The sequence below is a fragment of the Helianthus annuus genome, chromosome 11, assembly GCF_002127325.2.
Source record: "Helianthus annuus cultivar XRQ/B chromosome 11, HanXRQr2.0-SUNRISE, whole genome shotgun sequence".
Classification (NCBI taxonomy): domain Eukaryota; kingdom Viridiplantae; phylum Streptophyta; class Magnoliopsida; order Asterales; family Asteraceae; genus Helianthus; species Helianthus annuus.
The window spans coordinates 42,851,749-42,923,837 of NC_035443.2; the positions used below are offsets into that span (position 1 = coordinate 42,851,749).

Below are 72,089 nucleotides of genomic sequence, written 5' to 3' on the forward strand. Positions count from 1 at the left end.
ATTATATCATCAAATGGGGATTTAATTCCAATAAGTTTCTTATTGCAGGCAAATACAGGCTTGGCTTTGTGTTAACCAATCCCTACCTAAAACTATATCGAATCCCGCAAGATTTATAAGAAAAAGGTTTAACAGAGATATATTAGTTCTTGATGGATGTAGCGTATCTATCAAGAATTGTGGAAGCTATTTCCATTGGCCACTCGGCCTTATAAATAATATTAAAGGCTTTTAAGGGCAGATTTAGAAATTTATTAAATTTATAGTCGACGAAGCTTTTACCAGTTCCAGAATTTAAAGCAAGACTTTTAGCAACTAAATCATTTATGAGAAACGTACCCGTAATGATATTTATGTCTTTAACTCCTTCTCCTGCAGCTAACTGAAAGGCTTAGACATTGTCTTTCTTGGCATCAGTAGCCTTATTCTTCCCGTCAGTTGCCCACTTCGGGCAATAGGTCTTTATATGTCCTCCTCACACCACATCCATAGCAGGTGGCGTTCTTCAAATCCTTGCATTCGTGAGACTTGTAGTCCATCTGCTTACAGATGCCACAACATTTGGGTTGCTCATGGAGACATCTACCAAAATGTCGCTTCCCGCAGGTTTTACACTCGTGTTTTGCCTCACTCAGCTTGGATTGGTGATAACTCAACCCAGTCTTACCCTTTTTGAAATCCCCACTAGGGGTGTCATCACTCTCGGCCTTAGCCACTTTTACTCTTATCTCATCTTCAGTGAGAGATAAAGCTAGATCCATAGCGGATCTAAAAGTTGTAGGTTTGGAGGATTTAACCATCCCCTTAATTTCTGGATCGAGTCCTCTAATAAATCGCGCAATGCGCTTAGACTCAGGGGTAATCAGATAAAGAACGAGTCTTGATAAAGAGTTGTAATCAGATATATAAGCTCGATAATTGAGGCCTTTCATGGTTAGTTTCAGAAAGTCTGATTCAACTTTCTCCACCTCGTGAGGTGGGCAGTTGGTCTTACGGATCAGTTCAACGAATTTAGACCAACTTAGGTTGTACAAAAAAATTGCTCAGAGAAAATGAGTGTTCCATATTGGTTCTCATAATTCTCAATTACCATATTATTCTCTTAGGATCCCTACCCCTTTTCTATATATGTGTGTGTAATATAATCAGAATATTCGAACCTGAATTGAATTGAATGGTGGACACTAATGTCAACGAAAGTTGTGAGGTTGAAGAATAGAGGGTGTTTGCGATTGAGTTTGGAAATGATTTATTGACTTATTAAGCTAATAAGTCATAGCCAAAAGCCTGGATTGGATTTGGAGCTTTTCAAAATAACTTATTGGCCTCACTAAATTAATACGTAACTCATTTCCAAACTCAATACAAACACCCCTAAGAGTTATCAATGTTTTAGGGTTTATGGTTGATATTTGAGTAGTGGTTTAAGCAAAACCACTTACAAACATTTTTTTGGGTGGTTATGACTTTTCTTATGCGGTTTAGAGTTATTGAATATTTTAATACTTTTTTTCAAAGATTTAAAAATAAAACACTTCAAAAAATAAAAATGGACCGCTCAAAGAACTGTTAGTAACACTCTTAAATTTCATTATCCTTATCAACACTGATCATAGTTTAACGTAAAAGTAACTCTGTAAGTCTTTTATAGCATGGCATATAATGCTGTATATACTTAGCAATCTCAGTATCTCAAAACTTTATATTAGATAAAAATTTTAAATAAAACTTAAATTTTCGAAAAAAAAAAGAAAGAAAAAGATAAATAAATAAACTAATGATGCCCAAAAGCTATCCAGAAGCTGTGTCATAGTGGCATGGTCCCTGGCTCCATAACTGTCACATAGAGATCATTGACATTTCCACTATTCAAGTCTTCATCCATTTTCCACTGGTTAACATGTAATTGGAAATTACTAGTTTCAAGTTTGGAGGGTAGGTTTTAATTCTAAATTAGGAAGTACGATTGATTTTTTATTAATTATACTATATATATGTTTCTTGTCGGCTAGCACACACTATAGTGTTTTCGTTAGAGCATCTACAATAGTGGTCAGATTCTAAAATCTGGATTGGCTAGTAAGTACGTCACATTATTTCAAACTATAAACCGTTCTAAACTTCGACATTACTATTAAGTATGTCACATTATTCCAAACTATAAACCATTCTAAATTTCGACATCACATCCAACTTTTTACACTAAAAAACAAAAACGAAAAAAGGTTTGTGGATGGATAGTCCCCACAATTCCAAACCACGCAAGTTTGATGGAACAAACCGGACCACTATGGTCAAACCCTCACAACAAGGGTAGTCCGCTCAGTGGAATTGGGCAGCAGATTTGTTGTTGTAGATGCACTTATATATAAGCTTACAACCCATCATTAATTTATATACATTTATATGCATCCTAAATGCCATCAATGCAAAATAATAACTTGAAAGTAAACACGTATTTAAAAATTGCAAAATAATAACTTGGAAGTAAATACTTATTAAAAATTAAATAAGATTTCAATAACTGAACCTATTTCCTCAATGTTAATTGACAAAATTTAGATGTGAATAATTTTTACTATTCAATTCTAGAGAATTTTATTTGTCCACATGTCACTTTATCACATTTATAATGCAACACAACACAACACAAAATCATTACAATACAAAAAGAAATGGAATTTTCAATCTTTTAAACTTTCGTACTTTTCAAACTAAGTGATTTTTTTTTGTACGTTATGCTTTGTGTTTAGTATTAATATTAATATTAATTGTAATATTTTTTTAAAATTTTATCATTTTTTTCCAACTTCTTTCCTTCAAGTATTAATAAGTTTTAATTTTACTCACTTAAATATTAGTAAAAATACAATATAACCCTTATACTTTTATTTGAATTTGAATAAAACCTATACTTTATAAGTATATTTAACTATTATTACTATTACTGTTTGAGCTAAGTTTATTTTTTCTTTTTTTCTATTTTACGTGGGAATTTTATCATTTCGACTTATTTTTTACGAGAATGTTTTACGTTGTCTATTATGCGGTTCAACTTTCTTACATCTACTTTTTGTTTCGTTAAACAATCCCGTAGCAACGCACAGGGTCTTAAATACTAGTTACTAATTCATTCACAATTTATCAATAAAACACTTAATTTTTACTTTTATGATCAACAATAATCATAGTCTATATAATCATATATAGTCTAATATAAAAGTAACCTAGTAATTCTTTGACGGCATACCATATGACAACGGCATCTACTTGGTAATTTAACACATTTGTTATATTAAATATAAATTTATAGATAGATCTTAAATTTTATGAATAAAAGAAGAAGAAAAATAAATAAACTAACAAAGCCCACCCTTATACAATTTTCAAAGTTCTTCCCCCACAACTTATTTTAGTCTCAATAGCTATCCAAAGATCTACGTCTTAATGGATGATCAGTTCATGGACATTCCATCTTAGATGTCAAATATTTTTTTCATCCATTGTGTCAAATATGCTCATTGGGTTTCCAAACAACCCTCTTTTAGAAAATAAAAATTACTAATTAAATTGATTTGGACGTGTGAAAAAAATGCGTACTTTTCTCTATACATAATAACTATTAACACTGAAATCTAGTAGGATTGAAAGTGTTTATAAATAGAGGCCTTTCAACAATACAAGTACACAACCACTAAAACCTCAAACCATGGAGCCTTTCACAATCTTCTTCATCTTTGCTTCTTCCATGTTTCTCTACACATATTGGATACTCATAACCACCAAGACCGCAAAAAACCTCCCACCGGGGCCGCCAAAGCTCCCCATTATAGGAAACATACACCTACTCGATAAACAAAGACCACATCGAAAACTTACAAACTTGGCCCGAATATATGGTCCCATTATGCATTTACAACTCGGGCAAGTGTCTACCGTCGTCATATCCTCACCGCAATTAGCCCGTGAGGTCTTGAAGATACAAGATATCAACTTTGCTGACAGCCCCACAACCACAACTGCTAAAATATTTTTTTATGAATGTAAATTTGGTATGAACAATACAGAATCAAGATAAAACAATAACACCAGAAATAGCGGCAAAACGTGACGTAAAACTTTTATTACTTATCCAACCCAAAAATCACCCAACCACCCAAGATCTTACAAACTGTAAGATCTATAAGAACAATACAAACAAGATCTAATCAATTGATGATAATCAGTTGATTAATCGGAAAGATACAACCAATACAAGATGATCCACAGGATCTATCAACAACACAGAAGAACACTGATACAAAATCTGCTATAGATCTTCAACAAGACTTCGACAGATCAACGAACAAACCCAGAGAGAAACGATAATTGGCTGATACGTAAACTGAACCATCTGGAACCCAAGCAGCAGCAACTCACCTTTTATATCATGTAACTTAGAAGTTACACTTTAGTCCACAAGAATATGCACTTATGATCGGACCCCATGGAATGTTTCACATACAGACCTTAAACTCTTAGCTTAAATACAATACTGGAACAAAATCTGTTATAACAATCAAGTCTAGTTATAACAACCAAGGCCCACATCTCCTATGCAACACACAGGCCTAAGTCCAACATATAATGTACCAGTCCAATAAATAAACGAATGTAACATGTTAGAATGTATGAATTAAACAAGAATGAAAAATGTAACACAATAACATTTTAACATCCCCCTATAATTCATACAACAAACATGTCCAACATTCCTAACTTTCCACACAAAGTCTCATGTTGTAAACTATTCTACCCTTTGGTGAAAAGATCAGCCAATTGATCCTCGGACGCAACTTTTTCAGGAACAACAACACCATTTTCAATTTTTTCTCTCAAAAAATGCAAATCCATCTCAAAGTGCTTTGTTCGTTCATGAAACACGGGATTAAATGCAATAGAAATGGCAGACTGACTATCACATAACAACTTGACAGGCAACATATACTCAACATTCAACTCTTTTAAAATGTCTAACATCCATATAACTTCACAAGAAACAGAGCACATTGCTCTATACTCTGCTTCAGCGGTAGATCTTGCGACAACACTTTGTTTTTTAGATTTCCAGGAAATAAGAGAGCTGCCTCAGAAAATACCATACCCGGTTACAGACTTCCTAGTAGCCAAACACTTGGCCCAGTCAAAATCAACAAACCCTTTTAGAACAAAGTCATTTTCTTTCTTAAACAAAATCCCTTTACCTGGGGATTGTTTCAAGTATTTTAGTAACCTTAAAGCTATTTGCAGATGACATTCTTGCGAAGAATGCATAAACTGACTTAAAAACTGTATGGCATAACTTATATCTGGTATAGCTATAGACAGATATATTAGTTTACCAATTAGCTTTTGAAAATTAGTAACATCTTTTACAACATTCTGGTTTAAACTTAACTTGTTCACAATAACATGACTTTGTTCTATAGGAGTGTTAACTGGTTTAACACCTAGATACCCAAATTCACTAAGCAACTCAAGACAATACTTACGTTGATTGAAACAAATACCACTATCAACATACAATACCTTAATACCCAGAAAAATATTTTAAAACACCCAAATCCTTGATTTGAAAATTGTCACTTAAACACTTTTTAATTTTAATAATATAAACTTCAAAATTACCAGTGACAACAATACCATCTACATAGACCAAAAGCACAACAAACACGGACTTATCAGAAAGAATATACATAGAATGATCACATAGACTCTGCACAAAACCCAATTTAAACAAGACTTCATTTAACTTTCCATTCCACTTCCTAGGTGCTTGTTTTAACCCATATAACGACTTAACCAATTTACACACTCTAGTCTCATTTTCAGGAAAGTACCCAGGTGGTAATTTCATATATACATCTTTAGATATAGACCCATAAAGAAACGCATTATTTACGTCTAATTGGTACATTTTCCAGTTATTTTTAACTGCCAAACTTAACACAAACCTAACAGTGACCATTTTAACAACAGGAGAAAATGTTTCTCCAAAGTCAAGCCCTTCACGTTGACTATACCCTTTCGCTACTAACCTAGCCTTAAACCTCTCAACCTCACTATTAGATTTATATTTAATCTTGTAAATCCATTTACATCCTATGGCCTTTCTATCTTTCGGCAAATTAACCAATTTCCAAGTACCATTTCTATATAACACTTCAATTTCCTTATTCATGGCATCTACCCACCTAGGATCATTAACAGCTAGGGGTGTTCAAAAAACTCGTGGCTCGTAGCTCGCTCGAAACTCGCTCGAAAAAAGCTCGAAGAAAGCTCGGCTCGAAATTGGCTCGGTTGTAAACGAGCCAGCTCGGCTCGGCTCGGTTTGTAAACGATCCGAGCTCGAGGATGGCTTGGCTCTGCTCGTGAGCTCGTGAGCCGGCTCGATAAGGTTTACATCCTTCATTTTTTTGTCCCACATCGCTTAGAAAACAAAAACTAAGAGAGTATCTCCCTTATAAAAGAAGGTAAAGACAATGTACAAAGTGAATTAACTATTTATACTTGCATATTTAGCCATATGGTTAAATTAAATGGCAATTATGGCCCTTCGTCTATGAAGAAATTCATTTTAAGGGCTATTTAAGTAGTAAATTTTGCGGTTCTTTGTTAGTTCGAGCTAGATCGAGCCAAGCCGAGCTAGCTCGAATTCTAATCGAGATGAGCTCGAGCCTCAAATCTCAGCTCGATTTGAAATCTGACGTGCTGTCGTGGTACACGCAAATTTAATCCCAATAACAACTATAGATAGTGGTAAAAGGGTATCGAACTCAGGGAGTATGTGGAAAGTGTGTTGATTTTATAGCTTTGCGATTAAACTACAATTAACCTAATTTGCAGAAAATAAAGATCAATGATTTGGATTGTTGTTTTAGAAAACTAAATTAATAACTAATTGCAAATAAAAATTGGTTGTTTAACAGATTAGGAGAACAATGACCATCTTAGGATTCAGTTTCTTTTAACAATTGCGTGAAATTCCAACTAGAAAGAGTTACATAGACATAACTCGTGCATAAATAATCGAAGTGATAAAAGGGAACAAAGTACTCGGATTTATAACGCGAGGTTGTTTCCCGATGATCAATTAATCAATAACCAACCCTAACCCTTCCCGTGATATCTCGATTGCCAACGGCACCAAGAACGTACGATTGAGATTAGAAATTGCACTATCAATTAACAAGCTACAAACAATTATGCATACACCATGATAATCAAGCAACACAAGTTATCATTCTAGAAATTCATAAATAAACACACAAAAGTTCAATAGAAACCTTCACCTAAGATGATCACCGAGAGTTTTAGCCACACATAGCTTGGTGAATCATCATAGCAACAAATTCAATGTTCATACGAATTGAAATCACAAACCGAATGTTAGAAATTGTTCCAAACCAAGCAAGACCAGCCAAATTCGCCCCTAGTGTCTTCTCTAACCGACCAATGATGAGAATATCTCAAAAGACACCATAAAACCGACTTAATGATGGCAGTTACAAGTTTTTCGCAGCTTCCAACGTAACTTACGGTGCCACCGTAAGTTACGGTGGACATAATGTTGTTACGGTGAGTATCGTCTGAGTTACGGTAGGAAAATGGCCAAAATCAGGTCCACCGTAAATTACGGTGGGACCATAATTTACGGCGACAACCTGATTGTTTTGCCTTGTTTCAACTTTTGTTCCACGCGTGACCCGTTCAACTCCGAACCCTCCAAAGCTGCATTTTATCCACTTTAAGCTTCCTCATTGCACCTGAACCGTAAGCACCCGTAGTTATCTAATTCAAGATAAGTACACAGTTAAATGAGGGATAACATTTGTTTTAACATCATAAAGGGTTGTCCCATGGACCACCCGTCACATCCCCACACTTAACCGTTGCTTGTCCCAAGCAACTCATTAAATCAATTTCTCAACAAGTGATCATCATAAACCAAGCAAAAACATGCAATCCTTTTACTAGCCCATTTTTAACACCCAACTAATGCACCCCTCTCTATATCTCTCCTCTTAGTGACAAGTCAACACTAGCAAAGATACGCTAGACACACAAAAGGCAAACGGGTGATTGCACAACTATATGCTTGTACCTAAATCGGTCCTCCGCCTAAACAAATGCCAAAACATGAATGCAAATCAAAGAGACTTCAAGGTTGTAACGTGGCTAGGTGTATGGGTAGGAAATGGAATATATATGAAGTAACGAATGACTTTACCCGGTCTTTTATTATACAATGAAACAAATAAACACCAAACTTAAACCTCTATATACAAGACAACTCAACATCAAATTTTTTTCATTTTTCATTGCTTTTTCGTTTTTTTTTTTTTTCTTTTTCTTTTCATATCTCTTTTTTTTTCTTTTTTTTTCAATAAACAAACCTTCAACATAACATCATAACGTATCTACACACTACTAAAACACTACTAACACTATAAGACCGGGTCAAGTTGGGTAAAATTTTAGGAAACTAGCTAAGGGGTAACAAATGATAGGCTTTAGGCACAAAATTGGGCAACTAAATGTCCAAACCCCCGCCCCTCTCGCAACCATGCTCATATATATAGCTTATGAGGTCCAACCCCCCAAATCCCACACTCACACACACTATGACGAGGCTACCTAAATGCCCTTATCCTTTCTACATTCATGTTCAACTAAGGCCTCAAACCGTATTCAAGCACAAGTTCTAACGCACCCCCACCCGTTGCCACTCTCATCAAAGATAAACATTATTTATGTACAAGGTGGCTTCAAATCTCACCAAGAATGAAAAGGGTATCAAAGGGTTGCCGGTGCATCATTTGGAGTTAATCTAGGGCGTTCAAATTCTCACAATGTTTTGCTTGACTCAAAATTTTCAAAATCTTCAAAAATTCCCCCCATCCCCACACTTGGGATACATTGACCCCAATGTATGGTTTTAGGAGGCTTTGATCACTAACATCTCTCAACATCAACAATCGCTCACACACTCAAACCCCAAATTTCTTTTTGGATTTTTCATTATAATTTTTTTATATTTTTCTTCTTTTTAACACCAATACACCACCGACTAGCACCAACCCAAACACATCATAACAACTAACACATCACCCAACCACCCAACCATAAACAAAACAAACTAACAAATATGCACAAAATATACAAAGGAGGAACACAACCTGACTAATAATAGCGCGGTCCCGGAGGTCCAAAAATGGAAGACATCATGTCGTTCTATTTTCCAAATGCAAATGAGCCACTACTACTCCCTCCTTGTTGTTGTTGAGCTCCTTCTTGTTGCCTCGGGTCGATCCATTGTGAGTGGTGAAGCTGTGGAGTCGGATACGACACACTACCATCATAAGGTGGTAGAGAGGCATAATCCACATGTTGTGGATCCACAAACACTGGCCGCCCGGCGTGCCAGTCTGCATGCAATCTTCTCTCTTGATCGTCGTGGTACCGATTATTCATTTCCACTTCTTGGGAATATGCAAAAGTGCGATTCCATGCCTCATTACGATCAAAGCTTTGTTTCAAGGACCGCTCTATGCTCACACTCATCATTGTATTTTGATCATATAACGTCCCCTCCGGACCCGACCAAGTTTCAAAAACGGATGCCGGAGGACGTTGATTTGCTATTACCTCTTGCATGGTACCTTCATAAGCCCACCCGGGCACATAAGATCGCTCCGTATAGTCGTAGAAAGCGCAACCATAACCTCCACCCGGGCCCCCTTGCCCCAAATTCAAATTCACACCACCTTGCGACTGCTCTACATAATCTTCATCCCAACTCGGGATCTCCGCCTCACTCTCGGGTTCATCCTCTTCACCCGGTAACAAATCTCTAGCACCCGCCTTTAACGCTCTCCATCTCTGCCCTTCCGACTTAAGCTTATGGTACCGCTCCGACTGCGTGTAAGTCCAACCAATCCCCAATTTGTCGAGAGTAAAAGGCTGGTGTCTTTTGGTTGCTCCTCTATCTTCTGATGTAAGTGCCTTTTGTTGCTTCATTAACCCTGTAATGATCCGACAATATGGAACTATATCCCTTCCATATTTGTTTCGGCAGATCCACAGGTGGTTCATGATTAGATAACGGATTGGGAAACGCGGGCCCCCAGTAAGTAATGAATAGAGGACTGGTACTTCAGGAAACCTCACTTGCTCTTTGTCCCCCCTTTGCGGTATAACATTCAATAAACAAATTGCCAACAATAACTTCGCTTCGAATTTTAAATTCTTCCGATACAAAACTCCATGATAAGTACCGGGCAAAAATAGCGTTGCCAACATGTCGTTCCAACGGGGGTGCTTCTCCGGCTTTACCAAAAGGTCATCAAGGGAGGGAACCATATAATCACGGGCTGGAAGGCTATCGTATTTCCCGAGCTTCTTCAATGTATCAAAAGACATCTCCACTGGAACCCCATGCACTTCACCAACTAACTTCATTTGTGATGGCTTTTCATATGTGTTGCATTTAAGAGTCGCCATCCACTCTTGTATCTCGGTGATAAACAAATTGCTTTTATCTTTGTCAAAACATTTAAGTGCCGACTCCCAACCTAGAGCCCGGAACTTGTCAAACACCCCAAACTGACCAAGCTCAACTTCCCGGACTTCCCTCTCACATATAAAGGCCGCTGCCTTATTCTTCAACTTATTCATACGGTCATGATATAACGTTGGCTGCCAATGCTCCGGCTGTTCATCCAAAGGACCCGAGTCCCATATCGGCTTTTCAGCCGGGTCCAACTCCATTTCTTCCTCACTCCCACTTTCACTTTCATCGATTCGACCCATGTATTGTCTTTTCCGTGGTTGTTGTTCCGGCTGTTTGCCCTTTCCCTTTGATGATGAAGACGAACTAGATCCCGCTTTCTCTTTCATCTTAAACATTTTCCTACACACATAAAGCAAACAACACAACCAAATGCAAACATTAGTCTTCTCTCACAATATCCCCACACTTGCTTGTTACTATGGTTGTAGATGTTAGTGAACCAAAAATTTATCAAGAATTTTTCAAAAATTGGGCATGGTATCTCTACAATGTAGAGATTCCCCAAAAGTTCACTACTTTTACTATCAATCCTACATCTACACACCATAACCTTGTTCAAATAGCAAGTAACAAGTCAAAACTATGAACAAGCAAGTGGGTATAAACAAATGACCTTACTCTTCACAATGTAGCATCAAAATATAACAAATAAGCTTTCATACCTTGGTTTGGAGATGCTAACACACTTGAAAACAAAAGCTTCAAAAACCCCCAAAAATTTTCAGACTAGGGTTTTGAATTCGGACCCAATAACTTCGTTTTTTCACCAATCTCTTCTCAAAATCAGAAAGTGTGTGAAAAATTAGCCAAGACAGACTCCTATTTCACTTGATTTGGTTGAGAATTGAAAGAGATAGGAGTAATTGAAGGTTGAAGAAAGTTGGGGATTCTTGTAGGGATGAAAGAAAGTGATGGTTGATGATAGATAGAGAAAGGTGAAAAGGATATGAGTGGCTGGGGTTATGTCTCGAAAACTGATTGTTTATTATAATTTTTTTATTTTTTTTTTATATTCGCTAAATCAAGATTGACGGATTGACTTTCCGGGTCTGCTGTAATTACGGTATTACCGTAAATTACGGTGGAACTTGGAAATCAATTCTCACCGTAAACCAGTGAGTTCCTACCGTAAAGCCCACCTTTATTTCACTTCCACCGTAAATTACGGTAATACCGTAAATTACGGTGGCATCTGGGCGATTCTGACTTGCTGAAAAATGTTGTTTTAAGTGTATTTTTTCATATTTTTTTTCATTTTTTCGATTTTTTTCGTGTTTTAAAATTTTTTAAAAGCATATAAAAATCACCCTACCCCCTCGAAAGTTCCGTGTTGTCCTCAACACAATGTTAGAGCAATTCGTGACCCGAATATCCCCACACTTGTTTCAAACACGGATTTCAAAGAAATACGATAATTGCACAAACTATACAAAACAAAACAAAACAAAACACTACTATTTACACTACCAAACCTGGGCCTCTCATGGTTGTTCCTCATCGACCGGGCGCAAGATGTAGCCCGCTTTATCAAGCTCCAAGTTATTGATGTCGTTCCCCTCCAAATACGGTTTCAACCGGTGACCGTTCACCGTTTGTTGTTTAAGTGTTTGCTCGTCTTGGATGTCTACGTCACCAAACCTTCCAACTCTCCGAACGACGTACGGGCCCATCCATTTGCTTTTAAGCTTGCCCGCGAACATCTTGAGTCTTGAGTTATACAACCAAACTTTTTGACCTACTTCAAATGTTTTCTTCCGCAATTTTGCATCATGCACCTTCTTGAGTTTATCTTTATAAGCCGATGCACATTCATACGCCTCGTCTCGAATCTCTTCTATCTCACTTAATTGCAACTTTCTCAACTTTCCCGCCTCGTCATAATCCGCATTTACCGTCTTAATTGCCCAATGTGCCCGATGCGCTAGCTCCATTGGCAAGTGACAACCCTTTCCATACACCATCCGGTTAGGCATTGTGCCAATAGGAGTCTTGTAGGCCGTTTGGTATGCCCACAATGCATCGTCTAACTTACTCGACCAATCCTTCCTATCCGTTCTTACCGTCTTCATGAGAATTTCTTTGATTTGACGGTTGGACACTGCGACTTGTCCACTCGTTTACGGATGGTAAGGTGTGGCAATCCGGTGATTCACGTTATACCTCTTCAATAATTTCCCGAAGTGTTCTTGAAATGCGAACCACCATCACTTATAATAACCCGCGGGATGCCAAAACGAGAGAAAATGTTGGATTGAACAAATTTACAAACAACCGAATGGTCGTTTGTTCGTGTTGCAATGGCTTCAATCCACTTCGAGACATAATCCACCGCTACCAAAATGTATAAAAAGCCATTCGAATTCGGGAAGGGACCCATAAAGTCTATACCCCATACATCAAATATCTCTACAACCAAGATTGATTGTAATGGCATCTCATCCCTCTTCGATATACTTCCCATCTTTTGACAATTTATGCAATTTCTAGCAAACTCACATGCATCCTTGAAAATTGTGGGCCAATAAAACCCACATGAGAGAACCCGATAGCCTGTTTTGTGCCCACTAAAATGACCTCCACATGCGGACGAATGAGCATGGGTCAAAATTTCCAACACTTCTGTCTCAGGCACACACCTTCGTATAACTTGATCCGGTCCAATCTTGAAAAGAGCCGGTTCATCCCAAATATATTGCTTCACTTGAACCATAAATTGTTGTCGGCGCTTCTTGGTCCAATGACTTGGGATGGCACCCGTGGCTAAGTAGTTAACATAGTGAGCATACCACGGTGCAACAAAGGTGGAGACGGCTAGGAGTTGTTCGTCGGGAAAACTTTCATTGATTTCACTAACATCATCGATCCCTTCCACCGGAATCCGAGACAGTGATCCGTCGCTACGTTCTCACTTCCCTTTTTGTCTGATTTCTAAATCGAACTCTTGTAACAATAATACCCACCGAATCAAACGAGGCTTCGCGTCCTTCTTCTCCATCAAATATCGGACCGCACTATGATCCGAATAAACCACCACTTTGCTCCCCCAAATATACGAGCGAAACTTATCCAAAGCATACACCACCGCTAACAATTCCTTTTCGGTTGTGGTGTAATTGAGTTGCGCTTCGGACAAAGTCTTGCTTGCATAATAAATCACCACCGGCTTTCTATCAACCCGTTGACCCAAAACTGCACCAATAGTGGTGTCGCTTGCATCACACATTATCTCAAACGGCTTTGACCAATCCGGTGGTTGCAAGATAGGAGCCTTGACCAAGTGTTCCTTCAAAACAGTGAAAGCTTGCATACACTCGTTAGTAAAATCAAATGGGACATCCTTTAGTAATAAGTTACACAAAGGCTTAGTGATAACACTAAATCCTTTAATGAAACGTCTATAAAAACCCGCGTGTCCCAAGAATGACCTTACACCCTTAACATTTTTCGGAGGTGGCAAAGATGATATTACCTGTATTTTTGCCTTATCTACCTCCATCCCCCTTTCAGAAATTACATGACCCAACACAATACCCTCTTGCACCATGAAGTGACTTTTCTCCCAACTTAACACTAAACTTTTCACAACGCACCTTTTTAAAACTTTTTGTAATTCGTTGAGACAAGCATCAAAACTAGTGCCAAAAATGGAGAAGTCATCCATAAATACTTCGAGCGACTCTCCAACCATGTCCGAGAAGATACTCATCATACATCGTTGGAAAGTTGCCGGAGCATTGCACAAGCCAAATGGCATTCGCCGAAAGGCAAAGGTGCAATATGGACAAGTGAAGGTGGTCTTGTGTTGATCATCCGGGTGTATTGCTATCTGATTGTAACCCGAATACCCGTCCAAAAAGCAGTAATATTTTTGACCCGATAATTTTTCAATAATTTGGTCAATGAAAGGTAGTGGGAAATGGTCCTTAGAAGTGGCGGCATTCAATTTTCGGTAGTCAATACATACACGCCACCCGGTAACCGGTCGGGTGGCAATTTGTTCACCACTTTCATCTTTGACTACTTGAATGCCGGCCTTCTTAGGCACAACTTGGGTGGGACTCACCCAAGCACTATCCGAAATCGGATAGATGATTCCCACATCCAACCATTTAATTACCTCTTTTTTAACTACCTCCCGTAGGTTCGGATTCAATCGCCTTTGAGCTTCTCGTGTTGGTTTAGCATCTTCAGTGGTAATGATTTTGTGCATGACGATTGATGGACTAATTCCTTTGAGATCGGCAATTGTCCATCCGATAGCTCCCTTGTTTTCTTTCAAGACTTCCAACAACGCTTCCTCTTGAGCCAATTCTAAATTAGAGGCAATAATGACCGGTAAAGTGTCATTATCCCCTAAAAACACATACTTCAAGTGGCTCGGCAAGTCTTTAAGTTCCAACTTTGGCGGTTCCTCTAACGATGGTTTAGTACCCGAATTTATCTCCACCGGTAAGCCTTCGAACTGGTGGGTCCATGGCGGTCGACCTTCTTTCAAAGCCATTGCATCCTGTTTTTCCTCTTCAACACGGAGTGCATAAGCATGTACCTGTTCAGAAAAATCACACAGGCAAACATCCAAACTATCCTCCTCATACTCATGCGGGTTGCATCCGTCAACTATATCTGCCATGAAACACTCATCAACACCATTAGCATTAGAATTGTTAATAAAAACATTCAAACACATTTTTCGATTCCCAAAAGTCATGTCGACCGTACCAAATCTACAATCGATCATGGCATGTGCGGTGCTCAAAAATGGCCGACCCAAAATTACGTTTTGTTGTTGTTTTGGGTCCGCGGACGAGTAGTCCAAGACTAGAAAGTCAACCGGGTAATAACACTCATCAATTTTAGCAATTACATTTTGAACCATAGCCCGAGGTAGCTTATGAGATAAATCAGCCAAAACAACCATTGTCTCCACCCTTGCTAACGGACCAAAGTCATATTGGTCATATAAGCCCCCCGGTAAAATGCTAACCCCGGCTCCAAGATCTAGCAACGCCTTAGCCATTTGAAAATTACCAACTTAAATGTTAATTAAAGGCGTACCCGGATCTTGGAGCTTAGGAGGAAGCTCCCCGTTCAAAACCGCACTCACTTGCCCGGTTAAATCCACCCGCTTAGGCACTTTCTTCTTGTTTTGCCTTTTTTGTGTACATAACTCTTTTAAAAATTTGGCATAGGCGGGTACTTGTTTTATTGCATCAAGAAGTGGGAGGTTAATTTTAACTTGTTTAAACATGTCCCACATTTCTTCTTTTTTGGGACCTCTCGATGCAATAAAGTTTTTTTTCCCGGGTCAAGCAAAGCCGATGGAAACGGTACTTGACTCGGTTCACCCTCAACTTTTTCATTTCTTTCATTTTCACCCAAACCCAGTTTGTTAACATATGATTCTTTTGGTTTTACCAGTGAAACTTCATCATCACTTTCCATACCCGTGATATCCTCAACCACCCCCTCAACCAATTCGGGTGACAAATTAGCTTTAAACTCTTTTCCACTTCTTAAAACACTAACATGATGAACATTAACATTACCTCGTGACGTACCATGCGAAGGATTTACCTTAGTGTCGCTAGGAAGTTGACCCTTGCTTTTCTTCAATTCAGCCACGTCGGTTGCTAATTGACCCATTTGGGTTGTTAGTGATTGGATGCTTTTGTCACGAACCTCATCCTTTTGCATTCGAACTTCATCGAGTTGGTTCCATTTTTGCATCTCCATTTGCATGCTTTTTAGCATCTCCATCATCTCGTTTCCACCCGAAGACCCCCCTTGTTCTTGACCCGTTTGATATTGCTTTTGATAGCCTTGGTTATTCCCGCCTCGATATCCACCTTGGTTATTGTAAGGTTGGCGTGAACCAAAGTTACCTTGGCTACCTTGAAAGTTCGGGTTAGCTTGATTTGAAGGGTTCCCATACCGAAAATTTGGGTGGTTCCTCAACCCGGGGTGGTAGGTATTAGAGTTCATGTTGTTGTAGTTTCTACCACCCCCTCCTTGACCTTGAACCGCATGGACTTCTTCATATTGCCCTTCCACCATTCCTTGGCAATTTTCAGCCGCATGACCTATTTCATTACACAAAGCACAAACATCATAAATTTGGTTAGTAGTTTGAACGTTACCATCATCTATTGCGTGCACTTGAGGTCGGGCAATGGCCGGTCGGGCTCTCCTTGATGCTTGAGCCTTCCTCTTTGATGTAATTGCCATATTCTCTAAGAACTCCCAATCATCATTTTCATAATTTGTGCCAAAAGTCCCACCGGTAATGGACATTAAATCACGAGCATCCTCGGCACTCAACCCCTCGTGGAAGGCACTCATCAACTCCCACAATTCAATTCCATGGTGAGGGCAATTTTTGATCATCATATTGAAACGTTCAAATGCCTCATGGAACATTTCACCATGTTGTTGTTGAAAGCTCCTCAACCCCTTCCTAGCATCGTTGGTCTTTTGAGCGGTGTAAAATTCATCTAGGATATTCCATGACCGGAACAAGGGAGATCCAAACATCTCAGAGATAGATAGAGAGGTAGGAATTTATCGAACGAACCGCGATTTGTTGCATCTCCGCCCAAGTATAAATGATGCTGAAGGCAAAGTGTAGAACCACTTCTTTGCCTTGTCCTCCAAAGAAAATTGAAATAGGACCAACTTGACATCATTAGCTGAAAAACCTTGACTCCCAAGAGTATTGCAAATTGAATCATAGGCCTCTAAGTGGAAATACGGCTCCTCCGTTGCTAGCCCCTTGTATTTCGGCAAACTTTGCAAAGAGTTTGTTCTCACTTCAAAGGTTCTTCCTTGATTGTTGTGAGGGATAACCACCGGTGAAGGGTTTTGAGTAATTATCGGCCTAAAATGCGCTTCAATTCCCCGTGCATGTTCCCTAAGATGCCTTCTTGGTACATCCAATCGACCCCTTGGACGAATAGGACCCATTGGTCTTGGTATATGCCCTTGTGGTGCGAATGGTTGTTGAAATTGTTGTTGTGGCATCGGTGGGTGTTGAATTGGTCGTTGAAATTGTGGTTGTACATTTTGTGGCCGAACTTGTTGCAATGGGATAGGATGTTGCATTGGTGGCCCTTGTGGTCTCGGCCTAATGTGTTGTGGTATGAGTTGTTGTTGTTGTTGTTGTGGCATTCCACAGACACTTGCCATCCCTTGAGATTGACTTTGCACATAACCGAATTCTCCTTGATCACCATAACCCCCATAAGCATACCCCTCTTCATCATAGCCCTCAAAATCTTCGTATCCTTCCTCATATCCATCTCCCCCTATACCCAAAGTTTGCCCAAATGGAAGGGTTGATTATTGAAAACCCGCTTGGTTCGATGGTCTGAATGTTGAAGTAGCATGGACAATGGTTGTATTTGGTGGGATTGAATAATGGGAAGATGATTAACCGGAAACTGGGAAGAAATGAGTGAGTGGTGGAATCGTAGTAGATGGGCTAAAGGAAAGATTGGGTTCACTTTGAGTAGTAATCGGTTGTGTGGTGTTAGATGGTGTAGTGTCATGAGGTGGAGTAGGAATTGTAGTGGAATTTGGTATGGTTGTGTTTGGTGATGGTTGTGTGGACGTAGGTATAAAAGATGAGGTCGTTTGACCCGTTGTGGGTGGTACTTGTGTTTCGTCCATGATATTTCTTGGTGTAATGGGTGAAGTGGATGAACCGATGATTCTGTTTTCTCGTAATAAAACTTTGTTTTGCCTTAACGTTCTTTTGATTTCCGGATCAAATGACAATGGTGACGCTTTGTGAGAGCCTCTAGTATGCATGCACCTGTAGAACCTGCACACTAAACACACCAGTGTAAACCCGAAAATAACAAAGCAAAACTAACAAACTGACACACGTTGCGCACTACTCCCCGGCAACGGCGCCAAAATTTGACGTGCTGTCGTGGTACACGCAAATTTAATCCAAATAACAACTATAGATAGTGGTAAAAGGGTATCGAACTCAGGGAGTATGTGGAAAGTGTGTTGATTTTATAGCTTTGCGATTAAACTACAATTAACCTAATTTGCAGAAAATAAAGATCAATGATTTGGATTGTTGTTTTAGAAAACTAAATTAATAACTAATTGCAAATAAAAATTGGTTGTTTAACAGATTAGGAGAACAATGACCATCTTAGGATTCAGTTTCTTTTAACAATTGCGTGAAATTCCAACTAGAAAGAGTTACATAGACATAACTCGTGCATAAATAATCGAAGTGATAAAAGGGAACAAAGTACTCAGATTTATAACGCGAGGTTGTTTCCCGATGATCAATTAATCAATAACCAACCCTAACCCTTCCCGTGATATCTCGATTGCCAACGGCACTAAGAACGTACGATTGAGATTAGAAATTGCACTATCAATTAACAAGCTACAAACAATTATGCATACACGATGATAATCAAGCAACACAAGTTATCATTCTAGAAATTCAGAAATAAACACACAAAAGTTCAATAGAAACCTTCACCTAAGATGATCACCGAGAGTTTTAGCCACACATAGCTTGGTGAATCATCATAGCAACAAATTCAATGTTCATACGAATTGAAATCACAAACCGAATGTTAGAAATTGTTCCAAACCAAGCAAGAACAGCCAAATTCGCCCCTAGTGTCTTCTCTAACCGACCAATGATGAGAATATCTCAAAAGACACCATAAAACCGACTTAATGATGGCAGTTACAAGTTTTCCGCAGCTTCCACCGTAACTTACGGTGCCACCGTAAGTTACGGTGGACATAATGTTGTTACGATGAGTATCGTCTGAGTTACGGTAGGAAAATGGCCAAAATCAGGTCCACCGTAAATTACGGTGGGACCGTAATTTACGGCGACAACCTAATTGTTTTGCCTTGTTTCAACTTTTGTTCCACGCGCGACCCGTTCAACTCCGAACCCTCCAAAGCTGCATTTTATCCACTTTAAGCTTCCTCATTGCACCTGAACCGTAAGCACCCGTAGTTATCTAATTCAAGATAATTACACAGTTAAATAAGGGATAACATTGTCTTTTAACATCATAAAGGGTTGTCCCATGGACCACCCGTCAAAATCCGAGCTCGAGCCGAGCCAGCTCGAATCGAGTACGAGCCGAGCTCGAGCTGGGTCTAGCTCGGCTCGACTCGGCTCGTTTACAGCCCTATTAACAGCATCACTAAAGCATGTAGGTTCAACAATTTTTATTCATATTGGACACAAAACACATGTTATCACAAGACAGATTCGAATAATTCACACATTTCTCTATACCATATTTGACTCTACCCTCAACAACATACTCATCAAATCTTTTAGGCATAGAAACATTTCTAGAAGAACGTCTAACATATTGTGTGCGCTTAGATAGGTTAGTGTCTACATTTGACCCTGAAGTGTCCTCTGCCCTACCACTGTTACCTAGACAACTACTGCTCACCTGTTCTGTTTGTTGATCAGGTTCAACTCCAGAATCAGGGGCTGATGTAGAGGGTGACAGTGGTTGCTGATCATCACTAACAGGATCATGAGCACCACTTGTACCCTCTTCATCATTGGGCATGTTAGGAACTTCAAATGTAATATTATCAAAAAAGTTTAAATGATTCATACTTATTTCACAAACATCTCCTTGGTTATTAAAAGACTTAAGTTTAAAAGGGTACACATTTTCATAAAACTTTACAGCTCTAGAGAAAAACACTTTCTTGTTGTCCAAACTCCACAGTTTTTACCCTTTTTTTACATTAGAATAACCAAGGAAACACATTTATCTGCATGATATGCAAACTTATCAGGTTCATTTAAAACTGTACTGAAACATAAACATCCAAAGTTCCTTAAATATGACAAAGAGGGTCTAAATCCAAACATCACTTCAAATGGACTTCTACTATTCAACACATAGGAGGGTAACCTGTTAATTAAGTATACAGCAGTTAGAATGCAATCAGACCAAAACCTTAAAGGTAAACCACCCTGAAACATCAAGGCCCTAGCTGTGTTTAAAAGATGTCTATGTTTTCTTTCCACCACACCGTTTTGTTGTGGTGTATAGGAACAAGTAGTCTGATGTATAATCCCTTTAGACTTACAAAAAATATTTATATTATTATTCACAAATTCAATCCCATTGTCACTTCTAAACACTTTAATTTTCTTTTTAAATTGAGTTAAAACCAATTCATAAAAATCTTTTAAATTTTCAAACACTTCAGTTTTATCTGACAAAAAATAACACCATACAAACCTGGAAAAATCATCAGCAATTGTCAAAAAATACTTAAAACTGTGACACTCGAGGTTTTTCCGAACGATCACCTTGTAATATTTTGTGTGTATATAAATATTATTAAATGGAAACGTGATTTTGTGCATGATATGTGATGTATGTATGTAGTATAGATATATATATGAGAGCCGAAACCACGACCCGAGACCATGACTCGCAACCGGGCGGTTGCGAGTGGGCCACTCGGTCTCGAGTGGGCCGTTGAGCCGAAACCGGTTTGGGCCGAAACCCCAAGCCCAACCCGAAAACACCCCTTGTATATATAATCCCCACCATCTCCTCATTTCCCTCATTTGCTACTAAAACATACACACACACTCCTTACTTTCTCTCAACTAAGAAAACCCCAAAACAACACCCAAACTCTTCCAAATTCTCGGTCCAAGCAAGGATCTCGGACAAGGACTCGGTCAAGCTCGGATCACTCGGACACTTCATCTTCTCTCATTCTCTTCTCTTTGTTTTCGGCTCCTCCTTTTCATAACCGGTTAGTGTGTAGTAAATGCCTTGTTTATGCTTGCTTGAATGATATGTTTATGAAATAGAAAAATGCTTGGTTAGTAGTTTATGCATGATTCTTAGGTTGATTTGTAAAGTTTGACAATATGTGGTAACATGTTTGAAAAGGGTTAGTTAAAATTGTTATGCATGACTTCTAGTATGACTTGTGAAGATTAACTATATGTGAAAACTCTTATGTATGAAGTTTGACAACATGTTCATAATGGCTATGGAATAGTGGTTTAAAATGTGCTTATGAGCAACCCAAAACTATGTTCTAAGTCATAAGGTGTATGTTTTACTTGTTCTTGCGTAATAATCTTGCTAGTAATATGTGATTTTTGGTTAGTAAATGTATGATTTGTTAAAGAGAAAACCCTAGAAAAATATGAATATAGGATGAACTTGTTGAATGTTGGTTTGAAGATTTAAAATGGCAAAGTTTGATCCATATTTTATTAAAGGCAGATTAGGAAAAGTGTTTGTAGAAATCTTATTGGTAGTTTCCTAATCTGGGTCTGATTTCATATGTACAATTTGGACTGTCATATCTGCATCATCACGTGTGTATGAAAATGACAGTTTCCGACTCGCAACCACGACATTACGACTCGCAACCACAGCATTCCGACTCGAAACCACACGGTTGCGACTCGCAACCAAAGCATGACAAGTCGAAACCACGAGATTGCGACTCGAGACCACGCCGTTGCGACTCGCAACCAAAACGTGATAACTCGAGACCACGGTTGCGACTCGCAACCATAACGTGACAAGCCGAAACCACCTGGTTGCGACTCGAGACCAGCTGGTTGCGAGTGGGCTGTTCATTTTGGTTACTGGGCCCATATGTGCTTAACTTGGGCTATCTGTTGACTGGATTATGTGTTGATGTTGACTGCTTAATTACTTAGGCTAGCCCAGTAACCCACTGTTTACTTATATACTTGATACGTGTTAGTTATGTGTAAGTTTTACGTGAATGCTTGTATACCGAACCTGACCTATACCGGTAACCATGTTAGGACGTGGTGACCAACGTGATTGACAAGTAACCTAAACCTACCGAGCAACCCAAGGTGAGTTCACAACTTAAAAGCATGCGTCCCGGTGGTTTGGGACACGAGACTAACAACCCTATCCCCTGGTAAAAAGGGGATACCATTTACATACCTTCCCTAGTTATTGGGAACAAAACTTACTTTTCATTCCCGGGTATTGGGAAACCTTTTGGTTAATTACTGTTTATACGGATTGCAACTAACGGCACTAAACGAAACTCTATCACTCAAGTCCCTACTACAAATACCGATTAGTCGCCGGGTTAGGCGAGCGGGTTATTAGTTGATAGCGCTATTTAGGTGTTTACCAGCCTCACACCGTGCCCTGGTTTGGGACGGTCGTGAACTAATGTACTCAGAAATCCGTCAATGATGATAGAACATTGACATCGGGGCATCCTGCGGATACGCAACGGTTACCTAGTGTTCGGTATTGGAAAAACAGTTTAGTCGCTAACTTTTGGGGTAGCTCCCCAGGGCATGTATAAACGGATAAATTAACCGGTGAAACAGAGTTTTCGGTAATTAAAACTGGACAACTAGTGAACTCACTCAGCATTATTGTTGACCCCTTACTGCATGCTTTGCAGGTAACCAGTGACGGAGGAGCTTGCAGCTTGGGAACGTGTAGTGTCTGTTCACCCTTGTGTTGGGTGTTACCTTATTTTGAATCATGAACTTTGTTTTAAACTACCGTACTTATGCTTCCGCTACTTAATACTGTTTTGGAACTTAAAACTTTAAACTCTGAACTTAATATTTGCTAAGCTTATGAATAGTAAGTATTACTTTTGTTATCAACTTAAGTATTCGGTATAATTGGTGGCTGGATCCTGGTCAGTCACGCCCTCGAAGCGGGTGTTATCCGCAGGTGGATTTTGGGGGTGTGACAGATTGGTATCAGAGCCATTGGTTATAGTGAACTTGGTTTTAAAAAGGGAAAATCTTTTTGGAGAAAACCAGACTATAACCCGTGACTCGCGACGACACTACACTCCAAGTGCAAGGCTCAACACTTTTGACCTCATAGCTCGGACCAGTGTTTACTTGTTGCTTACTTTATGTTTCCTATTATGCTATACGTACTAGTGTGCCTAACTAGATAGATACACCTCTCTTTTCTATCTCATTCTCGTTACACTACGGCATCACACTCATACCGTGTTTTCTGGTTATGAAGACAATGAGTGGACGCGGAAGAGGAAACATTAACATGACGCAGGCTCAGTTCACTAACCTGCTCAACACAGTGGCTGCAGCTTTCGCAGCTCACCCTATAGGTAAGCTCGTTGTTTTAGGATGTTTAGATCCTACCGCCACATCGACTTTTCGCCTCTAAACCTATACGCTTCGCTTCTCACGAACAGGTCAGCATGCACCTGCGCAACCACCAGTGTGCACTTTCAAAACTTTCATGGATTGCAAGCCTCTCCCTTTCAACGGCACTGAGGGTGCCATAGGTCTTCTGCATTGGATTGAGAAAATTGAAGCTGTTTTTGCTGTTTGCGAGTGTCCCCCTGCGAACTGGGTGAAGTTTGCTACTGCTACGCTTGAAGGAAGCGCGCTTTCTTGGTGGAAGGCGCAGATTCTGATGTTTGGGTTGGAAACTGCAAATGCTACGGCATGGGAGGATTTCAAGGATATGATTAAGGATGAATACTGTCACCGGGATGACATCCACAAGCTTGAGAACGAGTACTATGAGCTCAAGATGGTTGGGTCAGAGATTGAAACCTACACCAAGTTGTCCAATGACTATGCTGCTCTCTGCCCGAACATGTCACGACCAATGTACCGAAGGATCGAACTGTATATCAAAGGTTTGGCTCCAGAGATTCGAAGCCATGTCACTACAGCCAACCACACTACCATTCAGCCGATTGTTCGACTTGCTCACAAACTCACTGATCAGGCCATGGAAGAGGGCCGGTTGCCCAAAAGGATCAGTGCTACCGTCGGAACTTCTAGTGACAGCAAGCGTAAGTGGGAAGGAAGTCAAAGCAAGGATGCTAACCCCACTCAGGCCCCAGCGCAGCAAAGGAAAACCGAAAACAGCAAAGGCACCCAGCAACAGGGTGGCTACCGGGGAAGCTACCCTAAGTGCAACAAGTGTAACAAGCACCACAATGGGGCATGTAACAAGGGCCAGTGTCAGCGATGCCACAAGATGGGGCACGACGCCAAGGATTGTAGAAGCCAGTTCCCAATAAGACAGAATCAGCAACAACCCCAACAGCAACAGCAGCAGGGAAACAACCGGGCATGTTTTAAGTGTGGAGCTGAGGGGCACTTTAAGAAGGATTGTCCTGAGCTGAACCAGAATCGCAACAATAATCAGGGAGCTGGGAACAACAATCAGAACAACAATGCTGGGAATGGTGCTAGAGGAAGAGCTTTTGTGATTGGAGCTGGAGAAGCAAGGAATGACCCCAATGTTGTGACGGGTAAGTTCCTACTCGATGATCGTTATGTTTCTGTGTTATTTGATTCCGGTGCCGATGCTAGTTATGTATCTCTACGTATTAGCAAGAAGCTTAAGCGTCCGCTTTCGTTACTAAGTTCTCCTCATATCGTCGAGTTAGCTAATGGTAGAAACATCGAGGCCTTACATGTTGTCAAGGGTTGCAAACTAGAGTTGTCTGGTCAGACATTTAGTATCGATCTTTTCCCTGTTACTCTCGGAAGCTTCGACGTCGTTATTGGTATGGATTGGTTATCCAAGCAACGCGCTGAGATCCTCTGTCAAGAGAAAGCAGTTCGTATCCCTCGCCGATCTGGCAAACCCCTCATTATACAAGGTGGCAAAAGTGGAGAAATCTCCGGCGTTATTTCTTTCTTGAAAACCCAGAAGTGTTTACGAAAAGGGCACACCGCTATCTTAGCACTTGTTACCAACACGCAGGAAAAGGAAAAGAGGATTGAAGACTTTCCAGTAGTGCGTGACTACCCCGAGGTATTTCCTGAGGAATTACCTGGACTCCCTCCACATCGTCAGGTCGAATTCCAAATCGAGCTAGCTCCCGGAGCAGCGCCTATAGCTCGTGCGCCTTATCGACTAGCCCCCGCAGAATTGAAGGAACTCTCGACGCAACTGCAAGAACTTTTGGATAAAGGATTTATCCGTCCTAGTTCATCACCCTGGGGAGCACCGGTACTCTTTGTTAAGAAGAAGGATGGCACGTTCCGAATGTGTATAGACTATCGTGAGCTGAACAAGGTTACCATCAAGAATCGTTACCCTCTCCCTCGAATCGACGACCTATTCGATCAGTTGCAAGGATCAAGCTACTACTCTAAGATTGACCTGCGATCAGGCTATCATCAGTTGAGGGTCCGTAATGAAGATATTTCCAAGACTGCATTCAGAACTCGTTATGGTCATTATGAATTCCTCGTTATGCCCTTTGGAATGACCAACGCCCCTGCAGTGTTCATGGATCTCATGAACCGAGTATGCAAACCCTACCTCGACAAATTTGTGATCGTGTTTATAGACGACATCTTGATCTACTCGAAAAGTCAGGAAGAGCATGAACAACACCTACGCCTTATCCTCGAACTCCTTCGCAATGAGCAACTGTATGCCAAGTTCTCGAAATGCGACTTCTGGCTTCGAGAAGTCCATTTCCTTGGGCACGTGGTTAACAAGGATGGAATCCACGTCGACCCAGCTAAGATCGACTCTATAAAGAATTGGCCTACCCCTAAGACTCCGACTGAAGTTCGCCAATTCTTGGGATTGGCAGGTTACTACCGCAGATTCATTCAGGGATTCTCAAAGATCGCTCAACCCCTCACTACACTCACTCAGAAAGGCGTCACCTACAAGTGGAATGAAGCACAGGAATCTGCTTTTCAGAGGCTTAAGGATAACCTCTGCAGTGCTCCTATTCTCTCGTTACCTGAAGGCACTGACGACTTTGTGGTCTACTGCGATGCGTCTATTCATGGACTCGGTTGCGTGTTGATGCAACGCGAGAAAGTTATTGCTTACGCCTCTCGACAACTTAAGACACATGAAAGGAACTACACAACACACGACTTGGAACTGGGAGCAGTGATATTTGCGCTTAAGATATGGAGACATTACCTGTACGGTACCAAGTGCACCATTTACACCGATCACAGGAGTCTCGAGCATATCTTTAAGCAGAAGGAGTTAAACATGCGACAACGTCGATGGGTTGAACTTCTGAATGATTACGAATGCGCCATCAAGTATCATCCGGGCAAGGCCAATGTCGTGGCAGACGCCCTCAGCCGAAAGGACACTATACCACGGCGCGTGCAAGCATTACAACTTACTATCCAGTCTAGTCTCCCTACCCAGATCCGAAATGCTCAGATTGAAGCTTTGAAACCGGAAAACATCAGGGCTGAGTCCCTGCGAGGATCAAGACAACAGTTAGAGCAAAAAGAAGACGGCGCCTACTATGTGGCAGGGCGCATTTGGGTCCCACTTTACGGAGATCTACGAGAACTTGTGATGGACGAAGCCCATAAGTCCCGTTACTCAGTACATCCTGGTTCAGATAAGATGTACCACGACTTAAGGACCACCTACTGGTGGCCTGGCATGAAAGCCCACATAGCAGCCTATGTTGGCAAATGTTTGACCTGCGCAAGAGTCAAGATCGAGTATCAGAAACCAGCAGGCCTACTACAGCAACCGGAAATCCCGAAGTGGAAATGGGAGCAGATTTCCATGGATTTTGTTACAGGGCTACCTAGATCCCAACGCGGGAATGACACTATTTGGGTGATAGTAGATCGATTGACTAAGTCCGCACACTTTCTGGCCATTAAGGAAACAGACAAGTTCTCAACCTTGGCAGAAATCTATTTAAAGGAAGTAGTCTCCAGGCACGGGGTGCCAACTTCTATTATTTCCGACCGAGATGCTCGTTTTACTTCCGAGTTGTGGCAAGCTATGCACAAATCCTTTGGCTCACGTTTGGACATGAGCACCGCTTATCACCCGCAAACGGATGGGCAGTCTGAACGCACCATCCAAACCCTGGAAGACATGCTTAGAGCATGTGTGATCGATTTTGGCAAGAACTGGGAGAAGCATCTACCGTTGGTGGAATTCTCCTACAACAACAGCTACCACACTAGCATTCAGGCGGCACCTTTTGAGGCATTGTACGGTCGTAAATGCCGATCACCTCTCTGCTGGGCGGAAGTCGGTGATAGTCAACTCACAGGCCCAGAACTGGTAGTAGATACAACGGAAAAGATATCACAGATCAGGCAACGCATGGCGGCAGCTCGTGACCGTCAGAAGAGCTACGCTGATAAGCGTAGGAAGCCGTTAGAATTCCAGGTCGGGGACCGGGTTCTACTTAAAGTCTCACCCTGGAAGGGTGTGGTCCGTTTCGGTAAACGGGGCAAGCTGAATCCACGGTACGTTGGACCATTCGAAATTACCGAGAAAATCGGTAAGGTTGCTTATAGATTAAACCTGCCTGCAGAGCTGAGTGCAGTGCACAACGTTTTTCACGTATCTAACCTAAAGAAGTGTTTGTCGGATGAAACACTTGTAATTCCTTTTAAGGAACTGGCAATTGATGAACAGCTACACTTTACTGAGGAACCGATTGAGATCACGGATCGAGAGATCAAAACCCTCAAACGTAGCCAGATACCCCTTGTGCGAGTTCGTTGGAACTCACGGCGCGGCCCAGAGTTTACCTGGGAGCGGGAGGACCAGATGAAGTCCAAGTATCCCCAGTTATTCCCAAACGAAAACCCCAGCACTGAAGCTACAACCGAATTTCGGGACGAAATTCCAAACTAACGGGGGGATGATGTGACACCCCGTTGAAACACGCTAGCTTGGCAGTGGCTGCTTCAACTTTCGGGACGAAAGTTCTTAAAACTTGGGGATAATGTGACACTCGAGGTTTTTCCGAACGATCACCTTGTAATATTTTGTGTGTATATAAATATTATTAAATGGAAACGTGATTTTGTGCATGATATGTGATGTATGTATGTAGTATAGATATATATATGAGAGCCGAAACCACGACCCGAGACCATGACTCGCAACCGGGCGGTTGCGAGTGGGCCACTCGGTCTCGAGTGGGCCGTTGAGCCGAAACCGGTTTGGGCCGAAACCCCAAGCCCAACCCGAAAACACCCCTTGTATATATAATCCCCACCATCTCCTCATTTCCCTCATTTGCTACTAAAACATACACACACACTCCTTACTTTCTCTCAACTAAGAAAACCCCAAAACAACACCCAAACTCTTCCAAATTCTCGGTCCAAGCAAGGATCTCGGACAAGGACTCGGTCAAGCTCGGATCACTCGGACACTTCATCTTCTCTCATTCTCTTCTCTTTGTTTTCGGCTCCTCCTTTTCATAACCGGTTAGTGTGTAGTAAATGCCTTGTTTATGCTTGCTTGAATGATATGTTTATGAAATAGAAAAATGCTTGGTTAGTAGTTTATGCATGATTCTTAGGTTGATTTGTAAAGTTTGACAATATGTGGTAACATGTTTGAAAAGGGTTAGTTAAAATTGTTATGCATGACTTCTAGTATGACTTGTGAAGATTAACTATATGTGAAAACTCTTATGTATGAAGTTTGACAACATGTTCATAATGGCTATGGAATAGTGGTTTAAAATGTGCTTATGAGCAACCCAAAACTATGTTCTAAGTCATAAGGTGTATGTTTTACTTGTTCTTGCGTAATAATCTTGCTAGTAATATGTGATTTTTGGTTAGTAAATGTATGATTTGTTAAAGAGAAAACCCTAGAAAAATATGAATACAGGATGAACTTGTTGAATGTTGGTTTGAAGATTTAAAATGGCAAAGTTTGATCCATATTTTATTAAAGGCAGATTAGGAAAAGTGTTTGTAGAAATCTTATTGGTAGTTTCCTAATCTGGGTCTGATTTCATATGTACAATTTGGACTGTCATATCTGCATCATCACGTGTGTATGAAAATGACAGTTTCCGACTCGCAACCACGACATTACGACTCGCAACCACAGCATTCCGACTCGAAACCACACGGTTGCGACTCGCAACCAAAGCATGACAAGTCGAAACCACGAGATTGCGACTCGAGACCACGCCGTTGCGACTCGCAACCAAAACGTGATAACTCGAGACCACGGTTGCGACTCGCAACCATAACGTGACAAGCCGAAACCACCTGGTTGCGACTCGAGACCAGCTGGTTGCGAGTGGGCTGTTCATTTTGGTTACTGGGCCCATATGTGCTTAACTTGGGCTATCTGTTGACTGGATTATGTGTTGATGTTGACTGCTTAATTACTTAGGCTAGCCCAGTAACCCACTGTTTACTTATATACTTGATACGTGTTAGTTATGTGTAAGTTTTACGTGAATGCTTGTATACCGAACCTGACCTATACCGGTAACCATGTTAGGACGTGGTGACCAACGTGATTGACAAGTAACCTAAACCTACCGAGCAACCCAAGGTGAGTTCACAACTTAAAAGCATGCGTCCCGGTGGTTTGGGACACGAGACTAACAACCCTATCCCCTGGTAAAAAGGGGATACCATTTACATACCTTCCCTAGTTATTGGGAACAAAACTTACTTTTCATTCCCGGGTATTGGGAAACCTTTTGGTTAATTACTGTTTATACGGATTGCAACTAACGGCACTAAACGAAACTCTATCACTCAAGTCCCTACTACAAATACCGATTAGTCGCCGGGTTAGGCGAGCGGGTTATTAGTTGATAGCGCTATTTAGGTGTTTACCAGCCTCACACCGTGCCCTGGTTTGGGACGGTCGTGAACTAATGTACTCAGAAATCCGTCAATGATGATAGAACATTGACATCGGGGCATCCTGCGGATACGCAACGGTTACCTAGTGTTCGGTATTGGAAAAACAGTTTAGTCGCTAACTTTTGGGGTAGCTCCCCAGGGCATGTATAAACGGATAAATTAACCGGTGAAACAGAGTTTTCGGTAATTAAAACTGGACAACTAGTGAACTCACTCAGCATTATTGTTGACCCCTTACTGCATGCTTTGCAGGTAACCAGTGACGGAGGAGCTTGCAGCTTGGGAACGTGTAGTGTCTGTTCACCCTTGTGTTGGGTGTTACCTTATTTTGAATCATGAACTTTGTTTTAAACTACCGTACTTATGCTTCCGCTACTTAATACTGTTTTGGAACTTAAAACTTTAAACTCTGAACTTAATATTTGCTAAGCTTATGAATAGTAAGTATTACTTTTGTTATCAACTTAAGTATTCGATATAATTGGTGGCTGGATCCTGGTCAGTCACGCCCTCGAAGCGGGTGTTATCCGCAGGTGGATTTTGGGGGTGTGACAAAAACCTTCATAACTTGTGACTTTATAAGGACCCCACAAGTCTAAATGTACTAAATCTCCAACAGATTTGGTTTTATGTTCACTTAATGGAAATGGGACCCTAACTTGCTTAGCTCTATGACATATTTCACATGGACCATGATCACTTGATGTTAAGTTAAGATGTTGTTTCAACACAGCTAAGACCTGATCAGAAGGGTGTCCTAGTCTACTATGCCAAGTAAATGATTTCACAGAAATGTTAAAACAAGCATTAGCAGAATTACCATTATTTCCTACAACATACAATCCACTATCCTGACTACCATTCATCAGGATTTTCCTTGACTTGGAATCATGTAATAAACAACTATCCTCATTAAACACAACCGAAACATGGTTATCCTTAGCTGACTTATACACAGACAACAAGTTAACACAATAGTCTGGAACATAAAAGACATCCTGTAAAATTTTATCCTTTGTTAGTTTTAGATTACCAATTTTTAATACCTTAACATTTGTTCCATTTGGATGACTCATAGTAATACCAAACTCAGATACATCAATAGCATTTATTAAATGTTTATCAGACTTAACCATGTGTTGACTAGCCCCCGAGTCAACAATCTACCCATAGTTACTACTAAACACACCAGAACTAGAACAACTAACAAAGTTAAACACATTAAAGCACTCACCTCCCATACTAGGATTCTGAGACTCTGACCCAGTGTTCTCACCAACTAAACTTAATAACTTGGTAATCTGCTCAGAAGTAAAAGATAACCCAGACACAATAGAAGCAGCAGATTTACCAACATCAGAATTAGACTTATTATTAGTTAAACCTTTTACGTTTTACGTTAAACCTTTTACGTTTTACGTTTTACGTTAAACTTTTTACATTTTACGTTTTACGTTAAACTTTTTACGTTTTACATTTTACGTTAAAATTTTTACGTTTTACGTTTTACCCAAAATCCGCGACTCAGTAGGTGTCTCAGATAGATTGAACTTATCATCATCGACTGACTAAAAAAAATATGAAAAACCAACAACACAAATCAAAACAATGTGTGGATTCTTGAATAAAACAGGGTTTGGCTCAGAGTTTCCAATAATCAAGGCTGCAAAACGGGGTTGCAAGTTCAAAAAACCTACCCTCCACCATCCTTGTCGCACCATCGTCATCAAAATATACGGATTTTTTTTTTGCATCATCATCGCCTAATCCAACATATCAAAACCCACAGAATCAAGAATACAAATCAAGAATGCAAATCAACAGAAATCAAGAACACACATTAGCCCCCCCTCCCCCCCCCCCCAACATACCAAAATACCAACAGAATCAAGAACACAACTCAACCCCCAGCATCAAAATTACCACCTAAACAGTAGATGTGTGCTCTACTACATACATGTTTTTCTAGGACACTTGAACCATGCCTGAGATGCACATGATGATTATGTTTGAAATAAACACGTGCAAAATTACCACCCAAACAGGATTGAAGCCTCAAAGATAACCGCACCCAACCCTCAAAGATCCAATCTTTTTCAAGAATGGGTCTAGAAGGAGCTCAAAAAAGGCTCTTCAACTCTATCTATTTCCACCGCCGCCAACGGCGGCACCCGCAGCGGCCGGAACCTCCTCTGCGATGGATGTAAACGCCAGATCCACAAAACCCCTCAACAACATCAATATCGTTCATCAACTCCGTGAGCGACGGCAATTCTGCCGGAGAAATGAGGGGGTCGCAGGGGATTTGAGATAACAGAGTTTGTGGGTGTGTTGTTTGGGGGTCGCCGGAGAACCAAGGAGGCGCTTCTGCCATGAGCGGCGGTGCTTCTGGGGAAACAGAGTTTCTTTCATCACATGAAGATGATGAAGATTTGATGAGAGAGACAAAGAGGAGAGAGACAAATGAGGAGAGAGAAGTCTAGAGGAGACTTTAAAGCAATAAGACAGATAGATTAGACATTTATATCAAATGACCAAAATACCCCTTAGAATATAAAATAATAGTATACAAGTGGCATGATCTGATTGGTGGAGAGTGGTTCTCGCGGTTCTCGCAACTGGTGATGGTTTCTATTTTAGCGGCCCTGTATATATATATGTATGTATATATTACAAACCATCCAAGTTTAAGGTATAATCACCAAAAATTTACATCTAGAACATATTGACAAACTTTCAAATGTCATACCCATCAGCTGATCATAAACAAATGTGAAAGAAGCATATGTCCAAAACATTTCAAAACCAACCACCAAACTAAAAAGACAGAAGTTTTCAACCAAAACTTGATAAGCAAATGTCTTAACTTAAACTTTCATCTTTTCTTGGTAACTTTAGTAAGCAAAAAAATACATTTAGCTTTGAAAACCATGAAGACACACCCATCACCCACAACTAATCCTTTCACGATAACAAAGGATTTTTTTTTTTTTGGGTAAAATGTTACCCCGATTCACTTTTATAACAACAATCACCAAACAAAACAAGTAACGAGGCAGAATACCTCATTAGTTCACAATCCCAACATGCTAGGAAAGTGTAGACAAGCGAAAAGCAAAAACACGGCAACCAACCTAACAATCAAACAACTCTAGACGTCACTAGAGAAACACAAAAACACTAAAGACTACGTCATTGGTAATCTCCATTTATCCAACAAGCTAACACCCGTCATAGGTCTCTTAATCTTCAATGAAGCGAGCTTCAACCGGACCGTGGAGACTATAATTTCACCAAGCTTATCAGCCAATCTCCTCGTTGAGTTAAACAATCTAGCATTACGCTCTTGCCATATAAAATAAGAAGAAGCCGCCAAAAGCAAGCGACCAATAATACTCCTCACCGAATTCTTGTTAGGAATAGACAATAATCCCTCCATGATGTCGCCAATTTTAAAAGAGGATGTATGAATATCAGCCAAAGGTCTAATAATAGACCAAACCTGCATAGCATACGAACACTCAAAGAATAAGTGATCATGTGAATCCGGACCCGACTGACATAACGAGCAACAAAGCAGGTTTAAGTTAGTGGCACCCCTAACATCCCATTGCCTTAGCTTGTCTTGAGTCTTCAACTTCCTTTTACACACCAGCCAAAGTAGAAAAGCATGCTTTGGGATACAATTAGCAAACCATACCAAATCAACCCATGGAACTCTGTCATTACGAGCTCTCAGTGTATCCCAGACAATGGAAGCAGCATGATCAAACTCAACACCATCATGATGACGCCAAACAAAAGAATCTTCCACATGAGCTTGAATAATAGGAGGCTGGATATTAATAAGAACTGGAAATAAGTCTAACCAAGCTCGCGGCCATAACCACGAGTCATTCTCCACAATATCCAAAACTTTTGAATAAAGATCAAATCCAGCACGGTGCATCTCCCTAACCGAGATAACTGAAGATAGAGGACCAATGGGAGCCCATGAATCAAACCAAGCTGAAATAGACAAGCCGTTCCCTACCTTAGCTATGATATGAGACCGCAGACGCTCACGAAGTTGAATCAATTTCCGCCAACACCAAGAACAGTCATTCTTCGAACTAACATGCCAAAAGGATCTCTCTTTAAGTTTATGGTAACGAATCCAATTAACCCAAAGCGAATTCCTTCTAGTAATAAGGCTCCTCACATGGGTAGAGTTTAATGCTACATTCACATCACGAATTCTCCGAACCCCCTACCCACCTTCAAGTTTAGGCAAACAAACATCATTCCAACTCACTTTTGCTTTCCTTTTCTTCATCCGACCTTGAGACCAAAGAAAATCACGCATTTTCCTCTCTAATTCATCAATGATACGAGCAGGAAGAATGAAAACCGAGGCCCAGTAGATATGCATGGACGATAAAACCGATTTGATTAATTGAAGACGACCTGCAAATGATAACATTTTGTTCTTCCAGCTAACAATTCTAGCTTCCAATTTTTCAACCAAAATTTTGCAATCCTTATACAACAATCTGGTAGAGAGGAGAGGAACGCCTAAATAGCGAACCGGAAGGGAGCCCTTAGCAAACGGCATCAACTGTAAAATGGCTTGCTTGACCTCCAACGGAACATTACCAAAGAAAACCGTACTCTTAGCAACACTAGGAACAAGGCCCGAAATATTTTTGAATCTCTCTAGACCCTCCATAATGATTCTAGCTGAACTTACATCACCTCTGGCAAAGAGAAATAAGTCGTCTGCAAAACAGACATTAACAATTTTCTGTTTCTTACAAAGATTGTGATATCGAAAATTGTTAGATTTAGCAACCAAATCCTTCAAGATTAACGTCAACGACTCCATCACCATAGTAAACAAATAAGGCGACATTGGGTCCCCTTGACGCAAGCCCCTTTTGCCTCTAAAATAGCCATGGATGTTTCCATTGACTCCTATGGAAAAAGATGTAGAAGTAACGCAAGTCATGATCCAATGAACCATCCTGTGATGAAATCCAAACCCGATCAGAAGAGACCTCAAGAACGACCAGTCGACAGTATCATAAGCCTTCTGAATGTCGACTTTAAATGCACATTTAGGCGGCCCAACAGGACGATGATACTTATGCATCAACTCTTGAGTAAGTAAAATATTATCTGAAATACGTCTACCCGGTATAAAAGCCGATTGGTTAATATCAACAATATCATCCAACCCATCCTTAAACCCATCCTTAATCCTATTCGTAATGATCTTGCTGATGCATTTGTATAAAACATTACAACACGAAATAGGACGGTAATCCAACACTGAATCAGGAGTGGATACCTTAGGAATGAGAGCCAAAATCGTATGATTTATTTCCTTCAAAAGCTTCCCATTAATAAAAAATTGTTGTATGGCTTGAGAGACATCATCACCTACAACATCCCACGCATGCTTAAAGAACGCCGCTGAATAACCATCCGGACCCGGAGCCTTATTATTATCAGTAGAAAACATAGCCTCCTTAATTTCAGCAAAAGAGACATTTCGAACCATATTAAGCGCCTTCTCCGAATCCAACTTTTTAACAATCATATCGGGACTCAAAGAATCAGACACACAACCTTCAACCCCCAAAAAATTGGAGTAATGATCAACTAGAGCATTTGGCACCTTGTCACCTTCATAGATAATTCCATTCCTATCCTTGATGTAATCAATACGTGTAACATGGTTTCTGCATTTAACATAGTTATGGAAGAAAGCCGAATTAGAATCCCCCACTTGAAGCCAATCGATCTTAGATTTCTGTTTCAAAAATCTCTCCTCATCCAATAACGCCTCGTTGAAAGCATTAACAACCCTAATCTCCTATTCACGTAATGTTAGATTACTTGGATCTCTATCCGTAGCTGATTGAACTTCATCCATATCAGCCCGTAAACTCTTCACCTTCTCGTGCAAGTTACCCTGTTTAAACAAAAGCTTTCTCATGGAGGTTTTAAGAGATTTCAACCTCTTAACCACACAATACATACGATTACCTTGACACTCGATCCCTCAACCTTTAATAACTTCGGCTATAAATTCAGGTTTATGAACTAAAAAGTTAGCAAATTTGAACGGTTTCGGACCTGATCTAGTGACATTAGGAAGCTTTAACACACAAGGACAATGATCCGACAACCTATACGGCTGAAATATAGCATGGGTTGATGGGAACTTCTCCAAAAACTCAGCGTTACACATTACTCTATCAATTTTCTTTAGAATACCCAATCCGTTCTTTGGCTTTTGATTCCATGTATAATGGAGACCCGAACTCTTCACATCCATCACCTCAATCTGATCAACACACTCCTTAAAGTCTCTCATTCCCGTACTAATGTTAGACGATCCAAAAAAAAATGTCCTCAAGGTTTAAGGATGAGTTAAAATCACCCAATAGAAACCAAGGATTATTGTTAACAAACTGATGATGCATGGCCAGATTCTGCCAAAGCTCCCTTCTCTTGATGTAATTGTTATCGGCATAAATAAAGGAACAATAAAAATGAAGAATTATCAGATTTGTAGATAACCTGAATATGCACCACTTGATTAGTTTGTGAAAGCACCATCAAATCAACAACATCAGCGTTCCACTCGACAATGATTCTAGTACCCTTATCACACAAAGCGCCATTAGACGTCCAGCTCCAACCACTACAAATCAAACGACAAGCATCATAAACCAACGACACATCCATATGGGATTCCAAAATAGCACAAACATTCAGATGATTTTCATTAACCAGTTCCCGAACCTCTTTCTTTTTAGGGGCACGGCCCAAACCCCTTATGTTCCACAAAGCCACACTACCCATTAAAACCCATTGAACCGGGAGTGCTTGCCCCCTCAGAAAAAACTTTGGATTGAACACCCGCTACCATGAAGCAAGCGGTTTCATCATGCACATTTTCAACCTCTTCCTCGTCGTCTGTACCCACAACAACGGGTTTCTTTAATGATCCACTGGTCGGCCCATTATCACCATCTTCCCCGACCTTATTTAAGACTTCGAATGGATTTGATACACCCACAGGTTTAGCAGAAGCCGAACTAGCACCAACATTACCTCCCTTCCTACCAACCAGTCTGTAAACAAAATTCGGCTTTCCTTTATTAAGCGGAACACCCTTCTTATTATTAGTTTTGTTCTTACCTTTCACTAGCTCAAAATCATCAGCATCCTTTGTTACTTGAGGCTTTTGAACGGGCTAGACAGATTTCGGGCAGCTCGAGTCAAGATGTCCAAACACTTTGCAAACATCACATCTTGGAGGCTTCCATTCATACTCAACTTTCATAGTTTCTTTTACATGACCCTCCCCTTCAATACATGGGATAACAATCTTGAGTTCCTCCTTTAAAATATTATCAGCTGAAAGTTCAACAAGAGCCCGAGCAAAACTGCTCCTACCCCATGCATCCGAGCACATCTGGGACGTATAGTTATCAAGCATTTTCGAGGTCCCCAGTTTCGTTGCAAGCATACTAGGGCCATCATCCGAATAAGCAGCCAAAGGAAAATTATGAATTTTAACCCAAACGGCTATCTTTTTAATATCATCCTTCTTCAAGATAGTCGTTGGAGTCCGGCCATTAAGTAAAAGTGGAGTATTCTTAATTAACCAAGGTCCACCTTCTAACACATGATGCATTCCTTTCTCATCCGAAAACTTAAAGAAGAAAAAGCCATTAGCGTTCATCATAGATTTTTGTATACCAAACTTCCTCCAATTCTTCTTCACAAAATAGTCAACAACCGGAAACGGTAGCCTTTTGCCCAAGAAATAGCCATACAAGGTATTAGCATACTTATCCTTAACAACTCGAACATTTTCCTTAGGAAGAACCACATCAACATCATCAATGACCTCCACAGAATGTAGGACACGAAAATTAATAGGCCTGACCTCATTTTTTGCTTTTAGTTTGGATGCATACGTGCCCAAAGCTCCAGCATCCATACTGCTCTCTTCATTCACCCTTATCGACTCATCTTGAGAGTTCGAAAACAATTCATACTCATTCATATCTAACCCATTTGTACCCATGCTATTAATCTGATCCACTGGTGTTTTCCCCAAGTTCACAGGTTTCGAGATAGCCGCTAACCCATCAATAACCGACGAGTTATTAGTCGCATAAATACCCCTTCTAGGAATTAGAGGATTACCTTCAATGTTGGTGACTCGCAGTCCAATCCCACGTACCGGAGCCGTGCCCGGAGTAACTTCAGGGTCATCAATCACCGTTTCTGAACGTAAAGTTTGAAGGTTGGGGTAATCAACCCCACCCGGATCTGTACCTCTCTCCAGCAGCACAACGAAAAACAAACCATGCAAAGAAAAACAACGTAAATCCAATCTGACCAATAGCCGTCGCACAACCCTAATCCTAAAACCCTAGAACTAATCTGATAACAAAGGATTTCCATCCTTGAATATTATACCTTTAATACCCTGCGGCCTGATGCCAACACGAACATGAACACGAACACCCCACTCACCAGCATCCTGGTCCCCAACTGTTATATCTTTTATTTTGTCCATAATATTATCTTGAGCCCATTTTTTTCGAAGTCGCTACAATTAAAGAATAACGATTAAAAAAATTGAAGCAAGTAATTTAAATTACTTTTGAATTAAGATAAATAGAGAAAAAAAACTTAGAAAGTGGTTTGAAACTTGCCACTTCAGATGGACACCTTGCCCTTGTTGGTTAATAACATGATGATCATCATCCATAGTAATGTCAATAGGATCATCATCAAAAATCATAATAATTTCAGGAGGTGCTTTCGATTCGACATCCATAACAACTGGTGGAGAAGGAACCAAATGTTTAAATAACCCACAGCAAAACCAAACAATCACTAACAAAAATGGTAATTAAAAACATAATGATAAGAATATCAAACCAGTTGATAAGTTTGGTTTCATTTCCGACCACGAATCTTCAAAGCTTGTCTGTTCTTTTTCACACCTGAGTTTGAAACCTTAAGGCTCCTGTTCACAGCACTAAACCTTGCAAAAGCAGCCTTTTTCAAATCTGGTCTGTGATAGTTATTTGCCACCTGTAAAAAACATAGATTTTAACCGCTAACCAACTTTAACAAACAAACAGATTGACTCATAAACAGGGTCTACAATGACAAAGATACTGAAAATCTGGTCATCCGTTGGTATGCGTTTGACAGCAATAAGTTTATCGACTTCATCAGCTGTAACAATGTACTCTGGATTTGTGGCTCCTTTGTCATACAGAAACTTGTGGATCAAGAAAACATACATAGTTGTGGCATATCAGAGCTACCATTTTACACCTTACCGCACAACTAACAAACTAAATTGGGTAACGGGTTAGCATGGTTTGAAGTTTTTGAAACAAAACAAATATCATATCAAACTTGTGATCGTTATAAAATAGCAACAACCCTTAAATACTAAAAAACTTTATAACACAACTTACCCATGGTATGATTTCTAGCGATCAAACTGTAAACTGTGGCATGATTTGTGTAAAATGTTATTGTCTCAATGAAATGAAATGACAAAATGTTAAAGATAACAAAGTAAGAAACCCTCAAAATCCGGAGACCCCAATCTTACCAAATATAAAAGACCTGAACCTGAATTAACCGGCGAGCACGAAAACCACTAAATGAAAAACATGGAGAGTTCCATCAGCGGCAAACACTGCAAACCAGAAGCAATTAAATAAACACCCGAAATAAAACAACCTCTTGAAGTCGTAAACCCCGAACTTACCAAATTTAAAAGGGTTGTACCTGAACACCCTCTTGAAGGTCACTTTCTCATTGCTATTAAGGTTCACATGTTTGGCTTCATTTGCAGCATTGATGTTCCTTGCAGCTATGATCACATGAGCTCGCCTCACTGTTAATACTTTTGTTATCTCCAACCCAATCCTACTTGCTCCTACTGCACACCCACATTCATCTTCTCCATTTCTAAGTTTTTTTTATATATTTTTTTTCAATCCCAAGTCATTCAGCCACAATATCAAGTCTGTTCAAAACTAATTATTAGAACAACTAAGCAAATAAAAAGCAAACCACATAATAGCAAACCATGATATCATTCCTAAATCCGGGTGCCCTTCCACCTACAAATCTTCCTCGGTTTCCTCCTATAAAAAGTCAGTTGTTAAGAAATAACATAATAGCATAAGAGATTTCAAAAAATTAATAGTTAAAAAAATAAATGGGTTAATATTCTTATTGTGCTTTTGCATATTTAGAGCAACTCCTTTAGAGATTGTAGATAGCTTCTCTTCAACAACATTTTTTTCCATTAATTGTGATCATTGAAATCTGGACATTAAACAATACAATGTCACATTTAACTAAATAAATCATCACAAGAAAGACAATTTTTTTGGCAAGTTTTCAGGCAGAATCAGGGGTTGGCACCCAATGATAGTTTCATATTATAAGCAAAACAAATTCGTATAATATAACTGTGTGTTATAATAGGACTGCACATACCTCGATCGCCTTTTGTACCGCATTTGGCACCTCAAATTCAACAAAACCAAATTAGAATCCCTGTTGCTACATTAGTATCGGGGATGTAAAAAAAAATAATAAAGTACAAATGGCAAATGAATCGAAACATACCCTATTGTTTAGAATTTGAATACCATTAGGCTTGATAGGTCCAAACTTCTTGAAGCCATTGGTTCGGCGGCTACAGTAGTTGGGAGAGCAATATTCAAATGTTGTTCTTGTTTCCTCGGTTGTGGTTTCTTGGGTGTTGGTGCTTGAGATGAAAAAGGCACGCCATTCTATTTTATATACGTACCTTAAACAACAACAAAGCACGTCATAAGCGACTGTACAAATGCCTATGTTTGTCTAATCTTGGTTCAGATGTAGCACATGCAAAATGTCATATGTAAAAGAAATATTATACACGCAATGTCTACATCTCTCTTAGAGATGGCAATAGGCAAGTTTGACTTGTTTACTTATGAATGAGCTGTGTTGTTTCTCCTTCATGTTAATATAATATGTACTTGTAGATGGATTGACAGGTTAGACATATTCATAATTTCCCGAAATGTAATATAAATGCGCACAAAGTCCTAAATCGTTTAGACTTTATAGTAACTCAAGCGAATAGAGAACCTACGGAAATAATTTAAGGCTTTATAGTAATTCAAGCTAGAACTATTAATTAATGAAAAGAAAAAGATGACAACAAAGCAAATCACCTACCATAAACATAACTTACAGAACTTCCATTAATCAATGGATACCACAAAGAAGGAATTGAAACCCTTAAAAACCTGAAATGAATCGAATGTGAACGACATTAATAGAGGTGGCAAATTCACCAAACAAACACCTCAATCCCACTGCTAACTATCTAAAATATAGCTGACATCAAAGAACTTCCATTCAAAAAATCACGATTTAGGGTTTCTAATTCTAAAATCCCCATACACAACATTTCAATAATGTTCTCATAACATGAAAGCTTACAACACATCTTCATAAGGATAAAGAAACAAAAACAATAAGCCCTAAAAACCCTAAAATCGACTGGTTATATAACACAGACAAACAATATGAAAAATAAACTAATACATATGAAGCATACCTATGTAGATCTGAAAGCACAGAGACAACACCGATTGAAAGGAGTAATACGTAACCTGAAAAAGCATTCACAAAAATGGGATGAATAATGAAAAAATTATTAATCAAAAGGTAAGGGTGTGTACAGTGTGGGGGTGCTACGTGTGGAGGGAGAGGAAAGCGGGGATGAGTAGAAAACAGAGGTAATTGCGGTGAAGGAGAATTATTATATTATATTATAGTATATAAAAAATGAAACAGGTTGATTTAGTTCAAGACTAATTCTATATTTTAAGAAAGAGACGCTGATACGATCATATTTAGTCTGTTTATTGTTTGTTTGTCTACTACTAGTTTTGAAACCGGCTGCCAGTGTGGAAGCAGCCACCCTAAAGCTAACTGTGGATTTACTCGGTTCGGTTGTTGTCGTCTTAGCAACACCGTATTTAAAATTCTATTCATATCAAAGTTACAACAATATCACAGTATAATCAATTGCATGAAAACTGAAAACCTAATCCTATATTCCTAATAGCTTGTTCTAGTCATCTAAAGCTAAAACCAATAAACCTCTAGATCCATACTAATAAAACCACAGAAAACTAAAAATATCAACAGAAACAACATATAATTGATCAAAAAAACTTACTCGAGTGCCAAAATTAGGCTCGAATTCAGCTGATGACCAAACCCTAGCTCCATTGATATTACCGGAATCAAAATTGGACGGCTGAGATGAGACAATCAATCGGCTGAAAATCATAGTTAGGTAAGATCTCATCCTTCTTATCGACGCCATCGGTGACGTCATGGTCCTCTTAATGAGGATGAATGTTTAGATCCATAAAAGCTGTTTCTGTAGTGTAAATCCATCAGCAACCTCTAGCACCCTCAATTATCAGCAAATACAACTACCAAGGCTCTCATGTCATCTTCTTGATGGTTAGACCGGTTGCGAAAATTGTTGCTGCTACGAATTAGAACAAAATAAGCGACGAACATGATTAGTCTAGGGTTGGATACGCATTAGAGATTAGCTAATCCAGTAAACAAAAAGTAAGAAATCGAAAGAAAAGGCAAGAAAACCAAGATTGATTGTTACTGATTGTTACCAAAGAGACGGAATCGTACCTTTGTGATGAATATTTCGTAAGGCGGAAGGACGGTAGAGAGAATTAGGGCAGAAGATTGGATTTTAGAGAAAAGGAAGTTATTAAGATAGAGGCGTGAATGGTAATATAGATTTGGGTTGACCTTGGGGATGAACATGATCTTCATGGATGCGATTGGATGAGATGGAGAGGTGCAAATGAAGTTGCAGAAACCCTAGGATATGAATGAAGATTAGAGATGGAGAAGAGAGACGTATGATGGAAGAATGAAACCATAGGAGGCGGAGATGTATGATGGAAGAAACAGAAACCCAGATGTGAATGAAGGCTGCATATTCTTCGGGTTATAATAAATATATATCAGAGCGTATTTGACCCAAAAATATCAAAACGGGTCCACGTGTTTCTAACAATTGTTGATGACTGGGTATGGAAAAGAAACATAGTGGTGCCATGTGTCACTTATAGGGTTATAATAATGCTATGTGTGAATTGGACCCTAGATAAATGCCACGTGGCACCCTAGGTAAGTCCTTTATTAGGATGGATAGATTAAGGTGTGGTTGATCTTTATGGCAAGAGATATTTGAGAAGACCGACGTTTGGCAATATCCAAAAAATATATAAGGTCCATCAAGAAGTACACAGTTTTCCAGGGATGCTTAGTAGCATCGATTTGCACACATTAGTCATGAGCCACGTGTAGAACTAGTTGGCGAGGTCAATATTCGATGATGTCATAGATGGAGTTACACCCGTGTCTTTATTATGCTAATGGCGCGGAGTACGAGTACAAGTATTATCTTACTGATGGCATTATACGAATATATTTCAAGAAAAAACAAGATTCGGGAAAAAATATTGAAGGAGCATTCTAGGTTTTAAAGATACAGTGGAGTATCATTGCCCAACCGACACACTATGATGATGACATCCAGCCAGCAACTGTACTACTAAACGCCAAAGAGAAACAAGCATTCTAAGGAGTATACATTGTTTGAAAACGCATATTAATCTTCGCCCGTACTTGATAGAATATCTATAGATGAATCACGGTGATGATAATATTGACTATTAATAATTCTAGATGTTATAATATTTATACATGTTTTTTTTCTTTATGTTTTTATAATTGTAATTTTTTTATTCATATATGCTTTTTCTTATTATAATCAATATTTTAAGGTTTTTGATTTTAAATAAATAAAAATGCTTACCAAATTATTCAAATATTTTTAGTAGTATTGTTTACTTGATAGTAATGTGATATAATTTTCTTCTGCTTACTAATTAAATCATTACATATCTTACATATAATAAATGATTCTAGTTAATGTTATGTGTTGCTGCTGCTGCTACTGAAAATTAGAAAATGTGAACGGAAAAGCTGTCTTGATCCAACCCATAAGCCATCCATTATCCGACTATGAGGTTGTTTGTTTAGTTTTTAATAGAGCTCTTAATGGTTCAGACCTTTTATGAGTTTAACATTTAATAGTTCAGACTCTTTGTTTCCTGAGTAAATGTCTGAATAATTTAGACATTTGTCATGCCTCTGAATGGTTAAGCATTATAGTAAGTCTGAATGGTTAACACGTTTTATCTGAATTTGTCAGACGCCCCGCTTGTGGTTTGCGCATATAATGTATATATGTGTATGCCATCGGGGGCAAAAGTGAAAATACACTAATTTTAACGTTATTTTACTAATTTCGTGAAAATAACATTAAAAGCAGAGGGCGGTTAATCATGCATCATGTGGTGGCGTTGGTAGCTAGAAGACAAAAGGGTACATGCACAAATCGGTCTTTGTCCCGATTGCTGAGTGTTATGTGCCTTATGTCCAAGGCTTGATACAAAACTATTATCGAGTCGGGGGTCTCACTGGAAGCAGCCTCTCTATTCCTACGAGGTTCTATTCCTACGACGTAGAGGTAAGGTTGTCTACATCTTACACTCCTCATACGCTACCTTTGCTTTGCTATTGGTGAGATTTACGGAGTATGATGATGATCTGAATTTGTTAGACATTTGTCTTTAAACGATTAAGCATTATACTGGCTCTTAATTATTCAAAAATCTTACGGGTTCAACATTTAATCTTACTGGTTCAACACTTATCCATCCAGAAGTTGCCAAAGAGTCCTTGTAACTCAAAAGATTGTTTTATTGTTAAAATTTATGTAGTCTTATAAAAACACTTTCTTAAAAGTATTTAATTTTTAATAATATCCATTATCCATCACGACTATGACTCTAAAGATTGTTAAAAACTTTCTTAAAAGTATTTAATTTTTAATAATATCCATTATCCATCAAGACTATGACTCTAAAGATTGTTAAAAACTTTCTTAAAAGTATTCAATTTTTAATAATATCCATTATCTATTATGACTATGACTCTAAAGAATGTTTTATTGTTAAAATATATTTTATTTTTTGTTTATTATTGTTTTATTTTTTTACAACTTCATCTTTATTTATACCTCTGGATTGATTAAAGTCATTTATAAAAAAAATGATATTATTCAAAGCAAACTTGCAAAAGTCGTTAGGTGTTCCCTAGTCGACTATCGGGGAGTTGAGAGTACTCGGCCTAGGCGGAGAGTACACAGGGACTACTCGAACATGCCAAATTATAAAGAAATTAGTTTTCGGAAATTAAATATATGTCAAATAACATAAACTTACTAATACTTATAACAAAATATGTGAAATTAATATTATTGGCATAGAAATTATGTTTTATTTTATTTTAAATCAAATTCGGCCCGAGTTGACCTACTAGATCCGATTTTGGCCGATGTTGACCGCATTTGATCGATTCCGAGTAGTTAGTCAGAGTTGAAGAAAGTCGCATCAACAGCCTACCTTGTAGCGACTACTCGGGGAGTACTCGGCCTTGGAGACCTTGTTTTACAACCATGATTCAAAGTCGATGATAATAAAAATATATTATTAAGAATATATTAAAATCATCAGTTTGTGATAAATTAATAGACAAATTGTTTCTAAAGTGAATTGCAAATTTTGTCCTTTATCTTTATACCAAATTTTAGATGGTATCCTTTGCCTTTAAAATTGACGAGTTTTGTACTTAATGTTTTAAAATCCTACACGGTTTGTCCTTTAAACCTAACTCCGTTAATTTTAACAATTAAGTGGGAGGTAAATAGGTCTATTCATCCATTTATATAACAAAACCAGTTTAATAATTAAAATACATATTATATATTTTGTATATATAAACCACCACCCCCAAATTTAACTTAGTACTCCATTCCACCATACACCACCCAACCTCAATCCAATCTCCACCAAAAAACCACCATTAACCACCTCTGAAACAGACCACTAAGCAACCACCATTGATGTAGAGGGTGAAACCCAAGCTTTAGAGTGCTTAAATATAATGATTTATGTGTATTTGATGTGTTTATTTGCTTGGAATGAAGTGAGTATGAGAATTTGGTGTTTTGCAGGTAAAGTACGTAAATCGGTGCATTTAGGAGGGTTAAAGATGAAAGTGTGAGCATAGGATGGGATATCGTGGCTCAAGAATGGATGTTAAAACTTGTTCGGGTGCTATGAATGCTCACGAGTGGACGAAGTGTGAAAGAGTGAAGTTTGGGGACTAATTCGGTAATTTATGAAAGTGGTCTGGATCTTATATATGCAAAAATCAAGGAATAATAAAGTTCAGGGGGCATTTGGCAAATTATGGAAAGTTATTATATGCTCAAGTATGGAAAAAATAAGAAGAACAAAAGTTGAGGGGTCATTTGGTACTAAGCTGAAAGTTATGTTATGCTTAGATATTAGAGGAGATTGAAGAAATAAAGTACAGGGACTAATTTGTCATTCTTTGAAAGTTTGGAAGAAAGAAGAGAGTTGGGGGCTTTGGGACGATCGTAGCCTACAGGTTGTCACCTGTAGGTTACGAGTGGAGGTGTTAAGTAAGCAAAATGGACTCAGTAAGCTACGAGTTACAACTCGTAGCTTACGAGTTATTGTATTCAGCAAGACAAGGCCAAGAGAAACTCGACCGTAGCTTACGAGTTAGGACTCGTAGCTTACGGTTTGAGTCCAATGTGTAGACAGAATTTATAAACTGTAAGCTACGAGCCTAACTCGTAGCTTACGACCCGGAAAGTTAAAAATATGAATTTGAGGCCTCAAAAGGATATATTAGGGTTGGAAAAAGGAGAGCATCGTTATCTTATCATTCATAATCGATCAAGGCACTCAATTTTCAAGGGTTCTTTCATCCAATTCCATCAAGATTCTCCATTCAATCACCGAATCAACCATGATTCTTCATCAAATCAAGCTTTTGAAGATTCTTCGTGCGAGATTAGCGGCTAAACTTTTTGTGGTTTCCTCCGGATGGAGGGTTTTTGTAAGTTGCTTGATATTATGTGTTGACACAATCGTTTATTTGGTGATCTAAGCATTCGATGCTTTTCACCGTTGATTTGATTTCTTGATTGTAAACAGTTACGTTTATTTAAACCTTAATTTCTAAGCATTCAGTTCCCAAGAGTTATAGTAATTGGGATATATTTGACATGGGGTTAGGGTTTGTAAATTGTAATTAATAATCATTCGATAACCTCCTGTTATGTATTGACCGGAGTACTTATTCGTTGGTTATCACAATTAATTAATCGAAATTAACACCTATGTCTATGTAGGTAACGATTAAACACATAATTGAAGTTAACTACAAAACCTGAAATCTGGAGGAACCATCTTCTCTCCTATTGATTTAAACCTTAGTTTTTATTCGTTAATTTAGACAATTCTCTTAAACAATCAAACTCTCAATTGAATTTTACTTTTTAGCATTAGTTAATTAATACTTAACATCATAACACTTTCCACAATCCTCCTCTGGTTCGATATCCGACTTATCCTATCTACATAGTTTAGTTGGTTTTTGCATGTCCATAACGACAAATATCAACCATCCTTCATCGCACCACTATTGTGCAACCACCGTCCTTTCCAGATCTGCTTCATGAGATGCGTTGAGAATTTGACGATCTTGTTTCACAGCCGTTTGACGGAATGATTGCGACTGCTTTGAGGTAAAAATCGAACCCAACAAGATTCAAAACGAACCAAATTAAGATCCAAATGTCAAAACTCGTATATCAAATACCAGATTGATTACGTCGCGGTTGGTTTTTGCAACACCGTATGTGTGTTTTACGAAACGTCATTTGCAAAAGGCATATTGCAATGTATAAAAGTTACGCGTGACTTGTGTCACTTAACGAAAGAAATCTGGTTTTAAACCAAAATAAAAATTGGATTCGAGTAAGTATTGGAAGACCAGAACCTAAAAATCATAGACTTGTAGTTGATAAAAGACAAAATTGCTAAAACAACCTTTATGTTTGCCTCAAACTGCATTTTATACCTTTCACTATGAAATCGGAAAAAACCAACCTTCATGTTCATGTTTTATTACACCTTATAACCTTTAGCACTAACCACGTCAAAAAATTCAGTTAAATGGACTCATATGCCTTGCACATGGGGGCATTTAAGTCTTTTATTTTTAAATTAAAACAAATTTTTATTTATTAATAAAAACACACTTCTTCTTCACTTCTTCTTCTTCCTCTTCTCACTTCTTCTTACTTTTAAATTAAACCAAAACTCCAATGACACTACTGCAAACCACCAGCCATGCCCACTCTTTCACTTAACCAGCCACAAACAACATCTCAAACCAGTCCGAATACTAATCCGAAATCATTTTCAACAAAACACACACCCTGCAAATAACTCCAGCTGCAAACTATAACTTGCTACTATCTTCGATAACACAATAACAAATCAGTCCCTTTTTTTAACTCTATAAACTGCAACTTTTTCTGTTTGTTCAATTATAAGCACACAAGGGAATTCTGTTTTAGATTTTAATCAATCAACAAACGTTTGCAAATCTTTTTAATCCTCTTCCAGCAAAAACTCAGATCGAAAATCAGATTCAATGTATACGGATGTTATTCATAGACTACTGAGAGGTGAACTCAATTGTAAAACAGTTTGAAAACAATCAGACTGTTCAAAATGCGATCCGAAAATAAATCGAAATTCAATTCGATATACAAAACAAATTCATCACTTAGATTCGATCTATATCATCTCCAAAAACAAATTCAAATTAACAACAACAACAGATTTGAAACAGTTCAATCCTGAAAATCGAAAACAATTCAGACATTAATTCATATGGTTTCGAAACTGAAAGTTTGTTAAAGATATTAGAACATTCAACATAAATCTGCTTCTCCTTTATTTTACAATAGATCCGAACAACAACCTCCACATCTGAAACAGAGAAAGGGCGGCGTGATTGGGGGTCTCCTGGGATGAGGAGGATTAGTGGTGTTGGATGAGGATTTGGGGTCACCGACGTTGACGAGGAATTGGGGGTGGCCGGCGTTGACAAGGATTACAGTAAGATTTGGAGTCTTTTTGGGGGTGTGTCTGGACTCCATTAAAGAGTGAGAAGAGGAATAAGGAGAAGATCAAGATGAAGTGTAGAAGAAGAGGGTTTTTATTAATAAATAAAAAATTGTTTTAATTTAAAAGTAAAAGACTTAAACGCCCTCATGTGCAAGACATGTGAGTCCATTTAACTGAATTTTTTGATGTGGTTAGTGCTAAAGGTTATAGGGTGTAATAAAACATGAACATAAAGGTTGGTTTTTGGTGATTTCATAGTGAAAGGTATAAAGTGTTGTTTGAGGCAAACATAAAGGTTGTTTTCTGCAATTTTGTCTTGATAAAACCAGACACTTTAGATCTAAGGGTAGGCCTCGTAAAAATAAAAGATAAACACTAAGTACTTTTGTTAGCATCTGTATTTTAGGTTTTGACTAATTGCTATAGAAATGGATGATCGGATATGAATTTGTTAATTGTGATGTTAGAGAAGCGGATGAGGTAGTGGTTGTGGTCGGCGACAGGTGGTGGGGACAGGTAGAGATAGGGGGAAAAGAGGTGGTGGTTGTAGGTTAGGGTTCATGGAAGGTGGAAGGAAGTGGCGATGGTTGTTAGCTAAGTTGCAGGTGGATAGATAGATGGATTATAAAGAGAAGGTTTAGAGAAAGAGTAAAGTGTATTTGTGTAGAGAGATATATTAATTTTTTAATTATATATATAATTAGGTAAAAAAGACCAATTTAACCTTACTTAACGAGTAAAATTAACTGGGTTACGCTCCAAGGACATAATATATAAGATTTTTAAACATTAGATATAAAACTCATCAATTTTAAAGACAAAGGACATCGCCTGAATTTTGTTATAAAAATAAAGAACAAAAATTGTAATTCACTCTTGTTTCTTTCTTTTTTTTTTTTTTTTTGAACGGCTAATTTCTTTAATCCCCTGTCGTCTGTGAGACTTGAACCCAACACCTTCTCCTTCCCAACCTAGGTGTTTTAAAGGTTTTACTTTTACCAATGGACCACCACCTCATTGGTAAGTTTTGATAACCAAATTCAGATGATTGTTTATAATGTAAATAAAAATGGTACAAACAAGATAACAAATGTCATGTATAAATAAGTATTTAGAAAATTGTAAATTGTAAATTATACTTTCATTTTTTACTAAATAATGTTATTTTTTTACAAATTTTAAATCTCTCCCAAAATATTAACATGTATGTATTTCATATAAAATGAAATTGAACTGGGCTGATTAAGAAAAGGAAAGAAACTGGCCAGCCCATTACATGGCCCAATGAAACTAGGGTTTCTCTACTACCTATAAATTCAAATCATCCCGTCACATTCGCTTTTCATTCCTTACTTCTTCGCCAAACACAAAACTCAGAGAAAACCTAAGAGATCTCATCCAAGATGCGTGCCAAGGTAACTTCATCTTCATCTCTTTTTCTATTTTTCTATGATTTCGTTCTATTTGTTTGATCTATGCTCATTTTAGATTTCTTCCCTTTAATTGCTTTCTGATTGTTTTCATTTCATGTTTGTTGATTTTATTTTGTTTGATAATTTCTGATTTAATGCCTGACATATGTTTAAATATTCTTCACTAATGTCTCTGATCTGATTTGCTTTCAACTACTTGTCAGTTTGTTTTGATTTTTCGTTTGTTGATCGTATTCATTTTGTGTTCAACATCGGTTTACGGCCATTAGTGATATCACTAAATCAGCTAGAAACCAGTAATTTGTTCAGGCGCTCTTATTTCTATATGAATTAATTTTTTTCTAATGATTTTATATTTGTTGAGAATATTATGTTGATTTAGGATTTATGTTCATAATAACTTGTATCTCTAAATCAGCTAGATGAAAGTAATTTTTTGAGACATTAAAAGTTCCTATTCAGTTTAATCTGTGATTTTCTTTATTTTTAATGTTGTTGATTATTGTATCTTTTCTGATTATATCTGATATAAGATCAATTTATATTAATTGGTGAATTTGATGTAACTGAGGGATCTGTTGTTGTTGCAGTGGAAGAAGAAGAGAATGAGGAGATTGAAGAGGAAGCGTCGAAAGATGAGACAACGATCAAAGTAGAGAATGAAAACTAGAATGGCTTTTTCCAATCTTTCTTCATGCACATACATGATCTCCTGTAGATTCAGGGAGTTTTGTATGTAAAAGATGGATCTTTGTGTTGAAGTTGTTCATAGTTTAGGTGGTGGGTTTCTACTTGTTGGCTTTAGTTTCTTTCTTGTTTTAATGAGATACACTCTTGTCTAAGTTTGTTTTTGTTGAGTGTTTCCAATTGCTTATTTTATCTACTTTATTTATATTATTTAGTCCAATGCTGGAGGGTGTGGTATAAAGCCCCTAGAGGTTTTATCATGCCACTTCACCGCCACGTCACACAGGGGGCTTTGAAGGGTCTTCCGTTTAATATGCAGGGTGTAGTATAAAGCCCCCCCTTTAACTATAGCGCTCCATTTTGACCATTCTCCATTGATCAACTCAATTTGGCTTCGTTAACGCGCTGGCGGAAGCAGGATGGCAACCATCCTTTCATTTGCTCGGTGTGGTCGATGCGCCCCAGGGCCACTATGATTGCCTAGTTGGTGGGATGGTGTTAAGCCACACCCCTTGGCATTAATAAGTTTTTGAAACTAAATAAGTATTAAAGTCATACTTGAAACAATAGTTATAAGGCCACCCGTAGTGTCTTTGTTATTGCGCGTGGGACGGATAAAACCATGATGGGAACACCGCCCTCTTCTCTCTTTTGTTGTCTTTGTGGTGCGGCACCCGTGGTTTAAACCACACGATTGATTTGTGAATTTTGATAGAATAATACTCTCACATTATACTTCAATTTTTTTTTAAATGTCCTCCATGGTTTTAGCATGCGAAGCTTATCAGTGGACACTGTTATAACGGTTGAACGTGTGATTATTTCATTTGCGTATAAAATTGTTACTCCACTTAATCAAACAAGAGAAGTAGATACACCATTGCAATGAGATTATAAAATTGTTATATAGAAGTGCGTCAAATTGTAACCAAAATGAATTAAACCTTAAGAGCTAGAGGTGTCATTACAATGGGTTAGGTGCACTATTATATGAATTAAACCTTAAGAGCTAGACGTGTCATTACAATGGGTTTGGTGCACTGTTATATACATGTGTCAGCTTAATAACATAAACCTCAAACCTTTGACCATCATTCAAATGTATCATTGTAATAAGTTAAAAGCATTGTTATGTAATCAACAACCTCTCTAACCAACCATGTAAAAACACGTAAATTGTACCAAATTAAGAATATAAATTTATGGATTTAATGCTATATTATAGAGAACTAAAAGTAAATCATATCTTTTATGATTTAAAAGAAAAGTGAAGCATATTAAAGATATTCGTGATTAAAAAATGCCAAGAATCATTTTTCTTATGACCTTGCGATGAGCTGCAGACCGTTGCAAACATCGAATAAATTAGTGCAAGCGTTATGTGATGTGTTAACTATATGAAAACATATAGTTGATTTAATTCAATGTAACCTCGGTACAAGCATTGCAGTTTGACTAAAACGTAAAGTAAAACGAATTTATACCGTACAATTATAACGTACTATATGTGAGCCGACCAAGAAAAAACATAACACGTGTATAAAGGAAAAACTAACATGTGTAATCAAAAGAAATTAATTAGAGTTTTTCAAAAAAAAAAAAAAAACACAAAATAACAAAAGAAAAAACATTGGATAAACATGAGTATTTTGCAAAGTGAAAGGACCAAAGTCAAGAGATGTAATATATAATATAATATTAATTTTACCAATCGCACGTTGCGACGAGGCCGAAACATAGAGTAACTTAATGAAAACGTGTTATATTTGACCTCACTCGCTTCGGAGCAAAATTTACATCGAAATGTAGAACTAGGAATGTACATTAAGTAAGCACGAAGATGTACTATATTTGATATGACTCGTTTTCAAAAACAGTGTACGTCGAAACGTAGGCCAACTCGAATTTATACCCACACGTACATAAAAATACGCACGTGAAAATAGTTTTTTAATTAAATGTGCGAAAGGGGTAAAGTCAAAGCTTTAGAAACTCGAGGTGAGTCAAAATGACATTTTACAAAGTTATAAACACAACAACAAATTAGTTTTTTAAAAACAAATTACCAATGAAAGTTATTAAAAAATAAACATATAATATGTTTATTTTTTTTTTTAATTTGTAATTGTTGTAAAACTAGTTTTTGCCCCGCTCGTGTTGCGGGGCAAGCCGAATATTTCTCTCTCATAACATGTATATCTGTACAGAGAGTAAAATCATAATTATATTTTGAAATGGAGGCGAAATCATAATTTTAAAGAGTTAATTACATAGTTAGTCCCTGTGGTTTACAAAAAGTAACAATCTAAGGTACTAATAGTTTAAAATCACCTTTTAGGGTATTAACTTTTGATTTTTTAACAATCTAAGGTATTAACGTTAATGGCCTGTTAAAAACTAACTCTGACACCAACATGTGCAAAAAATGTGAGGGTATTTTCGTCATTACAGTCCATTTGTTTAAATAATAATACACTGGATCTGACTCCATTCTCCTCTTCATCATCTTTCAAACCTTTTCAAGATCCCCAATTAAACCCTAACCCTAACCAAGACATAAGTGGGTGCAACGAGGGGTTGGTTCTGACATCGATCACAAGAAGGTGTAGTACGGTGAGGTGCCCACCCACCATCAACGATTCTGACATCGATCACCACAAAGGGGCTTTGTTTGGTTCAGCTCAGATCGGGGTCTGATCGTGGTGGTGCAGCAGGGGTTTGGTTTAGTTCAAATCTGGTTTTGATCTTGTTCGGATCATAGTAGTGGTGCCTCGATCAAAGTGGTGGTGCAATGATGGCTTGGTTCGGTTCAGATCTTATGTCACGATGGTGCAACGATCACTCTCCTCTCTCTCTAAAACTCACTGGGATGTGATTTTTCTCAAGAGATTGTTGAAGGTTCTCTCAAAGGTTGATGCTTATGATAATAGGGAAATCTCCATGATGTAAAAAAAGTCTTGTTTATCGACCCATTCATTACGCACGAAGCACACCTGAGGTACAGTACAATACAACTCATTCAGAAGGCTAAAGAATGAGGTCTGGATGTGATTCAGAGTAATGTTTTCTAGAATAGGCATGAACCACAACCTCATAAAGTAAGTATAGGATTTTATTAATTCTGTTTCTTGAAGGAAAAGTAATAATTTTTCTATTAACTTTTATGTTTTTTTCAGTTTGATATTGAAGATTGGTATAATGTGGTTAACTTTCATGTTTTTTTTTTCATGTTTGTTCTGAATGGAACATTGGGCATACATAGAACTTCATGAATTCGTATGTCCTGATTGAAGGCAGCTAGTGAAAGTGTGAAGCCTTGATGTACTTAAAACTATATTGAAATTTAAGAAGGCTTAGGTTGAAAGCTTGTGTTCTGGGCACATTTTGTCTTATGTTTTATGGGTACTCAAAGGGAGGTCAAGTGGAGTCTGAACCAGTGTATTATTATTTAAACAAATGGATTGTAATGACGAAAATACCCTCACATTTTTTGTACATGAGGGTGTCAGAGTTAGTTTTTAACAGGCCATTAACGTTAATACCTTAGATTGTTAAAAAATCAAAAGTTAATACCCTAAAAGGTGATTTTAAACTATTAGTACCTTAGATTGTTAATTTATGTAAACCACAGGGACTAACTATGTAATTAACTCTAATTTTAAACTGAGAGCAAAATCATAATTTTGAGCTAGGGGGAAAACATAATTTTATTTTGAACTATGGGAAAAACGTAATTTTGAGCCGAGGGCAGAATCGTAATTTTGAGCTAGAGGAGAAAACAACATTTTATTTTGAAATGGGGGCAAAAACGTAATTTTAAACGGAGGGCGAAACCGTAATTTTAAACTGGGAACAAAATTAAAAATGAGTTTTTGAACCGAGGGCAAAAGCGTAATTTTGAGCTAGGGGTAAAATTTTGAGCTGAGGGCAAAAACGTAATTTTAAACGAAGGACGAAAGCGTAATTTTAATTTGGGAATAAAATTAAAATAAAAATGGGTTGGTCTAATAAGGAAGTGTCAGGAAAACGTAATTTTGAGCTGAGGGCAGAAGCGTAATTTTGAGCCAGAGGAAAAAACATTTTTTTTTGAACTGGGGGCAAAAACGTAATTTTAAACGGAGGGCGAAACCGCAATTTTAAACTGGGAACAAAATTAAAAATGAGTTTTTGAACCGGCGGCAAAAGCGTAATTTTGAGATAGGGGCAAAATTATAAATTTATTTGAGCTGGGGGCAAAAACGTAATTTTAAACGAATGATGAAAGCTTAATTTTAAACTAAAAATAAAATTAAATAAAAAATAGGTTAGTCAAATAGACAGCTTGCCTGGCATTATTCCCTGAGTTTGTAAATATATATGTAGATAATGAAATAGGGGGATAATTTAAACATTAGAATTGAAGGGGATAATTTGTAATTGTTGTAAAATGAAATAGGGCTAAAAATGTCATTCGCCTAGAGAGTATAGTAAAGCCGGTGGAAAATACCCCCAACTTTGCTATTTAAGATAGTATAGAATTAATGTGTATAAGTGTCTGTTAACACATTATGTGCCTCGTCTAAATTTCTATTGTCGAAGATCCTTTTTTTTAAGGAGAATTACGTATATCCTTTTACAAGTTTTTTTAAAAATGACATATATCTTATGAATATATTTATTATTAATATGGTTATCAACACCTAAAATAAATTAGGCTTGTTTCATAAGTTTTCCTATATTATATATAGTCTCTTGTATCTCTTGTAATATACACCTCAATCAATGAAATATCAAATCTTTTCTCCCTTTGTTATTCTTTTCTTTCTCCTTCTATTAGTTGCTATTAGGCTAGTTTCACAACACGTTATCAGCACGAAAGTGCTCTCTTACGATAACGAGCTGGCACCTTCAGCCTCTTCCTCCATGCTTTCAGATTTCATCTTTTGAGGATGTTGGTTGCGTGGACGAGATCGACTCTCAATTCAGAACGGGAAAAATCAAAACTAATATGAGGTAAACTATCTGGTTTTATAGTCTGTACTTTATTGATGCATCATAACATGAGTAATAAACCTATGACAAGCTAAACAAAACATCCATGTGAAACCCTATTTTGTGCTATTTTATTCCTACTTAATGCACGCAATTTTATGACCTTATTTAAATGCATACAATTTTAAAAACCATATTTGTATTTCTGCATATAATTCTTCCTCTTATTTAATATTAAATTGCTATTTTAGGTGTGCATATTTTAGAGATATTTAAAAATATTTTAATTTTAAAGCATAACAATGCTCCTAGTTAATAATGAATTACACTTAATTAATACAAACATGGAATATGTTCTTTATAAGACATGAACATGAATTCAACATTTCCGTAGTTCCACATCTAATTAATATTTCATATTCATCTCAATTCAGTTATTATATAGTTATTATGTTCTATTCAATTTTAAACCTTTCTTGGGAACATATATATATTTTCTTTTGTGCACATCTAAACCTTATAGATTATGGATTCGTTTGTTAGCTTAAAAAAGTTAAAGAAAGCATTTATGAACAAAAGTTTGATTTTGTAAGTTAAAATCACTTATTTGATTACATCAACTGTAACTTTTCTTTTCCTTTAGAAATATTTGGCTTGCTAGTTGATCTAAAAGATTTTTTTTAATCATAAATTAAAATAAATAAAGACTTTGTTTCATGATCTACGGTTATCATGGATTTTTTTTATTTGGAAAAATAATAGATTTTTTAAATTTGAATTTATATATGGTATGGATTATGCTAAGAATTTAATATTATTCGAAATTTGCATCCTAATTTTTATATCTATTTTTGAAATAAGAGTTACGATACACATTGGTATAATTTTGTTATTGATTTACTGCATAGAATTTTTTATTATTTTATTGCATAGGAATTGCAATTTATTCTATATTTTTTGTGGCTATGATAATTCATACGGTGAATAGTTAATTTTAATAATCTTTTTATTATTAAATAATTTAGCATTATCTTGTATAACGAGATGTATATTTGTTTCTACCATACATCATATATTGTAAGACATAATCATGATTAGTTATTTTGTTGAATATATACTCTGATGAACTTTGATTAGTTACATGTTACTCTAATGGAATATATCATATTTAATCAAATCATATAATTTTATAAATTCATTGATTGTGGCATAAAAAAAATTGAATATATACTTTGATTATCCATAAAGTAGTCTTAAATCAACTGATGGTATCCTTCTTTTATTTACCATGATATGATATTTGTAGATATTATTGTATCAATATTTATATTTGAAATATTTGTGTGGAAAAGATATATTTGTAGATCAACAGTAAGAGTTAAGATCCTTTGGATATTTTTATATTATGTTGAACAACGATTTTTTTGTATCATACAAACAGAGCTTTTTAATCGTATTTTTATCATGGAAATTTTATGAAGATATTTGTTTATGTTTTAAATAAATAAACATTCATTTTATATGATTATATGATTTATGTGATGACATACTATAATGGCATACATATTATATAACTTGACCTTATGGTACATCATATATTTTATATGCTATCATTTATTCATTATATGTAATATATGTAGTATTCAGTGCATCGTATAAAACATAAAGTTATGTTTTGTTATTACTCTCAAGAAAGAAAATGACACTTGAAGTGTTATACTCTCAAAATCTCATTATCAGTTTAGCGAAGATCATAAGATTATAGATATTAAATCTCATATGGCTCGGTAATCCTAATATACATCTCATTTTTATATTATATGAGAAGAATATTGTTCATAATGAAAAAGTTGATACAAGATTTCATTTGTCACACCTGAGATATGCTCATGAAATAGCATTTAGGGCCGTCTCCGAAAATCCCTCAAAAATTTTTGGCCCTGGACGAGTATAAGAAAACGGGCCCTTATAATATAAAGTGAATAACTCAATTTTAAAAAAGGAAAGATAAGAATCTTGTTTTGATTATGATACATTCCATGAAGTGAATATATATTGATCATTGTGATCATGGACATAATTGAGAAAATTGTAATTGTCATATTAATAATGAAATCGACCATCAGAATGCAACGATGATCATGTTAATAATGAGATTGCCAACTCAAGTGGCAAATAAGGAGAGCGAAACTTTGAAGTTTTAGTACATTCTCTCATATTTTACGATTTGTATTACATACGTGCAAGTAATACATATACGACCGTAAACAAGAAGTTTATGGATCATGATTATCTAATTAATTGGCATGACCGGTTAGACCACATCGAGTCAATAATGATGTGAAAATGTTTTGAAGAATTGGAAGATCTTTCAAGTTGGTAATCAACATGCAATCTTTGCTCCCATTGAAAATTAATTATTTGTTAATTAAAATAGGATGTGAACCCCTAAATATCTGGAAATGATAAAAGAATTTATATGGATCTTTACATGATACCATTTAGTTTTTAAATCGATGCATCGTATAAATGGTTATCAAATTCACAACTTGATGTTTGTGTAATTTATACTTAGCTAATAAGATAGCAAGCACAATATTCCATATTGCATGTATTTATTAGTAGTGACGATAAGTTTATTTTCCAAGCTATTAGTGATCAACAGAATAAGTGTTGAACTTTCTATAGATTATGTTCATACACGAATTGCTTTTGTTAAGACGATCACTAAACGTCTATGATTGATAGCAAAGACAATAATCATGAGAGCAAGTTCATGTTTATATATGAGTACATGTAATTTTACATGAAATAATATTAATTCACATCAAGCCAACAAGTTGTAATAGTTTCTCCCCATTACAGTTGGTTTTTGGTCAGGAACCAAAGATGTCCCTTCTAAGATTTTGGTTGTGCGGTATATGTTGAAATTGATCCACCATTATGCACAAAGATGGGACCTTAAAAAGTGGTTGGTAATATATGATAATGAGTAGAGCAATTGACTAGATATTTAATTACGGCTCAATTATTTGATATCCATATCAAGGGATTAATATTCCCAACATCAGGGGGAGATAAAAGCAGTTGGAAAACAAATGAGTTGGTATGAATTATCATTGATCCTCAAAAACTAAAAGTGTAAACCAGAAGTTCAGATAATAACTCATTTATAAAGATTAGCAAATCTATTACCAGACACATTCACTGACCTTAAAGAGGTGATTTATATCACATATGCCAACTGCTAATGCTCCAATTAAGATGAGTGTCCTAGTAGGACAACCACATGTTTGTGATGGGTCTATTGCACGTCTAATGTGTGGTAGACTAATCGATTCCAATAATAAAATTCCTCGAAAGTTGGAGCAAGTAATTAAGATGGTCAAGTCGGGGTTATATTAATAGGGTCTCCTGAAGAGACATTAGACATGATGGTTCTAGAAGAACCTCAGGTACCTGAAAATAAAGAGATCTCATTATATTGTATCATGTCTATGAAATATATGGAATCGAAACAAAATCGACGTCGTTATACTTTTGTATATAATATAGCGCTTGAAATGATGAGGATCAAAATTTAAGATTTGCATATGAGAAATGATTGGCCAAAATGGAAAGACGCAAATAAGGCAGAGTTGAATTCTATATTAGAAATGAAATGTTTTCAGACCAACAGTCCGTACAACTGAAGTTGTAAAACATATTGGATACAAATGGGTCTTTTATGTGAATCATGAATTGAAATCAAATTAAGCGATATAAGACAAAATTGGTGGCACAAAATATTTGCAAAGACCCATGATTGATGATGAGGAGACGCATTCTCTAGTGGTGGATGCATTGACTTTCCAATTTCTTATTAGTCTGGTAATATAAAGAGAGAATTGATATTCGTCTTATGAATGTTATGTATCACTTGATATTGAAAGCTTACATGAAAGTCCCAAAGAATTAAATTATGTAGGTCATGTAAAGTAAGTTCTCGAGAACAATGTCATCATTTATACATATTCAGATTTGAATAGGTTATGAGTATTTTACATGTTGGATATAACTAGAACTCCTGATGAGTTTCTAAAGCAATTGAGTGCTTAAAAGGTTAATCGAAACATCTTAACAATGTAATACTTGTGCAACAAGAAACATACATAGAAAACTTGTACCCGGTGATTGTGATATCTCAATAAATAGTGTACACGCATGGTACAATATGAATTTTGGAGATAAGTGTTCATGGCATTTTTGCATATGATATAGATATCTATATATTAAATGAGAAAATTTATGTAGCAAAACTTCTAAAGAGTGAAAGCACATGCATATTTGGATAAGATGGAAAGAATTCACTCATGGATTGATAATGCTAGAAGCATTAATGATGTCAAAACCTCAAGAACGTATTATATGAAGTTGACAAAATACGTATGGACTACATAGTCGAGACGAGTGTTGTACAACTCGAGATATTCGGATAAAGAGGGATATAAGTTTGATTAAATTAGCCATGTTCTATCAACATTCTACTTTTAAAAGTCCACTATAATCCCAATTTACAGTAATGATGTCTAGGCATCATCGAGAGAAATTGTCGAGCTTTTAGACGGAGAATTTTTTAATGAACTTGGCACGGTCTAATTATTACTCGAACTGCAGTTTGAGTATATATGTAATTATATTTTACGAATCCCTCGAGTACATCTAGAAGATTATGTTTGGGTATTTTAGTATATACATAGTTGAACCTTAAAGTATGTTAAAGGTTGTTAAGTCATTTGTATCATCTCCTACCAAAGTAGAGATTCTCATTCTAGAAGTACCATCGCTAAATACATAAGTGCATTAATATGTTTTGCTAGCTATGTGTGGTTATAATATCTTTCACTTAAGCTTATTGTCATGATATATCATTTGTCAAGCGAAGAGACATTGGAATGAGTTCAAGGAAATATGTAAGGTATAAACGATATTTGATTATATTTTACTAACCCATTAAAACAAGTTTGGTTAGTCTTGTAGATGCAGGAATGTGACAAAACACTTTCATGGACATATGATATGTTTTGGAATGAGGCACCTAAAGTCTTGTTAGAAGATTATACAACATTTCTCAACATAAAGGATTGAACATCAAGGGATCAAGCGACAAATCATTGGCTACAAAAGCTTTGTTCGACTTTCAAGGAATATGAACACACATCACTTAAATGATACATGTTAAAATGAGGGGGAGACTTATTCAAGTTGCACTCTTTTTCCCCTGACTAAGTTTTGTCCCATTAGGTTTTCTTAATAAGGTTTTTAATGAGGCAACATACCTGATCCAGAAGTATCAGGGGAAGATAATGCGCATTACACGCTGCACTCTTTTTCCCTTAGCTATGGTTTTGTCCCACCGGGTTTTCCTAGCCAGGTTTTTAACAAGACAGCATCAAGCGTATTATGTTGATAACCAAGGGGGAGTGTTATGAATATATTTATTATTAATGTGGTTATCAACACCTAAAATAGATTAGGCTTGTTCCACAAGTTTTCCTATATTATATATAGTCTCTTGTATCTCTTGTAATATACACCTCAATCAATGAAATATCAAATCCTTTCTCCCTTTGTTATTCTTTTCTTTCTCCTTGTATTAGTTGTTATTAGGCTAGTTTCACAACAATATATACATTTTTATTAAAAATGAACTATCTTCGACTCTCTCTTAAACTTTATCGGCTAGGTATTTCTAAGATTTTGTGCACATCGAAGAGTAGCACCAATAGACTACCTAACTAATTTGTTTTGCATTTGTGATTTATATAAGCATCATTGTTGTTTCTAAGACTAAGAGGTTCTTTGGCAACATCTGAATGGTTAAGTACTAAACCAGTAAGAGGTCGGAACCATTAAGTGTTAAATCAATAAGAGATCTGAACCATTAAGAGCTTATATAATGCTTAACCGTTCAGATGCTAATGTCTGACCAATTCAGATTAGAGGCCTTAACCATTCAGATTTTGTATATTGCTTAACCATTCAGAGGCAAATGTCTAAACCATTCAGACATTTGCTCGTGAAACAAACAGTCTGAACCATTAAGTGCTGAACTAGTAAGAGCTCTGAACCATTAAGAGCCTCATTAAGAGGTAAACAAACAGCCCATAAGTGTTTTGGGTGTCGTCCTACCACGTAACCACTTTAATAACGCTAAACCATTACACAATCTCTCAATCCTCACCACCCACTTCACCAACCCAATCATTTTCCAAAAAAAAAATTACACTTTACTCACTTTCACTTAGTTTTTATTTATTTAATATAAATATCTTTAATAAATTAGTTAGTTATGACGGTGTCTAGGGGCATGAAGATGGCACCGTTGCGGTTTATGGAGTTGATTTGTTTTTTTTTAATTTTATATTTATCATTTAAATAATAACTTGTGTTTGTCAACTATTTGAATAATCTTGTTTATTTTTGTTTCTTTAACATTAAACTTATATATATATATATATGTGTGTGTGTGTGTGTGTGGTGTGTGTATACGGGAATGATATAAAGAAAACCCGTGTGAGTTCAAGAAACCTCATCTACACCATCAATCTAAAAAATCTATGATTGAGATTGTATGTTACAAAAGTTGCTTTTCAGAAACATGTTACAGACTGACAAAAAGGGATGTAACAACTTTTTGTTTTTTTCCTTTTCTGTCTAACACAAAAAGGTGTAACATTTTATCTATTATTTCGTGAGTTTGAGAAGTTAATGAGAGGAACACCGAGGTTAGCCTACAAGGGGTAAACGAAGTTGTGAGTTGCTGGAGTTGGAACGGATGATTCGGATTTTGAAATAAAGTATATAAGAATAAAAGTACAAAAGTATGATTAAAAAGAAGAAAAAATATTTCGTCCAGGCACTCGTTACGACACTAAGTTATTGTGATTTCGTGGGTCCTGATTTGCCCATTAGAATCAGTAACGAGGAACGTGGAACTGAAATAAACGGAAACCGAAACATCACAACTCTATACGTGCGAATGAGAAGTTCCCTTCGTGCGAACAGAAGTTTCCTTCACGTGAGTGGGAGCATTTGCTTCGCGCGAGTGGGACTGTTCGTAAGATCAGAATTCCGTTCAAACCATTTTAACCATTAACCGGTCACATTGTGAGTTCACTTATGTTATATATTATATTATGTAGTATAGTAACAGTACAGTACGTCATGTAGTTCACAGAAGTCATGTATGGAGGTAAAAACTTCATTATATGTTTCACCAAAACACAAGTTCATTAACAGCGTTAACGAACCGGTTGGTCATGAATATAACAGTAAGTAATAAACAGAAAGTAAATACCAAACAGCCGAATAAGAACAACCAAGGTGTGTCATTCCCAACATGGCAAGTGTTGGAGGCGTGTCGCAACCCCCGATCCCAAATCCCAAGAAGCGGGCGGCCGCGAGCCGGTTTCGGTGGTATCTTGTTATTGTCTAATTTGGCAGCGGAATTTTCATCAGGACCGTAGTTAGGAAATATTTTATCAGAGTAAAATACCACATTTTCATAACATTAAACACATGGGTAAAATCCAAGTTTTCAGTACACACATTTCATAGGAATAAATCCTATTTTTATTTAAGAAAAACATCTATTTCTTTTAGGTAACTTTATTGCCACTTGTCCAAGCCTTCAGTGCTGTCCAACTGGCTTCTATTTGGCTTTCACATATTGTTACCTAAAACGCGTTTTAAAAATAGTTTGTCAGTGGGAAATACTGGTGAGTGAATCCCAGTTTAATCAAGTTTAAGTAAAACCCAGTGTACAGTATTGAGGGCGATCTGGCAATTACTTTTGTTTCCAAGTTATACCAATGATCACCCGTTGGTACTATTAGACCCGACTTGTGGAAATGTTACTCCTTGACCAGGTGGTAACAAATTTTGTATACAAAACCCCAACATACCCACGATAATTGTATTCTTACAAATACTCAATAACTGTTATTCGCATGGAAAAATATTTAAGGTTTTGTAAAAACAGTTAACAGAAAGGTTTACAAAAAGTGGATCAACTCACATTGCTGTCTTTAGGGTTTATCAGTAAGGATTTCTTGGGAATAATCTATAAATTACACAAATGCACGTGTGTTAATATAATAACCCATTTTAACATTAGTAATACCCTCCCCGGGACGGCATACTAACGACTACGTCGGGCAGAACCACGACAGCCGTTACGGAACCCTAGATCAATCGGGCAGAGTATCTAATACGTCTCCAGGGGTTATGATACTTACATCGTAGCAGAACCTCGCTATTTAGGGGGTATAATACCCGCGTATTATCTCTACTATTCAGAAATTGAGATTGAGAAATGAATTTTGAACGATTTCGACTAAGATCCGAGGCCATTTATTTATAGGGGCTGAATTCGACCTTCACGCGGCCCACGTAAACGTAGGCAAAGGCCTACGCGGCCCGCGTTGACTCTGGGTCAACGTGTAGCTTGTCCGGGTCATGGCATAGGTCTGCCGGGTGTTGGGCCACGAGGCCGCACCGGGCTTTGCCATCTTTTGAGACTCTCGCGGCCCGCGTAGACTAATGGTGGGTCTTACGCGGCCCGCCTGAACTAAAGAAATCAGCGAAATCAGGTTCTAACCTTCATACTGCCCGTGTGAGTGTTGAGGTGGGTTCTACGCTGCCCGCCTCAGCTTAAGTTTCAGATTTTTAATTATTTTTAATATTATTTAATATATTTTAGGCCCGCATTCACGTATGGGGTGTATTTTGGGACATATTGGGATATTTTAAATATTTTTAGGGTGTCGGAAAAATTATGAGGGTGTCGGTTTTATTTAGTATTGTTACATCCTCCCCACCTTGTTTTAGAGCTCGTCCTCGAGATCTACTAGGACAAGTGCGGATATTTCTTTTGTATTTCTGATTCAAGCTCCCATGTGTACTTAGGTCCTCATTTGGAGTCCCACCTTACTTTGACCAGAACTAGTCTCTTATGCTTGAGATTCTTAATTTTTCTGTCTTCGATCTGTAGATGCCTCTCTACAAACTTGAGTTGTTCATTTACCTTTATATCCTTAAGAGGCACTACGAGTGATTCATCAGCTAGGCACTTTTTGAGATTAGATACATGAAATACATCATGTATTCCTGCAATTTCCTCTGGCAATTGTAGCTGATAAGGTACAGGTCCTATTTTTCTAATAATTTCAAAAGGTCCAACATACCTGGGACTTAGCTTTCCTCTTTTGATGAATCTTACCACTCCTTTCCAAGGAGAGACTTTTAACAATACCTTGTCACCTATCTGGAATTCTAATGGTTTACGTCTGTTATCAGCGTAGCTCTTCTGTCGATCACGTGCTGCTTTCAGTCGTTCCTTGACTTGAATGATCTTATCGGTTGTTTCCTGTACTATCTCAGGTCCAGATAGTTGCTTTTCCCCAATTTCTGCCCAACAGACTGGGGTTCTGCACTTTCATCCATAAAGTGCTTTCAATGGTGCAGCATTGATACTTGTGTGATAACTGTTATTATAAGAAAATTCTATTAAAGGTAAGTGATCATCCCAATTACCTCCAAAATCAATTACACAAGCTCTAAGCATGTCTTCCATTGTCTGAATTGTCCTTTCGCTTTGTCCGTCTGTTTAAGGATGGTAAGTTGTGCTTAGATTCAACTTGGTTCCCATTGCTTTTTGGAAACTTGTCCAAAAATGAGAGGTAAACCGGCTATCCCTATCAGAAACAATTGATAAAGGTATTCCATGTAATGAAACAATTTCATTTACATATAATTTGGCTAACTGTTCTGTTGGTGCACTGAATGTCTGTTTACTGCGTCTTAATCGAGTCTTAGGTCTAAATAGGTTAGATTGGAGCACGGAAATCAAGAATAGGGTTTTAGTGTGTGATTCCGCTCCAAATAATACTCATGTCATTTGAAGCGAAATCAGGTTACATGTTAATTCCGCTCCTGATGTAAATGGTTGATTCCGCTCCTAGAGTATCAGGTGATTCCGCTCCAAAGTTATCATGGTGATTCCGCTCCTGATGATCACATGGGGTTCCGCTCCTACTGTTTCGAGCAGAATCAGCAACAGTATAAATACCTGATGTGTGATCTCATTTCCAGAACTTTGGAGCGGAATTAGAGTCGAGGTGCTGCCGAATTTTTGTCAGGATTCTTGTAAACGACTCAGAAAGTGTTAATAGAAAAGGAAATTAAGAGGATAAAGCTGTGTGACTTCATTTACTTTGATTCCGCCTCTGTATATGAAGATGAACTGCCTTATACTGACTGTTTAGGGTCACAACACGGTCCAACAAGTGGTATCAGAGCTCAGGACGAGGAGTTCATACCATAACAACTTGATTTCACTGGATTTTCTCATTTCTACTCTCTTCTTCTCATACTTTTCTGACTTGAACTAGTTCCAACGGTTGAAATGGACTGAATTTCGATTATATTGTGTAAAACATAGAATTAACAAAGCCTAGAAAGATTCAGGTTAAAATACGGATTAAAAATGGTAAAAATGATCTAAAAGCCTGATTTCGCTCGAAAAGTTCTTCGCTAAAAAGTTAATTCCGCTCGAAATTTTGTTTGAGATTTCGCTCGAAATCAGATAATTTCTGATTCCGCTCGAAACTTACTTCCTGATTTCGCCCCAAATCAGAACTTGTCTGATTTCGCTCCAAACTCATCATCTGATTCCGCTCGAAATCAGAATTTTTCTTATTTCGCTCCAAGCTTATTACCTGATTCCGCTCGAAATCAGTTTATTCTTGATTTCACTCGATCACACTTTGTTGATTTCGCTCAAAATCTGATTTCGCTCGAAATTGCTGTTTTTCAAAACTTCGAAAACTTTCTAAGTGTTTGCTGATTTTTCAGGTACGTTCAAGATGGATGATATTTTCATGAACCCGTTTAGTGACATGTATGCATTTGCTGAAAATTCTGGAGACGATACTTCTTCAAGCAACACAAATGAGAATCCTCTGAATGCAAAGAAAAAGTTATCGGATGCTTTGGAAGTTGAAAGTGCTTTCGGAACTTACAAGAAACCCCCGAAGTTAATGGCTATCGAAGAATACAATCGGTGGGCAAAGAAGTTTGAGGATTGGTTGATGGCTTTTGCTTTTCCTAGCTGGAAGAGTCTCAAAAATGGATACGATGATGGAGGCAAAAGGGAGAAACCTTATCATCATCTGAAGAAATAGAGGCTTTTGTCGCTGAGCAGAAATGTGTTGCGTTACTGTTTCAATCTGTTCGAGAAGATATAATATCTTTGATTGAGTACAGCAGTTCTAAAGATCTCTGGCATAATTTGAAAAACAAATGTTTAGGAAGTACAGAAATTATGAAAAACAAAAAGAAACTACTTAGGAAAGAATTTGATTTGTTTGGGTGTTTAAAGAATGAATCGGTTTGTAAAATGATTGAGAGGTTTGGGCACCTGAAGCTGGAACTGGCGAGACATGGAATTTCCTATACTCAAGATGAGCTAGTTGACAAATTGTTTGATTCGTTGCCTAACGAGATCGATTGGCAATATTATGCGTTGATGCCGAAGAATACTATCAAACCGCCAGAAGAGTTGACTGTAGATTTGCTGATTGAGAGACTTGAAAGTCACGAGCTGGAGCTAAAGAAGACTCACAAAGTCAATCACTCATCGTACCAGCAGAACTTGGATTTGTATTATCCAAAGAGCATGATGCCAAAGAGTACATCTCCTAAGACAGCATTTTCTGCTGAGAGTTCTAACAGTGGATTTCACAGTGGATCTTCGTCATCTGCAAATCATTCTGATGCAAAGAATCTATTTCAATGCAACATCGCTGTAGACTTAAAGAACGCTCAGAATTTCAGCGAGGAGTCTGCTAAACAACAGATGGTTTTCTTAGCATCTGTGTTAGAATCTTATGAAAGTCTTGTAGCAGGGAAGATAGGCAACACCAACCTGACGAAGGAAGATTATGATCAGATTGATCCTGAGGAGATGGAACTGATCGACATAAGGTGGTGTATGGCCAGTGCAGTTCATCGAGCACAGCGTTTCATGGAGATCACAGGGAGGAAGTCAATTGGTGGACCATCTACCAAGTTGGGGTTTGACAAGTCCAAGGTGACGTGCTTCAAGTGTAAGCAGAAAGGTCACTTCAAACGTGAATGTCGGAATGCGTATGCCGATGAGTCTGAGAACCCGTTCAGAGAAGATTACTACAAGAAGGCGATTTACCATCAGAATAAATCTGAGCCGCCAAGATTGAAGCAGCTCGAGGAGAACAAAGAGAAGTCTAGAGCTCTTGCAGTAATTCACGACGATGAAGGTTACGATTGGAGTGAGTTATTACCTGAAGAGGATGCGGTTGGATATGCTTTTATGGCAAAAACTGAACCTATTCCTTGGAAAGATAACAGAACTGAAGAACAGAAGTATAAACACAGAAGAATGTTAGCCACGAACATATTGATCAGAATATCTAGTATCTATTCTGAAGCAAAAAGAGCAAAGAGATGGGATCCAGACAGGGAATGTTATCTTGACCCATATGGAAACATTTCTGTTGACCATAACACTCTTGATATAGAAGCCATAATCAAAGAGTTTAAAGATGATGATGATTATTGGCAGAAGAAATGGTGGGGAATCGGAGACGAGAAAGAGAAAGAAGAGAAGGAGAAAGAAGAGAAAGAGAAGTCAAAGAAGATTGACACTGGGATCATTGACACGACACAGGAGTTGAATGCTGAAAACATGGGAAAGATGGCTGACAAGGTGCTGGCAGCTAAGGCGCTTGAGGTAGATTCTAAATCCGTCTCTGAGTCTAAAAACCAGGTCAGTTCAAACACGTCAACGACTGAGTCAGGTAAGAAAATCAATGGTGATGTTGACTGCAAAAATTGCATCAAGGAATGCAAATTTTGTAGTACAGTCACTTATCTCAATGGTAAGAAAATTGAGGATCTGACTGCTAAAGTCAGGAGTGTTAAGGATCAAATTCTTGATCCAGATAAAAGGGTGAAAGCTTCAACTGAACGATTAAAAGAATTAACTAACAAAATTGAAAATGATAAAACTGATCAAGAAAAGGTTAGGAATGAAAATGAAAGGTTAGTTCTTGAAAATCGTCAGATCACTGAAAAGTTTGAGAAGCTTAAGAGCACAATGAAAGATAATGATGACAGAAATGGTAAAACATATAAAGAAAATGTTCAACTAACAACAGTGCTTCGATTAAAAGAAGAATTAATCAACCAACAACTGGATGAAATCGCAAAATTGAAACTTAAAGTACAAGAAGCTGAAATTGAAAATGAGCGAATCCAGTTGAAGCTTAAGAGTTACAACTCCGCAAGCTTTGTTTTGTAACACATTGTTCCCAAACCCATCGGGAAAAAGAAGCTGGCGAAGATGTTTACTCAGATGGAACCGAGGTGGTTTTCATCAAGTTCCACCACCAGTTCTTGACAATTATTCGAAAAAGCAATCTGGGTTGGTTGAAATTGAAGAAGAAAATGAAGTGAAACTTCCGGATACCATTGATGTTACTTTTACATCTTCCGATGACGATAGTGTCCAAACTGATGTTGTAAAAAGTGTTGTTGAAAATGTTCTAAAAACGGACAGTAACACTACTGAGGAAGATGGATGTTTCTTGGAAAAATACATTCCGAAACAAAAGTCCAAGAACAACTTAAATGATGAACCTACTCTTGTCATGTACAAGATGTCGGGATCTGATAAGTTGTTTTCGGATTCTGAGTTTCCCATTGAGAATGTTAATGTGAAAAAGTTAACAAATGTTTTCAAATTGGTTGAAGTTGAGTTGTCAGAAGTGAACAGTTTGAGTCAAACAAAGAGACAAATGAATTTTGAGAAAGATAAAGCTTACTATAAGAAACCTGTTGTTCCACCGCGTTTTTATAACAACAACCGAAACAATTGGTCGGGTGGTTATCAGGGTGGTAAGTCTTATCAGAAAAGAAATGGTCAAAACAAAAAGTTTGTCGAAAGAAAAGTGTTTGTGAACAGTTCGAGTTCATTGTCTGATGATGAGAAAAAGATTTTTCGAAATCGAATGAAGAATTCTTTGAGAAGAAAGCTTCACAACCTCAGTCTGAAGGCACAAGTCGGGTAGCTGACACCCGAACATGCTTCAGATGCAATCAAGTTGGGCATATTGCACGAAAGTGTACCAACGTGAAGCCTAAGACTGAAGTTGTGAAATTTCAAAAGAAGAAAGTTGATGTGAAGGAAAAAGCTCCATTGGTTGTTGAGAAAAAGAGTTTGAAAAATGACAACACCAAAGTCAAAATTGAACCTGTAAAGAAGTCGGTAATTAAAAATGACAAATTTTACAAACGGGTTGCATCATCTCAACAAACATGGAAGCCGAAAGTTGCTGAAAAGAAAGCAAGTGGTTCGAAACCAAAGGTTTCTGAGACTGAAAAACAATCATCTTCTACCACATCGGTGAAGATGGATGTACCTTTGGATTATTATGAAAAACTTGAAAAATCCATGGTTTCTGAAAAGAAAAATGTTCAAAAGAAAGACCAACCATCTGGTCAACCACAAAAAGATGAATTTTTCTTATATAAAAAGGTTGAGGTTGGGTCTGAAGAAAGTTTGAAAATAAATGATAAGAATTTTCCTCCACTTTACACTACAAAATCTCACATTAAAGTTGAGTTACCTAAGTCCAAACAGGCTTGGGTAGCTTCCAAGTCTAACTAAGTGTGTGTGGTGTTTGCCGGAGCTTCCTTGATCGCGAAGCATGAATCGACATCTTTATTGAAATGAGTTTTTATGTCATGTTGTGATATGTGCAGGATCTTCCGAGATTAGTTTCACGATGGATTATGGACAGTGGAGCGTCTCGACATATGACAGGGAAGACTGCATTGCTGTATGATATGAGGAATTTCAATGGAGGATATGTTGGTTTCGCGGGTAATCAAGGTGGAAGGATTATTGGTGAAGGAACGTTATCCAACGGGATTGTGACGTTTGAAAGAGTTAATTACATTGCTGAGCTGGAGAATAATCTGCTGAGTATCTCGTAGATTTGTGACAGGATGTATACCACTCACTTCACTGACAAAGAATGTTTGATCTTGAAGCCAGGATTTTTTATCCCTGAGGAATGGATTATCATGAGGGCACCAAGAGTTAATGATCTATACGTGTTGGACATGAGCGTAGCTACTACAACCACGGGTCAGGCTCATTGTTTTGTGTCTAGAGCAACTGAAAAAGAATCGAGATTGTGGCATAGGAAAATGGGTCACATTCACCTACGGAAGATGAATCACCTGGTGCATAACGATTTAGTGTTGGGTGTTCATGTGAAAGGTTTTCATCTGGAAGGGGAGTGCATTAGCTGTGTTAAAGGCAAGCAGAAGAAAAAGTCACACCCTACAAAGCAAGTCAATTCAGTTTCACGACCTCTGGAAAGACTTCACATGGATTTGTTTGG

At 37.7% G+C, this 72,089-nt stretch overlaps 1 protein-coding gene, 2 long non-coding RNA genes and 1 other non-coding gene across 11 annotated transcripts; 2 read left to right on the forward strand and 2 right to left on the reverse strand.

Moving 5' to 3' along the window:
• The first annotated feature begins 16,967 nt into the window (after positions 1-16,967).
• Positions 16,968-17,073, forward strand: LOC118484375. Its single transcript, XR_004873486.1, has one exon. It is a non-coding gene; the product is annotated as a small nucleolar RNA R71 (small nucleolar RNA).
• Positions 17,074-33,462: 16,389 nt separating this feature from the next.
• LOC118484007 lies at positions 33,463-34,224 on the reverse strand. The gene has a single exon (XM_035979870.1). It carries the CDS (start codon positions 34,222-34,224, stop codon positions 33,463-33,465), a length of 762 nt encoding a protein of 253 aa, XP_035835763.1.
• Positions 34,225-38,898: 4,674 nt separating this feature from the next.
• On the reverse strand, positions 38,899-43,348 carry LOC118483795. 8 transcript variants are annotated; one of them, XR_004871565.1, is made up of 7 exons: positions 43,044-43,347; positions 42,562-42,879; positions 41,935-41,989; positions 41,550-41,620; positions 40,098-41,133; positions 39,228-40,005; positions 38,899-39,128 (listed from the first exon to the last, which is right to left on the reverse strand). It is a non-coding gene; the product is annotated as an uncharacterized LOC118483795 (long non-coding RNA). The 8 variants fall into 8 exon arrangements; XR_004871564.1 differs by having other exon boundaries at positions 39,074-40,005; positions 40,098-40,847; positions 40,950-41,133; positions 43,044-43,341; XR_004871563.1 differs by having other exon boundaries at positions 39,074-40,005; positions 40,098-40,877; positions 40,950-41,133; positions 43,044-43,341.
• A 7,454-nt stretch (positions 43,349-50,802) lies between these two features.
• On the forward strand, positions 50,803-51,819 carry LOC110890093. Its single transcript, XR_002564203.2, has 2 exons — positions 50,803-50,922; positions 51,531-51,819. It is a non-coding gene; the product is annotated as an uncharacterized LOC110890093 (long non-coding RNA).
• Positions 51,820-72,089: the final 20,270 nt, after the last annotated feature.

Excerpts from the sequence above, each read along its gene's own strand:
- LOC118484007 (XM_035979870.1), bottom strand. The coding sequence starts at position 34,224 with ATGCACCGTGCTGGATTTGATCTTTATTCAAAAGTTTTGGATATTGTG.